Source organism: Phacochoerus africanus, chromosome 2, assembly GCF_016906955.1.
Source record: "Phacochoerus africanus isolate WHEZ1 chromosome 2, ROS_Pafr_v1, whole genome shotgun sequence".
NCBI lineage: Eukaryota > Metazoa > Chordata > Mammalia > Artiodactyla > Suidae > Phacochoerus > Phacochoerus africanus.
Genome location: NC_062545.1, coordinates 222,871,432 through 222,943,520, shown reverse-complemented (window position 1 = coordinate 222,943,520; position 72,089 = coordinate 222,871,432). Strand labels below are relative to the sequence as shown.

At 43.3% G+C, this 72,089-nt stretch overlaps 1 protein-coding gene across 2 annotated transcripts; it reads left to right on the top strand.

The window, feature by feature from the left end:
* Window positions 1-58,451: 58,451 nt before the first annotated feature.
* On the top strand, window positions 58,452-65,574 carry DMRT2 (doublesex and mab-3 related transcription factor 2). Of its 2 annotated transcripts, XM_047767721.1 has the most exons (5): window positions 58,467-58,868; window positions 59,685-60,253; window positions 61,819-61,921; window positions 63,549-63,626; window positions 64,235-64,293. In XM_047767721.1, the coding sequence occupies exons 2-4, from the start codon at window positions 59,729-59,731 to the stop codon at window positions 63,602-63,604; spliced, it is 684 nt and encodes a 227-aa protein (XP_047623677.1). In that variant the 5' UTR covers window positions 58,467-58,868; window positions 59,685-59,728; the 3' UTR covers window positions 63,605-63,626; window positions 64,235-64,293. The 2 variants fall into 2 exon arrangements, with proteins under 2 accessions (XP_047623676.1, XP_047623677.1); XM_047767720.1 differs by lacking the exon at window positions 63,549-63,626 and having other exon boundaries at window positions 58,452-58,868; window positions 64,235-65,574.
* Window positions 65,575-72,089: the final 6,515 nt, after the last annotated feature.

Genomic DNA, 72,089 nt, shown 5'->3' with positions numbered 1-72,089 from the left:
TAAAATTTTCTTTTTTCTTTTTCGGGCTGCATCCGTGGTATATGGAAGTTCCCAGGCCAGGGTTTGAATCAGAGCTACAGCTGCCAGCCTACACCACAGCCAAAGCAGCGCAGGATCCAAGCCGCATCATAACTCACGGCAATGCCGGGTTCTTAACCCACTGAGCAAGACCAGGGATCGAACCCACATCCTCATGGATCCTAATAGGGTTCGTTAACCGCTGAGCCACGAGGGAACTCCAGGATGTAACATTTTCTTTGTTGATTGGACACTTAGGTTGTTTCCATATCTTGTGAATAATGCTGCTATGAACAGGCAGTGCAGATCTCTCTTTGAGACAGTGTTTTCATTTCCTTTGGATATGCTCCCAGCAGTGGAATTGCTGGATCATGTGGTAGCTCTGTTTTTAATTTTTTGAGGAACCTCCATCCTGTTTACCATAGTAGCTGCACCAGTTTACATTCCCACAAACAATGCACATGGGCTCCCCTTTCTCTACTCCTCACCGGCTATTGTGATCTCTGGTAATCTTGTAGTTATTCCGGTAATAGCTATTCTAACACATGTGAGTGAGAGCTTTCTGTGAAATACCAACACTCTTGATGATGGAAAAGACAAAAGGAGTTTCACAAATGTCTTGAGAAGCAAGGCATTTTTTAGCCAGGCACATGGCTGTGGTTGAAATTAATGTAGAGCAACCTGGGAAGGTGACAGGTACCAGGGGAAAGGGGCACTGATTCTGGACCCCTGGACTAGGCTCTTACAGTTAATTGGCCGGCTTCTTAGAGCCTAAGAACATTAAAAGTTATTAAAAGACTAGGACCAGAGGAAGGGATGTGCAGTGTAGGACTCATATATCATGGGCTTTGCTCTTCAGGGACTTGTCTTCCAAAGGACCTCAGGGTGCCCTGTGGCTGGATTGGTGGGAGGCGATGGGAGGAGGCATCTCAGGAACATTTGTTGGGTGCCCAGAAAACAGGCACTGACTGCATTTGAACTGGTGTATTTGAAAAATGAACTTGATTTCACTGCATACTGTTTCAGTGATTCATTCTTTATATGTGCATTTACTCAGCAGAAGTGAGTTGAAAATAAGATGGATGCTAAATTTATATGTTAATTTTAATACTGAAGCTATCCTGTATTTGACGAATAAGATCAATGCTTCAATTTCATTTCTTATGGGGTACTGAATGTTGTCATTACTGGGGAGGGGGGAAATCATTTCTGAATGCATCCTCCCCAAATTCCAATCTTAGAGGGCAGAAGAGTCGTAAAGAAGCAATTTTGCCTTTTGCTGATGGTCTCTTCAGTGATGGGCTTCATTGTTCCCACAATATCATTTACTATTTCAGTGTGAAGGATAAATAGCGAGGATAGTGGTTTTTCCTTGAATTACAATGGAGTTTACTTACTAATTGGATTCTGAGAGTTTGTTGGGATTGTTAGGCTGTGTCAAGCGTTTCATATAGCCCATAGATAAAGCCACTGGTTTTAACCAAAAGTAAACTTAGTAGCTGTTGAGAAAAATTATCCCTCCAGAAGACCTGAGTCCCTGCCTGGTGGTTTTAGCTGTGACCTCACACTTACACTGTGATTTCAGTGAAAGATTCCAAAGGTCTGTGGAAGGTCCTTTTGGGGAAAGATGGAATCTCTGATTTGGTGGAACCAAATGTGTGATGGCTTCTGCAGAGGGAGAGCAGGTGAGTTTGACTTGGGACTCAGCTCTTTATAGCCCCAAGGCTGCTTTGGTGATACAAGTGGGCTCTGTTTCCACCAGAAGACCACTGGCTCTCCACACAGGGGGTGGGGGGACGACACTGGGTGACATTGGCTGCTGGGGGTGGTTGTGTCTTTTGTGTTTTGCACCAAGGGGCTCAGCCAGGAGGGCACAGACCCAGAATGAGTGTTCTTTTCTAATTTGCCAGGTCAAAGAGGGTGCCTTTTTATTTCAGGAGGTACCGTTTTCTGTTGTGCACAAAGATATGATAAAGTGTAGCAGGACTCTGGGGAAAGATAGGGAGAAGGAAAAAGAGCAAATGAGTTGCCAGGAAATGGCTCATAGTATACAGAGAATTAACTGAGAAAGCCATTGATAAATCTTAGCACTCCATCTCCCTCAGCCCTTTTGAAAAAATAGAAAGTGGTTTCAGTTCACCCACAGTGTTGAGCAAATCTCACTCACTGGAGTTGAATGAGAAATGCAGGGAGATATTGGAAAGGGAGGCAGGAGAACTAGCCTTTATGGAGCACCTACTGCTGCGCCTGTTGTCTCAGGCTGCTGTCCTGACTTTAGTATGTTTCTAAGGATTGTCCCTGCTCTAAAACCAGCTCAGGCCACTAGCAACCAGGCAGGCAGATGTCACTGGGGGCTACCTGAGCAGACAACAGTGTATGGAAAACAAAGCTGATGAATGAATGAAAATGCCTGCAGCAAACACTGAGGTATGCAGTTTCCTGTCTCCAAGAGAGCGCTATGACCCAGCTTGCCAAATATCTCCAGTACAGTAATAGCTGTGGTTCCCCCCAGACCCTGACCCTTCACGAAATATTATGTCTAATGTGGCTCAGTATTAAAGATATTTTATTATATGGAGAGTTTTGAAAACCGGCAATTGGGCACAATGCATACCTAACTCCCCCATTAAATGGAATATTGTATTTGCCAAAGTACCCTGTACGTATCTGTCAGAAATAGATACAAATACGTGTTTATACCTGTAGACAAAATCTTATTAGTCCAACGGACTTATTCAAATTATCAGTTTAAAACACCTGTTAGATGCTATTAAATATTGAAAAGATCTATTTCGGCCCAATCCAAATGCAAATTATGAAAAATCAGTGCTGGAATTCCCTTGTGGTGCAGTGGGTTAAGGACCCAGTATTGTCACTGCAGTGACTCCCAGTCGCTGCTGTGGTGCAAGTTCAATTCCTGGCCCAGAAACATCCACATGCTACAGGTGTGGCCAACATAAATAAATAAATAAATAATAAGTAAATAATATATGGCGATCTGTTGCATTTGGGCCCCTCTCCTGCATGTTTTTTGTTTTTGTTTTCGTTTTTTTTAAATCAGTGCTACCCAGAATCTGGCATTTTCCAAAAAAGGTTTGGAGTTATGTGCGACTCTTTTATAAAGGATCTACTTTGTCTAGCTAGCCCTTTTATGTGATTAACACTTATTAGTTCATTTCATCTCTCATCAATCACATGAGGAGGGTAGTATTACTATTCCCCTTTGGTAGATAAAGAAGCAAAGAGGTAACCTGCCCAAGGGCGCTACCTGGAAGTGTAGATGTGGGTTTCAGTCTCAGCAGTTTGGGTCCGTTCTGTCGGCTTGGAGTTCACAGGGTGTTTCAGAAGCCCTGTCCCTTTCTTTGCCCAGCCCCCTGGTTTTCTCCAGGCTCTGGAGATACCTCAATCACAAGTGGGAAATGCAGCCATGGCTGCAGAATCCTGGGCGTTCAAGCAACCAGAGCCCTCCCGTCCTCCCTTTCATTCAGTGAGTCTGTCAGTACAGCTGGACAGACCGCGAGGAGCCGCCCACGTTAAGGAGTGTTCTTCCCGCCTCTGCTGCCCCCTGGAGGGCAGAGGGAGTAAAGTGGATGAAGCCGGCATTTTCCCTCTGCTCTTTGCTAATTAATTCCTTGGCTAAACAGGAAAGGTGTGAGTATATTTCAAAGGTATATTTGCTAAGTTCTGTTTCACTCAAGTTCTAGGATCTGTCCTCCAGGACAGTTGTGAATATGGACCAAGGCATTCACACCCAGCACCCCTGTGACCCTGCAGGGATTCCTGAGAAGCCCCCGCCGACTAAGGAGTGAACTCCTCAATGAGTGAGTTTTGGTGTCATTGATGGTTGTGCTGTTGGCCACAGAGATTCCTGAAGAAGAGATTTCTGGTAAACAGATAACAATATGTCTCCTGGACTAAACTCAAATATGAATTGTCTAAATCCATCAAGAAGGAAGTGCAGTGGGTTATTTTGGTCATGCCTGTGGCAGGCAGAAATTCCCAGGCCAGGGATTGATCCTATGCCACAGCTGTGACCCCAGCCACAGCAGTGACAATGCCATATCCTTAACCTGTGAAGCTACCAGGGAAACCCAGGAACTATAATTTTAAGTCACAGCTTTATTTAACCTACCAGACAAGTAATAGAAAATGAGGAAGATCATTTACTCCAAATCTTTTTCAATTGCCATCTATGAATCACCCGATTTGGAGTGCTGGGAGAGGTTGGTCAATAATCCAGATACCAGATTCCCCCCAAACCTTCCCAGTCAACACCTCTGGGAGGAGATGTCCTCTTCTCCTGCCAGCAATTACAGTGGCAACGAAAACCACCCAAACCTGCTTCTGTCTGGAGAATAGAGCCCAATCCAGCCCTCCAGTGAGGGGGGAAAGACAAATCTACTCACCATAATGTTTGAGGAGAGATCGCTCATCGTTATAGTACTAACCCGGCTGACTCCAGTACCCTCTCAGGGTAAAAGCACATGTGAATTTGTCCAAATCACTGTAATGAGGCTCCCGGGTGGGGGGTGGTTAACATCAGGGTTCAGAAGTAACATTAAATAAATCACCCTCACAGGGCTTGGGGTGAGAGAGCAATTATTTACCCTTCGCAGTTACTGATTGGTTTGATCAACTACAGGAAAAATTACTCAAGGAGAATTTCCCCCTGCCCCCCAAACTTGGAGTTGGACCCAGTCATGAGGGTTTTGAAATGTGGGTGAAGGACCCAGTTGCCTGAGAGGGGGCTCCTTGTGGGGTGGGAGGAAGGAGAGGGGAAAGAGGCAGTGAAGGTGGAGATTTTCTTGGCGGGGAGAAAGGAGAGCAGGACTTCCTCCAGGTTTAGTTGTGTGGGTCAGACCTGTCAGACGGCTTAGTTGTAGGAGGTCCACAGTCTGTGCACAAGTATTTGGTGGTGGCAGTACTTGGGGCCTCCGCTTGGCTTCCTGGCCAATAGGAATATCCACCACTGCCCCACCTAGTGCAGACTATGTGAGGGAATCAGAATATGCCACCCACAAATATGCCACTTTGGCACAAGGATTAATTGGAGCTGAAGGTGACCGAGAATGAACAGATGCAGGAGGAGTTCTCTGCCCTTCTCATATCTGCCTAAACACAGGGCATCAGTTTCCCTTTGAAGGAGGTACCTGCCCTGTGCCAGGGAGAGAAGTGTGACTCTTGTCATTGGTGATGGGGAGCCAGTACCAAGATGAGTTTACATCTACAGCCTTCCTAAAATAGCCATAACTTCCACTGGTTCCCTCCAGACCTCTCCTAGTCACTTCCCCACAACTTATGGTCTTCTGAAGCTCAAACCCTTTCCTTTGTTAAAAAGATATAATATTCCTTGCATCTAACCACTTCTCGGAGTTTCCTTTTTTTCTGTGAACCCACATGTGTGTAAATCATAATGAAAATTGTGTGCCTTTCTCTCCTGTTAATCTGTCTTTTGTGAGTTTAATTTGCAGACCCCCCAGTTACTCAACATGAGAGCATGGAGGAACAGCCTTTCCTTCCTGATGATGGACAGTCTCAGACAGGACGTCCACAGTAAGGAGGACTGTGGTTTCTGGGCTGGCCTCCCTCTCACAGAGGGAGGGGGGAGAAGACCAGGCAAAACCCCAGCAGAGCTCTGCACACCACAGTCGGCCTCCACCAGGACCTGTGGGAAGGTTGAGCTTTCAGAGGGCAGTGCAGGTGAGCATACCTGTGCTCTGGGATGCCAAGCATCCTGCTTGCAGTCCTCATGGAAGAGACAGCAATGGGCTATGGATGCCAGTGCAGCCTGCAGAGAATCAACCCATGGGCAGTAGGCCAGATCTCCAGGTGGGTCAAAAGGATGGGGAGAGTAACATGTATTTTCACTGTAGCCTGAGGGATCCTCCCGAAGGAGGGGGGGAACAGCCTGTGTAGGGGTGCCTCGCCAGACAGCCACTTGTAGTGGTCCAGGCCCCGCTTGCCCACGGAGTGCATCTCTCTGAGGGAGGGATTACGTTCATGCCTTCCTGCACTGACCTGGGCAGCCTTTCACACTACAGAGCTTTGGTGATTTACTCTGAGCCTAGCTGGCTTCAAACACAATTGTTTTCCAGATTTCCTGACCAATTGAGGCTGAAGAAAGTAGAGCTCACCAATGAGCTGCCTTGGGCAGGAGCTGGATGCAGCAAGCTAGTTGAACCTGAATGACAGGTAAACAGTGACTGTCAGGTAAACAGTGAATACTCTGAATAAGTATGTCCCAGGCCAAATTTGTATCAGTATCTCTGTGTATCTAAGTGCACATGTGTGTAACTATTTGTCCAGTATGTATAAGTAGATCCCAGGCAATATTCCATAAGTATTCTTTAATGTATTCTTCAAAATAAGGATTGTCTATACATACTTTTACTAAAAAATTACTTGTTGATTGTCTGAAGTCCCATTTAACTAGGGCTCCTGAGTTTTTATTTGCTAAATCTGGCAACTCTACCAGGAGAACAATGCTTTTGCAGCCTGACTGTGGCCATGGCCATGGTCATACCCCCACAGTCAAGGAAACAGGAGAGCCAAGGTTTTCTATTGGGCTGAGGGCCTCGTCTAGCCCTCACATGTATTTCATTTGACTAGTATAGAGTTATTGTTTTTTATGATTGCCAACATTTAAAATGGAGAGAACTCACATCTAACAAGGTTTGAGGCTGCTCTGGAAAAAGCAGGAGATCTGGCAATATTGCCTGGAAACACGGGGTGGTGCCTGCCTTGGCCTCACTCATTTATGCCTCTTGGAGCTGAGTTTGGGATAGACTCATCCAGAGCATTTAAGTTTTCTACATTTTGCCCTTGAGCAGGGAGGCATTTTCTCTGGTCCTGAAAACCCAGAGTGACCACTGACCCTGATCAGGTGGATCTAAGGTGTGGGGGCTACTTATCTCTTACCCTCTCCTCTGAAGGGCTTAGGTGTGATGTGGGCAAGTTCTCGAAACTCCTTCTGGGTCTGGTTTTTTAATATTTTTAAGTTTTATTGAAGTACATTTGATTTACAATGTGTTAGCTTTTTTCTGTACTACAGAGTGATCCATTTGTATATGTATATGCATATGTGTATTCTTATATTATTTTCCATTATAGCCTGTCACAGGGGATTGAATATAGTTTCCTGTGCTGTACAGTAGGACCTTGTTGTTTATTCATCCTCTGTAAGAGTTTGCCTAGTTTGGGAGTTCCCGTCATGGTACAGCGGAAACGAATCCGACTAGGAACCATGAGGTTGTGGGTTCGATCCCTGGCCTTGCTCAGTGGGTTAAGGATCCGGCATTGCCATGAGCTGTGGTGTAGGTCGCAGACGTGGCTCGGATCTGGCGTTGCTGTGGCTCTGGCATAGGCTGGTGGCTACAGCTCTGATTAGACCCCTAGCCTGGGAACCTCCACATGCCATGGGTGTGGCCCTAAAAGGACAAAGGACAAAAGACAAAAGACAAAAAAAAAAAAGAGTTTGCCTAGTTTGCTAATCCCAAACTCCCAGTTCTGCTTCCACCCCACCTCCCCCTTGGCAACCACAAATCTGTTCTCTAAATCTGTGAATTTTTTTCTGTTTTGTTGATGTGTTTGTTATTTGTATCGTATTTTAGATTCCACATTTACATGATATCATATGGTATTTGTCTTTCTCGAGTTGGTTTTTTTTCTCTAAAATGAGAGGGAAACAAATCCATGTTTTCCAACTTTTTTTTCTTTTTTTTTTTTGGTATGAAAAGTTGTGTTTTATCAACTTCATGTCACTGTGGGCCTAATGTCTTGAAAGATCTTGTTTATCCGAGCAAATGACATATGCCACAAACAGCCTGTGAATTCTGGCCAGCCTGAAAGCTAACCAGTGTCACCACACCTCATTGATCAAATTCCCTCTAAAAGCAAAAACATTCCCTGCGCTCATATAACCCGACCGAACATACGTTGAGGTGCCCCAGGCTGCCTTTAAGCCCTTCAGGGTTGAGGGCCATATCAGTCAGTTTAGTCTAAGCTATGCCGAAGTAACAGACAAGCTTCACATGAAAGTTCAAGCCCATGCAGACGTGTGTGGGTTTGGCAGCCCTGTAGGTTCTGACACAAGGATCCCATTTCCTCCTTTTCTGTGGCTCAGCCATCTCAACACATAGCTTTTGTGGCAGGAAAAGAGATTGCTCTGGGGCTTTTGAGGGCCACTCCTCTGCTCCTATTTCTTTGGCAGGATCCAGTCTCAAGGCCTCACTTAAGGGCAAGAGGCTGGGAACTACAGTTTCTGTATGCCTGAGGAGGCGCCGAGAAATGCATAGAGTGAGCCAAAAGGGACTACCCTAGAGACAAGGGGTGGCCCATGGAGCCCCTTTCAGCCCCCAGGTCCTACATCCTGTCCTTCAGACTGCTCAGAGGATGTGATTTGTGGGTACATCTGCTGGCTCTTCTTGATGGCTGATAGCCATCCTGCAGAGCAGATGCCATAGACACTTTGTTTCTATGTCTCATCTTTTTCTTCCTGATAATGGTAACTGACCTTTATTTTACCTCTTACTGGATGCATATATTGACCTGTTTATGCTCATAACAGCCCTACCAGGTACATCCCCTTTTTTTCTATTTCTATTTTATTTCATTTTTATAGATACATGTTTTTATAGATTTAAAAAATGGGTGCTGTCTGTATATGAACTGGTGTATTTGAAAAATGAACTGGAGTGCACTGCACACAGTTTTAGCGATTCCTTCTCTGTATGTGCATTTACCCCAGAAAGAAGGCCTAGATTCACTGGAGTCACTCACTAGGGGTCATGAAGCTGGTTGGTAGGGATCGGGCTTCCTTTGCTGAGAGCTGTGTTGCAGAGCCTGGCCCTGATGGCTTTGCCTTTGCTGGCACTGAGACGGCTAGGCTTTGGGGCTTGGATGGGTTCAGCTGTTTTCTAGACTCCCCACCTCAGGATTTCAGAGCCCTTTGCATCTGAAGACTTCATTCTGAGCACAAGATGAAACAGGCATTGGTTTGACCAGCTATTGTTGACTTGGCTTTAATTTGATTTAAAATGGATTATATGTCACCCCCACAGGGGGTTTGGACTAGATTTTGTTCCTCACATTGCCCAGTGGCCCACATTCCAGCAGGCGTGCCTTCTAGCTATCTGTGGCTCTGGCCCAGTCCAGCCCCGAATCCAAATAACTGCTATTTTCTTATAAGCTCGGTTTCAAAGTCAACTGACTCCTTTTTGTTTTCTGTTGTTAGGAAATTTTTTCCCCCTTTTTACAGCTGCTTTTGCAGCATATGGAAGTTCCCTGGGCTAGGGGTGGAATCGGAGCTCCGTCTATGACCTCCACCACAGCTTGTGGCAATGCCAAATCCTTAACCCACTGAGCGAGGCCAGGGATCAAACCCACATCCTCACGGAGACTATGTCAGGTCCTTAACCCACTGAGCCACAATGGGATCTCCCAGGAAATTATTATTGTTAGTCTTTTTAGGGCTGCATCTGTGGCATATGGAGGTTCCCAGGCTAGGAGTTGAATCAGAGCTACAGCTGCCGGCCTACACCACAGCCACAGCAACTTGGGATCTGAGCCACATCTGCGACCTACACCACAGGTCACGACAATGCCGGATCCTTAACACACTGAGCGAGGCCAGGATCAAACCTGCAACCTCATGGATATAGTTGGATTTGTTACCCCTGAGCCACAACAGGAACTCTTCCTAAGAAATTATTTTTATCTTTATATTTTGAACAGGTCATACATTTACAGAGTTCAAAAGCCAAGAGAAAATTCTCCCTTCTCTCAGCTACCTGAAGGCGACCAGTCTTATCAATGTGTTGGGCATCTTTCCAGAAATATTTCATGCATACACAAGCAGAGATTTTTTTTTTTGTCTTTTTAGGGCCACACCTGTGGTATTTGGAGATTCCAAGGCTAGGGGTCCAATCAGAGCTACAGCTGCTAGCCTACACCAGAGCCACAGCAACGCCAGATCTGAGCCACATCTTCGACCTACGCCACAGCTCACGGCAATGCCAGATCCTTAACCCACTGAGCGAGGCCAGGGATCAAACCTGCAACCTCATGGTTCCTAGTTGGATTCATTAACTACTGAGCCATGACGGGAACTCCATAAGCAGAGGTATTCTTTATTTCTTTTTCTACAGAAACAATGGAGTATTATATACCCAGTTGCTTTATCTTGCTTTTTCCCCTCACTTACTATGTCTTAGAGATAGTTTGCTGTAATTATAGAAACGATTTCTTAATTTTAAGAAAGTTACATAGTATTCCATGGTGTGGCTGTTCCATAATTTTTTATCAGTCCCTCTAATAGGTTTTTACAGTTTCTAATCCTGAGTAACTTTAGACAAATGTGGATTGAGGGGGGAACATGTGTAAGTCGAATAAATTCATGGAAGAGGAATTCCTGGGCCAAAGATCATCTGTAATTTTTACTAGATGCTGCAAAGTGTGCCCTGTAGGTATCGTTCCAGTTCATACTCCCACTGATAAGGTCTTAGAATATCCATTTCCCTATAACTTGGGCAAGTGTGTTTAATTTGCATTCTTTCGATGACCCAAAAATCTCAGTGTGTTTAATTTGCCTCCTCTCAATATGAAGGAGAGCGAACATCTTTCACATATTTTAGAGCCATCTGCATCAGTGAGCATTTCTTTCATGGCATTCTGGAAGGACAGTTGGCTTTGAACAGGTCTCTGACCTAAGCTCAAAACTGGCAGAACCCATTCCCCCAAAATGCACAGATCCACAGGTGAATGTCATAGGGAGTGAGGTGCTTGCAGTGCTTTTACTGAAGTGCTTGGAGGTGCAGAATCCAATCTGAACCAGACTGATGGCACCATCTGTCTTGAGATGGATGAATGGAATGCCATGCAGTTGGATAAGGGGGATATTCAGGTCCTGGCTTAGCTCTGAAGGAGCTCTAGTGCTGGCCCTGGGTGTGTCCCTTCAAAGCTGAGAATGATCTCACTGATTTGCTAAATTTTCTTTTATCCCACCCAATATCACAGACATGGGCATGCCTTTTTACTTTTGATTATTAAAAAATCTTTTTTTATGAAACAAAAAAATGCGTATAGAGAATAGCAAAGTGAACCCCAATATACACATTACTAAGATTAAGCCATTATGAAGATTATGTCATGCTTGATTCATATATTTCCATTTTCCTCTTCCTCTCAAGGCAAATAATGTCATTTTACTCTTATATACTTCAGTAAACATCTTTTAAAAATGGATGCCTTCATATATAACCGGAATGGCATTACCACAACTGACAAAACTCGTGGTAATTCCTTGGTACTATTAAATACCCGGTTCTTGTAAAAATTATCCAGTTGTCTCACATGGCTCTCTCCCTTTCCTGTTGGTTTGTTTGTTACAGAGTCCACATATTGCATTTTGTGGGTATGTTTCTTAAACATTCTCCATTTCAGAGCAGACCCTATCTCCCTTTGTGAGGAAACTGAGTCCACTGCCAGCCATTCGGCAGAGTGCTGTCCATTCTAAATTTGAGTATTTGCTTCGTTGTGGAGTTAATTTGTTCCTGCACCCTTTACATTTCCTGTAGAGCAGAAGCTAGTTCTAGAAGCGTATTTGATATAGGGTTTGGATATTAGGGTGAGAGTCATAGGACATTCTGAGCACCTCTTACTGCATCATTTGCATATAGTGGATCTTTAGTCCACTAAGCAAGATCAGTGGGGTCAAGTGGGGTCAAGTGACATCAATCAGGTCTCTCCACTGCAGATTTCCCCTTCTGTCTTTCTCCTGGTTTTATCTACTGGCTGTGTTGCCCGATTCAGTTATTCACTGGGCGTTGAAAACGGAGATTTTCAAGTTCTATCATCCTTTTCAATTTATTAGCTAGATTTTTTTTTTTTTTTTATGGCTGCATCTGCAGCATATGGAAGTTCCCAGGCCAGGGACTGAATCTGAGCCATAGCTGTGACCTACAGCACAGCTGTGGCAATGCTGGATCCGTTTAACCCACTACGATGGGGTCGGGGATTGAATCTGTGCCTCTGTAGCTACCTGAGCTGCTGCAGTCAGGTTCTTAACCCTCTGTCAGAGTGGGAACTCCTAGATTTTTTTTTTTAATATAAAGAAAACCAGGGCAATTTGGTCACCCTGGGATAGTTTATAAACCATTCTTAAAATGGCCAATGATTTTCTCCAGTTTCTTTGCTTCTTAAATAGGCTACCCCTTTGCACTTGAGAAAAAATAGAAAAGTAAATAAAGAGGCCCATGTCATGTTCAGACTGTGAAAACTAGCCTAGGAGAGTGCTTTCTTCGTAACTTTTCTCATTATCATCTAATGTTCAGCAGTAAATGTGTGTGTAATTTCATAATTACTAATTCATTCTTTTTTTTTTTTGTCTTTTTGTCTTTTTAGGGCTGTACCCGAGGCATATGGAGGTTCCCAGGCTAGGGATCAAATCGGAGCTGTAGCTGCTGGTCTACGCCACAGCCGTAGCAACGCAGGATCCAGGCCTCGTCTGCAATCTATACCACAGCCCACGGCAATGCTGGATCCTTAACCCACTGAGCAAGGCCAGGGATTGAACCCGCAACCTCCTGGTTCCTAGTCAGATGTTTCCCCTGCACCACAATGGGAACTTCACCAGTTGATTCTTTTTAATCATTGGTCTTACCGTTTCTCCCTGCCTTTTGTCTTCTCCTCGGGGTGTGTCTCCTTGAATAGGCGAAGTATTGCAATATTAAGCAAACATGTAGCCTGAAATATCATCATTGAATATTCTTTTAGATCTAAGGCCAGGCACTTCTTGTTTAGATAATATACTGCACTGTCAGTTATATATACTTTAGTTAGAATTAATGCAGCCAGCTTGCTTTCCATTTCACAGGTTAGTTTACTGAGGGAAAATAAATTTGGGAGTTGGTGAGGAGAAGCAGACCAAGTGGGGGAAGCAGTGAACAGACAGAATTTAGTTTCTGATTGCAGGTCACTGCCTAGGTGGTTGTGAGAAGGCTGAATTTGGGGTTAATAAAGGCATCTGAGGGCATGTGATGCTATAAAGAAGTACTAGGAAGGAGAGAAAGAGATAAAGAGGTGCCAGGGAATTTTTGCTACTCAGGAATGGGTTAGGTGCCCCTATTATGGGCACCTAGAGTCCTTCTTCTTCCCTTATCACACCCTATCATGAAAGATATTTTTGCTGTAAATCACAGAATACCAGACTAAGAAAGACCACTGTGGAGACAATGTGCATTTGTGAATGAACATTGATTGGGAGGTAATATAGCTAGTGGTCAGTTCACAGGATTTGGAAACAGATCAAACTGAGTTCAAGTCCTACCTTCATCATTTTGACAAGCTGCTTTAATTGCCTCATTCCTGTTTCCCCATCTGTAAAATGGGGATATAAAGCCACAGGGCTATTATGAAGATAGGTGAAAAATGCGCTTAAAGCACTAAATACATTTACATTTACGCAAACTCTCAATAATGTTGAAAAAGAATTTATTTACTTTTTTTGCTTTTTAGGGCCACACCCATGGTATGTGGAGGTTCCCAGGCTAGGGGTCTAATCAGAGCTACAGCTGCCATCTTACACCACAGCCACAGCAATGCCAGATCCTTAACCAACTGGGTGGGGCCAGGGATCGAACCCGCAACCTCATGGTTCCTAGTCAGATTGGTTTCTGCTACACCACGATGGGAACTCCTGAAAAAGAATTTAAAAACAAAACGTGGAACTGTGTTTTTTTCACTTTGCGAAAGAATTCCAATAGTGTTTGTAGACAAAGATTTCATTTTCACCAATCCAGGGGGGCAGACAACTCCAGAGATCTTTCTGTCATGAAAACAAGAGTGACCTGGACACCCCATGGGCATTGCTAGATTGTTCCAGATGTGAAAGGTTCCTGGCCAGATGAAAAGCAGCTTCTAGCAGGCCTGATTTTCCACTCCTATCGTTTTTCATTCCACCTGTCTAGAGATTGTCCCGAAAGTAAGGCTGAAGCAAAATCCACATCTCACCTTTACTGACACCTTATATTCCTTGAGCTGGCAGCGCCATCTTGTGGTGAAATTATGCTAACACCGTTTGGCACCGATCCCATGTTTTGCTTCTGCTCTCAGCTTTACCATGAGCTGTTTTTGTGACATCACCTTATCTTTCACACTTAATAGATAAAGTACAGTCATATGCCTAGGCTCCATCAGCCCCGGAAATGATGGCAACATTGCTCACTGTTTGTATGGCCCTCTTTATGTTTGGGAAGAGTGATGACAAATGCTAGGTACCCAGGTAAAAACAATTTAACTCTTTTTTGAGGTAGGATTTAAGGGGATGCTTCTATCTCTTATGTACCCTTCTTGTAATCCTGAGTATTTTGAGAATTCATAGCCTCTGTAATTAGAACTCACTGCCACGTAAGTCTGGAGCACTTTCAAAAAGGCACAGTCTATATATATGACTGTATTTTGCTTCAGGCAGGGTGTTTGTGCACTGAGATGAGGCCATTGTGTGTCTGAGAACATGAGGAACCAAGAGTGTCCAGGTAAGATTATTAATCAAGCTAATTCTAGAACCTTGGTACAACGTATGGTCCAAGGACCAGTAGCAGCAGCATTGGCAGCTCTTTAGTAATGCAGACTTTTTTTTGGTTTTTTGGGGCTGCACCTGCAGCATATGGAAGTTCCAGGTTAGGGGTCAAAGCAGAGCTGCAGCTGCCAGCCTACACCACAGCCACAGCAACGCAGGATTCAAGCTGCATCTGTGACCTACACCACAGCTCATAGCAATGCCAGATCCCTGACCCACTGAGCGAGGGCAGGAATCAAACCTGCATCCTCACAGATACTAGCCGGATTCATTTCTCTTGCGCCACAACGGGAACTCCAGTAAAGCAGACTCTTGAGTAACAAACACCCCAGACCTTCTGATCTGAATTTTAATTAGAACCTCAGTGATTAGCATGCACCTTAAAATTTGAAAAGTCCTGAGCTGTAGCAGTGGTTCTCAACTTGTGTTACACATTTGAGTAACTCGGGGGCTTTTAAAGATCCCGATACCCAGGTCTCACCTCAGACTGATTTCATTAGACCCTCTGGGGGGTGAGACACAAATTTAGAAACCGATTGACCATTTAGAACAGGTCCATACCATCACCAAGAGCTGGACTTCCCCATAAAGACAGTTCAGGAAAGCTTGACATAGACCCTTCCTTCCTTACAAAAAGTGACAAAACCCAGCAAAAGTGCTCCAGTAGCAAATATGCTAAGGAAGAGGTAAGTATTCTTGCTAAAGAGTTAAAAGCTTTAAAATGGGGTGGACAAGAAAATAAACACAAGATTCAGGTGTAGAACAGAGAAGACCTACCCACCCAAACTTTCACCAGACGCGATGGTGTTTCAGGGAAAGGAGGCTTTTTCAGAATCCCAAGAATTCTCACTATGATCTACCAAAATAGAGACAAAAAACCTGGAGAGTAAAATAGGCAGACTGAAGGAAAAGTTAAGAGGATTGTGAGTTCTTGAGACCTCAGCAGAAGCAAGAAAACCAACAGCTTTGGTTGTTTCCTGGGGACCTGTCAGAACCTGATGAAAGTCCTCTGAAGGAATGAGATTCATCTCCTGGTCCAGGATGCGTGTAAAACCTTATGTTGATGAGGGAGCTTAGGACCTTCAGTAAAAATCTGCACAGTCCCAGCAGAGCTCTCCGTGCCTTTAGGCTGGAAAAATTGGGTAATACACAGTATGCAGCTTTCCAGAAGCTGTTTGGACTTCAGAAGACCAGGTCTCAGGTAGTCAGGAAAAATTCAGATCAAATCGATCACAGGTATTGTAAACATAATTGCCTGCAGGGGCCAGGCAGGTGCTGTAAATAAGTGATGCTGGTTACAAGTGAGGCAATAAAGGGTGTGGTCCATGGTAACTAAAGAGCAAAAGCTTTATCTGAAGCAGTGGTTCTTAAAGTGTGATCCCCAGCAGTCTCGGCATCACCTAGGAACTTGTTAGAGATGCAAATTTCTTAAATATACTCTGTAGGTGGAGCCTAGGCAAAACTATTTTAACAAGCTCCCCCAGATGGTTCTGATGTTCACCAAAGTTTAAGAGCTGCCAATATGGAAAGTCTCTAGCTGATGGTTGCTATCTGACAATAAGTAAGTCCGGTACTGTCCTGTCTTAACGATTTTTTTTTTTTTCCAACAGAAGCTGTAGTTCTGGAATGTTATGTGGAAGCTCCCAATTTTCAAATGTTGGTAACAAGTTTGTATTTTGTAGAAAACATCGAGTGGACCAAACAAGATACACGATTGTTTTACAGGGTGCAAGTCTGATTGATAGATAATATCTGGATGAAATTGCCCATGTTAAGCATGACAAAGATGAAAAGAAATGACATGGCAAATGTATAAAATACTACAGGAAAGAAAAGGAATGAATGAAAGGGAAGGAATCTTTATGTAAGGATAGATGAACAACTCAATGTAGAAGGAAAAAATACCCCCTAAAAAAGAAAACTCAAAAATTAGATGACAAAATGGTAACAAAATGGAGCCATTACACTTTGAAGAGATTTGAGATATATCCTCACTTTTAAACCCAGCAAACGGACAAACACTGCAATTCAGTGCACATGCTTTAGCCAGCCCACCGCTGAGTGCCATGCCATCCTTCTGAAAGTCAGCCAAGCAGAGGGGCCTGCCTCCCGCTGCCAGCCAATCAACAACAGTCTCATCCAGTGACGTCATCCACGTACGCCCCTAAGCGCCGCCTTTCCCAATCCTTAGAAGAGGTCAGTGGTCTTGTCTAACGGACAAACTAATAAGGCACTTCCTTCAAGTTTGTCCTTTTTATTTCAGATGTTGAATGGGGGTCTCATGCTTTGTCGAATTCAAGGAACGAAAAAGTTGAAGTAAAATGAGATGGGTAGTAAGAAATGAATGTGTCAACTGAAAAAAAAATGCTTAATGTGGGAGTTGTGAGTTTAGTTTCATTTGGGTCAAAGGAGTACTCTAACCAGGGAGGCAGCATTTCGGAGAGCTCTGAGAAACCACGTATATATGTGATTTTGGTGACGGAAGAGATACATGCAGTCAAGCACAGGGTTTGGTAGAGGCTTCCTAGTCAGCACGTCACCATGAAGGAATTTAGTGCTTTTCTGGATATGAGGAGATGCTAGAATTGGGCTCACAAAATTGTCTGAAAATATCTATCTGAAGACCTGTTCTGCCAGTTTTCCCAGAGCACAGAGTGCCCCACTCCTGATCTCAATCCTGAGCTCCTTTCAAGGGGTGTTGAAGGTCAGCAGCTGCAGTGGCTCATGATTTAATCCACTTAGAGGTAGATGGCAAGTGCCAGTCTCCAGTTGGCAAATGATAATAACCAGAACAAAGAACAGAACAACGATTGTGGTTATTGAATAGGATGTAAATGTTGTAGGGTGACAAAGTAAAATAAGACTAACAACAACAAAAACAGAAGGTTGGGGGAGCAAGGTGGAAGGAAAGATGTTTAATCTCCTGCTTTTTTTTTTTTTTAACCTGGCATCATTTAGCAATATCTAAAATTCAACCAAAGTGTTAAAAAATTTAAAAAAGAATGGCTCAGCGGTTAACGAACCTGACTAGGATCCATGAAGATGTGGGTTCGATCCCTTGTCTTGCTCGGTGGGTTAAGGATCTGGCATTGCCGTGAGCTGTGGTGTAGGTGGCAGATGCAGCTCAGATCCAGTGTTGCTGTGGCTGTGGTGTAGGCCAGCAGTTGTAACTCCAATTTGAACCCCAGCCTGGGAACCTCCATATGCCACGAGTGTGGCCGTAAAAAGAGCATAAAAAAAAAGAAAGAAAAAAGAAAAAAGACTCTACGATGTTAGTCTTCCCCCATTATCTTTACATATTATTTTTATTGTAATATAATTTAAATATGTGTGCTAATATGACTAGATATTATCTTCATATACTTGTAGTGTTTATACAAAGTAAATTCAAACAAAACCAGTAAAATCCAGATTAGCAACAATTTAAAAGTATATGTTGAATATGACATCCCTACAGAAAAGAGCACACAGATCATTGTATGGCAAAATAAAATTTTCACAGGATGAACACACTCATTGTCAGCACCAGGATCCAGTCTTAAAACATTGGCAAGACCTCAGAGCCACCTCTTGTTCATCCTTTCAATCATCAGCTTCTCCAACAAAGGTAACCCCAAATGTGATTTCTAATTCCAGCTTCGTTTTGCCTTTTTTAAACTTTATGAAAATGGAAGCATACAGTGTGCTCTTTTTTTGTGACTGGCTTTTTTCACTCAATGTTCCATCTGTTATGTTAACCCACATTGTTGCATGTGGTTGTATTTTATTTTCATTTTACGTGGTTTTCTATGGTATGAATATACCATAGTTTATCCATTCTATGGATAAATGGGCATTTGAGCTATTTCTGGCTTTTGGCTACTGGGAACAGTGCTTCTGTGAACATTCCTACACATGTCTTTTGGTGAACATCTGTTCATTTTTTTTTACATATATTCCTAGAAGTGGAGTTGCTTGGACAGAGTATACATATGTTCCATTCAAGTAGATGCTGCTGAACAGTTATCCAAAAGAGTTGTAGCAATTTATGCTCCCACCAGCAGTGCATGAAAGTTGCAGATGTTCTATATTCCTGCCAACAGCTGGTACTGTCAGTCTTTTTAATTTTAGTCATTCTGGTGGGTGTTCAGTGATTATCTCACCGTAATTTTATGTGCATTTCTCTGACAGCTAATGACACCGAACACTTTTTCACATGTCTGTTAACCGTTTGGATATTCTCTTTCATATAGTATCAATTCATATTTTTTCATTATAATTGGATTGTCTGTCTCTTTTTAATGATTTGTAGAAGGTTTTATATGTTGTGAATTCAGGTCTATTATTGGATATTTTAATAACAAAAGTTCTTAATTTTAGTGAAGTCTAAGGTGATGAAGTCCTTTTCGTCTAGGAGCTTTATTGCTTTATACTTCATATTTAGATTTGCAATTCATCTGGAATTGATTTTTGTGTATGGGAAGAGGTAGGGGTCAAGATTTATTTATTTTTTTCATATAGGTTTCCAGTTAATCCAGCACCACTTAGTGAAAAGACCATCTTCCCTTCATTGTATGGCGATTCCATCACAAACCGTGTGACTGTCTGAAGGCTTGTTTCTGGACCATTTTTAGGTCTTTTGGTCAGTCTGTTTATTCCTCTGTCAGTATTACATTGTCTTAATTATTAGAGCTTTACAGTCTTGATATCTTGCCATAGAATTCCTTTAGTTTTGTTCTTTAAGATTTTCCTGCCTTTTCGTGATCATTTTCCATATAAATTATAGCTTTAGATTGTCACCTTCTTCAGGGGAAGAAAACATGTTGGGGTTTTCAGTGGGAATTTAACTGAATCTCTAGATCATGTTGTGGAGAACTGATATCTTTACAATCTTGAGTCTTCCAGCTCAGGACATATCCCTCCGTTTATTTACGTCTTTTCTAATTACACTCAGTAATATTTTGTAGTGTTCTGTGTAAAGGTGCATGCTTTTTGATGGATTTATTCCCAGATATTCGATATTTAGATGCTATAGTAAATGGTCCACTTAGAGACATTTCATTTAAAAATACTTGCTTAATGATATGTAGATTGGTTTTTGTACTTTGGCCTTTTATCCAGATATTTTGCTAACTAAATTCACTTATTCTAATAGTTGATCTGTTGATTCTTCTGTTTTTTGTTTGTTTTGTAACTTGCACAGTCATGTGATCTAATTCTGGCAGGCAGATGGACTAGGGGTGGATTACTTTATCCAGCAGGATTTGAGCTAATTGGAAGCTCCATTTCTGTATTTGTGAGAGTTGGCTTATTTCCATTGTCCTTAATCCTAGAGTAGATGCTTTCAGGGGTCCTAACAAAACCTAGGGTATTTCACAGGGCCTCTCTCCTGAACTCCAATTTTGTCTCTTTAGCTCCAAAAATCCTGTTTAGCTTCTCAGCCTCTCAGTCATCAATTATGTACTGGAAAATGCCTGAGGGGAAGTGGGGAGCTCACATGCCTTTTTTCCTTCTGGGACCTTGGCTCCAGAAATCTGCTTTCTTCTTTTCTTTCTTTTTTTGATTTTTAGGGCCGCATTTGCGGCATGTGGAAGTTCCCAGGCTAGAAGTTGAAATGGCCGGCCTTTGCCGCAGCCACAGCAACACCAGATCCAAATCCAGTCTTCGACCTACACCACTGCTCATGGCAACACCGGATCTGTAACCGACTGTGCAAGGCCAGGGATCCAACCCACATCCTCATGGACACTAGTCAGGTTCATTACCGCTGAGCCATGACAAGAACTCCTCTACTTCCTTTCTTTTATTATCTTTTAAATTACAGCCATCTTAGTGGGTGTAAAGTGGTATTTCATTCTGACTCTGATTTTCATTTATTTAATGTCTAATGGTATCGAGCATCGTTTTGTGTGCCTTTTGGTCATTTGTGTATCTTCTGTGAAGAAATCTCTACTCAGATACTTTGTCTATTTGAAAATGGTATCATCTTTTCATTATTGATTTGTAGGAGTTCTCCATGGGTTCTGGATACCAGTCTCTTATCAGATACACAATTTGGAAATATCTTCTCCCATTCTGTAGGCTGTCTTTTCACTTTCTTGACAGTACTTTTGGCAGCACAAAGAATTTTAATTAGATGATGTCCAACTAATTTATCTTTCCTTTTATTGCTTGTGCTGTTGGTATTGTATCTACTTGCCCAATGCAAGGCCACAGAGGATTTCTCTTGAGAGTTTTGTAGTTTTAGCTCTTTACGTTTAGCTCTGGATTTAGGTCTCCAATCCATTTTTTAATTAATTTTTGTGTATGGTGAAGAAAAGCCTTCCCACCCCCTTCATTTTTCTGCATGTGGATATCCAGTTGCCCCAGTAGTATTTGTCCCACATCTTTTTCTTTTCTTTTTTTTTTTTTGGTCTTTTTAGGGCCATTCCTGTGGCATATGGAGGGTCCCAGGCTAAGGGTCAAATTGGAGCTGTGGCTGCTGACCTACACCACAGCCACAGCAACATGGGATCTGAGCCATGTCTGCGACCTACACCACAGCTTGCAGCAGTGCCGGATCCTTAATCAGATGAGCAAGGTGAGAGATTGAACCCTCATCCTCATAACTAGTTGGGTTCTCTAACCCCTGAGCCATGATGGCAGCTCCAGTTCCACATTTTCTAACTAGTCCTTTCATCATATTATCCTCAGTGACCCCAGGACCCTCAATTCTACATGGCCTCATGCTTACCCAGGAACTGCTTATTCCTGGGACATCTCCCTCATGCTGCTGTTGGTTCTTACCCATATCTTCCCCAGGACCTGGATTAGATTAGAGATTACTTCTGTTGGGCTTTGCTGTCATCAGGACTTAGTACTGAGGAAGGAGTGTAGAGTTTGGTATGGGATATAAATAATTTCATGGAAGGTGGGCAGTGATCAGGCTACTACATTGTAAAATAGACACACCTTCCAGCCCCTCCACCCTGCCCCCACCCCCAGTTTTCTAAGGTGGTAGGAAACACATGGTCTGGCAATTAGAGACTGCTGTGCTCCCCAACCTATAGCATTGCTCTTCCTGCTGAAGTCCTGCCATCCAAGTGCCAGGGGAGGGGGTTCTGACTCTTGCCACAACGGTCATTAAAGCAACATGACTTTTCCTTTCCTCCAAAAGAACATCATAAATGCAGCCCCATGCCTGAAGATTTCCTGGGTGTCCAAGGCTCATCCACCAGGAAGCCTGCTTTTCAATACTGTTTAGAACTTTCCACAACACTTTGAGCATGCTACTTCTATTTTTTCTTCAGGAAAGTGTGTGTGGAGTATCTATCTTAAAGCATAAAGAGAAAAATACCACCACCCTCCTGAAATGTGGGATGAATCCTTAAGTCTAGGCACTTTCATGAAGTGTATCAAGATATCTGGGAGTTCCTGTCGTGGCTCGTGGTTAACGAATCCGACTAGGAACCATGAGGTTGCAGGTTCGGTCCCTGGCCTTGCTCAGTGGGTTAACAATCCGGCGTTGCTGTGAGCTGTGGTGTAGGTTGCAGACGAGGCTCGGATCCCGCGTTGCTGTGGCTCCGGCGTAGGCCAGTGGCTACAGCTCTGATTCGACCCCTAGCCTGGGAACCTCCATATGCCGTAGGAGCGGCCCAAAGAAATAGCAAAAAGACAAAAAAAAAAAAAAAGGCATCTGGATGGGAGTTCCCATCGTGGCACAGCGGAAACGAATCCGACTAGGAACCATGGGGTTGCAGGTTTTATCCCTGGCTTCGCTCAGTGGGTTGAGGATCTGGCGGTGCTGTGACCTGTGGTATGGGTCGCAGATGTGGCTCAGATCCTGTATTGCTATGGTTGTGGCATAGGCCGGCAGCTATAGCTCCGATTGGACCCCTAGCCTAGGAACCTCCATATGCTGCAGGTGTGGCCCTAAAAAGCAAAAGCCAAAAAAAAAAAAAAATCTGGATGATAACCTGAGGGGTATAAAGAACTATGTTCCTGTAGTTTTTATCCTGTCCTGGCCCCGTGTTCAATGATCACTTGCAGTTGTAAATGGGCTTTTCCTCAGGAAGATTTACAGAAACTCTTTATGGTCGGGAAGGACCTCATCTACCTTCCTGCCACAATTCTCCCTGTGTTCAAAAGGCAGAAAGCAGAACCAGCGCTAGGAGGGAGTGTTTAGCCAGCAGAGGGAAGTCTTTCAGGCAAGGATTCCTGATATTTTAAAGGCTCAGAGCTGCAGCAGGCAGGTCAGTGGAGCCTCTGTCACAGGTTACTAAATCTCTCAAGAATACAAAAGGAAAAAGGGGAGATGTTTAGATAAATCACATGTAACAAGGGCTGAACTGTCCCTTTGCCTGCATTACTCTGTAACTAACATCTTTCCTGGTCTTGAACTGCCAGTGAAGTTTCCTATTCAGTTACTGATTCAATCAACAAATATTTATTGTGCACCTACTGTGTGCCAGGCAGTGCTTGGGTTGGCATGGAACAAAAGCTGCTATGGAGTTTATAGTCCAGTGGGGGAAATCTGGCAATAAATATAAATTTGAAAATAAACATAAGCATAACTACAGATAAATTACAAACAGAACTATTATGAGAAAAAAAATTAAGGGTGCAATAAGATAGGATAGCGAAGAGGCTGATTATTTGGTAGAGGAGGCTTTTTTGAGTGTGATGGTTAATTTTTTGTGTCACCTTAACTGGGCTAAGGGATGCCCGGCTGATTAGAAAAACCATATTTATGGGTGTGTCTGTGAGGGTGTTTTGGGAAGAGATTAGCATTTGAATTGGTGAATTGAGCCCTTTCCCAGGTGGAGAGGATCACCCAGAACTTGAGAGCCTGAATAGACAAATTGGCAGAGGAAGGCTGAATTCACATTCTTCTTTTTTTTTTTTTAATTTTTCATTATAGTTGATTTACAATATTCTGTCAATTTCTGCTGTACAGTAAAGTGACCCAGGTATACACATATATACATTCTTTTTCTCACATTATCCTCCATCATGTCCCATCACAAGTGACTAGATATAGTTCTCTGTGCTGTATAGCAGGATCTCATTGCTTATCCACTCCAAATGCAATAGTTTGCATCTTCTAACCCCAAACTCACAGTCCATCCCACTCCCTTCCCCACCCCCTTGGCAACCACAAGTCTGTTCTCCATGTCTATGAGTTTGGTTTTTTCCTGTAAATAGGTTCATTTGTGCCATATATCAGATTCCAGATATAAGTGATATCATATGGTATTTGTCTTTCTCTTTCTGACTTAATTCACTTAGTATGAAAGTCTCTAGTTCTATCCATGTTGCTGCAGTGGCATTATTTTGTTCTTTTTATGGCTGGGTAGTGTTCCATTGTGTATATACACCACATCTTCTTAATGTAATCATCTGTTGATGGACATTTAGGTTGTTTCCATGTCTTGATTATTGTGAATAGTGCTGCAATGAACATGTGGGTGCACGTATCTTTTTCAATGAAAATTTTGTCCGGATACATGCCCAGGAGTGGAATTGCTGAATCATGTGGTAGTTCTATATTTAGTTTTTTACTTTTCTTGATCTGAGACATTCATCTCCTGATTTTGGACCTGAAAGTCTCTTGGACTCAGACTGAATTATACCACTGGCTTTCCTGCTTCTCCAGCTTGCAGATAGCACATCATGGGATTTTTTCAGCCTCCATAACTATGTGAGTCCATTTTTGTAATAAATCTCCTCACATATAATGTGTATCCCACTTGTTCTATTCATCTGGAGAACTCTGACTAATTCACTGAGTGAAAGACTTGAAGGGGAAAAGTGGAAGAAGAAGGTTCTGAGAAGAAGGAATAGCAGGTGCTAAGGGCCTGGGGTCAGAATGAACTTGGTGCCTTTGAGGAAGTGAGAAAGGCCATGTGGCTGGGTGAACATGCAGAAAGCCATGAGCTGAGACTAAAAGGCTTAGTGGGCGAGTTCCCATCATGGTGCAGCAGAAATGAATCTGACTAGTATCCATGAGAATACAGGTTTGATCCCTGGCCTCACTCAGTGGGTTAAAGATCCAGCATTGCCATGAGTTGTGGTGTAGGTCGCAGACGTGGCTCTGGTCTGGTGTTGCTGTGGCTGTGGCATAGGCCAGCAGCTGCAGCTCTGATTCGACCCCTAGTCTGGGAACCTCCATATGCTGTGGGTGTGGCCCTAAAAAGACTAAAAAAGACAAAAAAAAAAAGGTTTGTTGGGATGTGCTACCTGTTTTGACTTTCTACCTTGAGTTTGTTGGGAATCCATTCTAGGGCTTTCAGAAGGGGACTGCATAGTCAGATTTTATCTGCACACCCTGAGTCTGTGTCTATGAAGACAGTAAGCTCTTCAAAGCAGGACCAGAGTCTTATGTCTGTTTATCTGCTTCACAGAGCCAGCACTGCATCACAGGGGCCTAGCAGACTGTGTTGTGATGGTGATTCATGTAGAAATTCATTTAACTTGATATTTACGAGTTTGTTTGGTTGCACATAATAATAGAACACAGATTCCCTGTAATACAGTCTGGGTAAACCAGGGTTATTTTAGTGTACCGAAAGGATAGATGCCTTTCTTTTCATTTGTATACATAAGTATAGTTATGTCTGTATATACACACAAATATGTAGTTAGGTATATGTGTATTTTCTACATGGAAATCCATAAATGATTTTTCACTTTTCTTAACCACTCTCTATTAGTAATTGAAGGCTGTACCTTTTTTCAATTCACCCAAAAATATTGTCCAGCTAATAAATAGGTTCAAAGGCAGACAAAAGAAGCTTCCACAGGTTATGAGAAAATGCCAGGCTCTTGAAAGACCTCCATGGATACAAGAACATAAATCTAAGGAAGTGCTTTTGAAATGTCACTCACCTTCCTTTCTCATAGGAAATCAGGGCCTAGAGAGAAATTAGCTAACGTTACAGTTCATCTGGACCTTGTTACTCAAACCAGGATAAGGATGGTAGAGGAGGTTGGACCCAGTAGAAGCAAATCCATTTGGAGTTTTATAGTTTCCCATTAAAAGAAAACAACAAAAAACCCCCCATCCTCTTGAGCTTTCTGCTAAGACAAATGTATTTATCCAACATTCAGCACCTGGAAAATATTATTCACTGATGACAATCCAAAGAGTTATCTCTCGGGCAGCGTTGGGATGGCAGACTAACAGTGCAGGAACAGAAGCCATCATTTGGTGCTGAAGCATCAGGGCTTCTAAGAAGACATAAAAGCCATCAGGGTTGTTTTAGCATCCTGGAGCCTGAGGTTCTAGCAGGCCGGGGAAATATCACATGCTTCTTAATATCACTTCTGGTTACCGTCATTAGTATTTCAAAAAAATATGCATCTGTTCATTAATTTTCTCCCTCCTCATCTTCTTCCCTCCCTCCCTCTCTCCATTTCTTCCTTCCTTCCTTCCATCCATCCAATATGTTGTTCCACTGCTAATCTAATGTAACCAATGCTGAAGTGGATACACAGAGATTTAAGTAGGAACTCCATCTTTATGGAGTTTTCATTCTAGTGGGAAATGGAAAACACACGGTGTATGCAAGGCTGTGTTTGAAAAGTACCCCATGATTATAAATCTTAGGTTAGAGGGAAGGAGGCGGCTAAGGGTGATTATGTAGTTGTGACACCAGACTTATCGGAAACAGGGGTTCCCAGGAAGTCCTCCTACTTATTAGTGGGCTTCGGGAAGGAGCTGATTCATCCTCACGCATGGCTTGTTTAGGAAGCCTCCTGTGGTCAGGTGAACTTTTTGGATATTAGTAATGATGCCTGGTACCAAGGTTAACCTCCCTCAATCCTGCCCTTAGGGATTAGCCAGAGAGGAACTTTGTCTGCTTTTGCAAAAGTGACCATTTTCCTGCTTAGTTCCCTCTGCACACAGAGGAATCTCCAGGTGCCACCTCTCTCACATGGGCTGTTTTTCTGCATCCTGGGGACCCGGTGGACCCTTCCTTTCTCACTGTTTGTTCTCAAATGTTTTTTCATGCCCCTTGCTGGATAAACTATTTTGGATCTCAGTATGTTGGCCCAGGTGCATTTCGCACAAATACGCTTTCTTATAATCTCCAGCGGTGGCTAGGGATAGGGAGAGGCTTTCAGAGGTTATTTGAATTCATTCTCCTGCCTCCAGAAAACAATTCCCTGTGAGCAGAGCTGTCTGTTTTTTTTTTTTTTTCCAGAAAATCTTCTCAGCAAGAAAATCTCTTTCTCCTTCTGGGACAGTGCTCCCCCCACCCACTATCTAGAACTATTTTCAGTGCTGCTTCTGTTCCTTGGAGTTTCTTTAATTCTGGGAAATTTAAAGTCTGTGGTATCGGAGTCCCCCTTTGTGGCTCAGTAGAAACGAATCTGACTAGTATCCATGAGGATGCAGGTTCAATCCCTGGCCTCGCTCAGTGGGTTAAGGATTGGTGAGCTATGGTGTAGGTCAGATGTGGCTCAGATCTGGTATTGCTGTGGCTGTGGTGTAGGCAAGCAGCTGCAGCTCCGATTGACCCCTAGCCTGGGAACCTCCATATGCTCTGGGTGCAGCCCAAAAAGACAAAAAACAAAAAACAAAACAAAACAAAACAAGGCTCTGGGACCAAAACATGATCTGCTCCAAGAGGCCGTATAGCCAAATGGTGAAGGAAGTAGATTCTCAGAGTCGCACTGCCCGCATCCAAATCTGCCTTTTGCCCTTTGGCCGCTGAGACACTTAGCAGGTAAGGATCCTCTTGCACCTCTGTTTCAACTGTGAGGATAATACCAGTGCATACTTCAGGGGCTCCAGAGGTCCAGAAGGGGCCCTGGCAAAGAACACAATTCATGCACATTTTCTCTATTATTATTTCACCTTGAGAAATGGAAAAAAAATATTTTTAGACTAAATTCTCATGAACAACTTTTTTCCGCTCTTTCTTTTAGGAAGTTTATGATAGGGAGTATTGATACATATATCCACAGCTAAAGAGATAGAGAAATTGAGGAGTCCCCGTTGTGGATCAGTGGATTAAGAACCTGATTAGTATCCATGAGGATGCAGGTTCAATCCCTGGCCTGCTCAGTGGGTTAAGGATCTAGCATTGCCGTGGGCTGTGGTGTAGGTCGCAGTTGCAGCTTGGATCTAACATTGCTGTGGCTGTGGTGTAGGCTGGCAGCTGCAACTCTGATTCGATTCCTAGCCTGGGAACTTCCATATGCCGCAGGTGCAGCCGTAAAGAGTAAAGAAAAAATAAAGGGATTCATAGATTGAGAATCACTGACTTCCTTATGCCCCTTCCCACCCCGAGCCCTGTGGAACCCCTGCCCTGCTTGTGTCACTGTACATTCCATTTGTCTTTCTAGAGCATCATGTAAACAAAAGTGTACAGTATGGAGTCTTCTGTGTCTGACTTAGTTGGCTGAATGTGATGTTTTTTAGGTTCAGCTCTGTTGTCCTGCGTATCTGTTCATTTCTTTGTACTGTTGAACAGTATTCCACTGTGGGGACATATCCATAGCACACTTTGTTTATCCATTTGCCTGTTGATGGACATTTGTTTAAATTCCAGTTTGGGCTATTATGAATAAGGTTGCTGTGAGCATTCATGGAGATGTCTTTATGTAGACGCATGTTTTCGTTTCGCTTGAGTAAAAACCCAAGAGTGGAATTGCTAGGTCCTTTGGCCAGTGAATCTTTTACTTTGCAAGCAACTTCCAAAATGTTTTCCAAAATGTAATCATTTTTCATCCTTGCCAGCCATGTATGAGAATTCCAATTACTATGGATCACCCACACTTCGTATTGTCAAATGAAAAAAAAAAATCAGCTACACTAATAGGTATATAATACTATTTCATTATGGTTTCAGTTTGCATTTCACTGATGACTAGTCATGTTTAAGCATCATTTCATGTGCTTGTTAGGGGTTTGTATATCATCTTTGGTGAGTGTCAAAATCTTTTACTCATTTTTCTTCACATTGGATTGTTTGCCTTTATTTTTTTATTTTTATTTTTTGTCTTTTTGTCTTTTTATGGCCACACCTGAGGCATATGGAGGTTCCCGGGCTAGGGGTCTAGTCGGAGCTCTAGCCACCAGCCTCTGCCAGAGCCACAGCAATGCGGGATCCGAGCCACATCTGTGACCTACGACACAGCTCACAGCAACGCCAGATCCTTAACCCACTGAGCAAGGCCAGGGATCGAACCCGCAACCTCACCATTCCTAGTCAGATTTGTTTATACTGCGCCACGATGGGAACTCCTGTTTGCCTTTTTATTGTTAAATTGCTAGTGTTGTTTATGTATTTTAGTTACAAGCCCATTGTCAAATATTTGTATTATGATTATTTTCTTCCTATTTCAGGTTTAAAACTTTTGCTTCTTCCAAGGTGTATTAGGTACTAATCAAGAGTTAAGTTACCCGCAAGTAGTCCCAAACCAGGGGATTGCTTAAAGAAACACCATATAATTGCTTGCCCCCACAACCTGGTATTTCTTCCATTCTTGGAGCTAAATGTTTACATTTGGAGTTGAAAAGACACCCTGTGTGAGCCTAGAAACAGCATTCCATCTAATGCTGTCAGAAAAAACAGCTCTCAGACCCAGCATTCCCAAATCTGCAAGATGGAACAAACAGATGTTCTGTCCATCACAGGAGGGGGTCTATCACATTTCTGAAAAGTTGTCTCTTTCTTCTGCAGTGTCCTGGCTTTTATTAGTGAGCAGTCTGACCATATGGGCTATCCCTGGCCTCTTTGATTCTCTTCCAACAAAGAGTGAAGTTACCCAAGATGGGCAAAGTAGGTCCTGTAGGCTTAACGGATGGATACTGGAGGCCACTCTAGCCTCACAGGAGAAGGACTCAGGAACACTTATCAGACCAGGAAAATAAACTTCTGAGCCAAAAGCCAGTGAAGGAGGAAGTGGTCGTTTAGATAGTTGGGAAATTTCTAATTTCTATCATTATCTAAAAGATAATAAAATAAAAATACTAATTAATGTTAGTTGAGTTCACATAGATCTTTTCCTTGAGTCTTCATAAACCCAAGGAGCAAGGCACCTTTACTATCCCCATTTCTGATAAGGAAACTGAGGCTGAGAGAGATTTTATAACCAATAATGGCAGAGTGGGGACATTAACTCATGTCTGCCCCTAAACCTGTGCCTCGAGATACTCAGAAACATTTTCACTCATAGACAAGGGGTTAGCATTTGTTGTTAGCTCATGCTTTCTTTTTCCTTTCTGGCTGCCTTTTCTTTGCTCATCCCACACATTCCCAAATGAAGGCATGGAGCCCATGGCTTTCCTGACTCCTTTGCTTAGGACAGAATTCCTGATTTGGTGGGAGTATAGACTGACTCTATGGACTGACTTACTGACTGATCCATTCAGACTGTACTATGAACACAGCTCACAGAACCAAATCTCTTATCTCCAGCCATGCTCAGGATATAGTTTCTGGTTTCTTTATGGTTGTGAGCGAGGAGGCTGACCCACGACATTTGTAGATGCATTGTAGGACTTTCATGAGAGCCCCTTATGTATCAATATGCTTTTTTCTTCCATAAAATGCCTTCTAGATTTTGAGAAGAGCCACACAGTTGAGCTGAGGTGTACTCACTGGGTGCTCAGCTGGGCTCACTCACTGTAACTAAGGGGCTCACCTCCACGCCAGCTATGCAGTGAATCTGATTCAAATTGGTGCTCTCCAGCTCCCCCAAATCATAGATATATCCCACGTCCTGATCTCTAAGATTGCTCAGAGAGCTGGGACCATGAATATTAAAACTGAGAATGCTAGAATTCCCGCTGTGGTATCGGGGGTTAAGGATCTGGCGTCGCTGCAGCTCTGGGATAGGTCATGGCTGCAGCTCAGATTTGATCCCTTTCCGGGAACTTCCATATGACATGCGTGCGGGCAAAAAAAACAAACTGGGAATGCCAGGAGTCCACACTTCTTAATCTGAGATAGCTCTTGAGTTTTGTTCCAAATAAATTTGTCCACATCCTAGCATATTACAGAAGAAATTAGGAAAGGTCTTTTCAACAATAAAAGGGGGAAATAATCCAGTTCACATGAGAGCAGAAGCTCAGGAAGGCCTGACATGTGTCCATAGACACCTCTTGTCAGAATCTCAGGGGTGGCTGTGCTCAGCTATGAGAATCCTGGAGGAGGCAAGACGGAGAAACAAGACAGGGAAAGTCCACAGAAGTTCACACTCTGGCCATCCTGGTGAGTGGGAGATAGAGTGTGTGGCTGAGGCCACTGCAGGTGTCAAGTCCATCCTCTGTGCTCTGTGCCCCGGGCTGGTTCTGGCAGGACTGCAGGGGTTTGGACTATGAGGAAACTCACTTCGGGAGCACACTGCTCAGTAGCCTGGAATCATGGAATCTGCTAGGCTCCCGGGTAGCTCGGCTTGAGGCTCTTGAACAATGGCCACACCAAAACCTGTTAACAAGCTCCTTTACCAACCCTAAGCCATGTATAGAAATTTCGTTTTGGTTTAGATAAGCTTAGTGGTTCTGAGGCTTTGGGGGAGAATGAAAGTGTAATTTTTTTTCTTAGAAAAATTAGGTCAGTCTCTAGCTTAGTACCTGTTTATTTTTGATTTTGAAAAACAAGAGGAGGGGGAGGTAAGGAGTTTGATTTTCGGAAGGAACCCAGACCCAGTGTAGGAGACATGTGAAGTCAGCAAAATGTGTTGCCTGAGCCCTGATCCTAATCACCGCCACCACATTCCCCATCTTTCAGGCATTAGTTTCTCCCTCATTTCCAAACTGCTTTCAGGAAGGACTCTGTATATCAGCCATTTACCAATGCATAAATTTTGGTGGTTAGTCTCTGGTTATGGAGCCAGAGTGGGTGTTGTGGTTATTGTACTAGAGCCAGCCTGCCTGGGTCCAAACCCCAGCATAAATGGATGCATTTACTCAATTGTTATTCTCTCTTTGTTATTATTTTTAGAGTAACTTCTTCCCATGTTAAAATTATAATATTATATATCATCACAAAGATTATAATATTTGTGATTATATAATATCATCACAAAGATACTCATATATAGAATTTTTCTTTGCTGGGGGTTCATTTATTCCTAGAAGTGAGGTCACTGGGTCAAAAGGCATCCCACCAGTGTGTGTACTTGACAAACTACTAGTCATCTCTCTGCTTAAGTTTCCCCCTGTGTAAAGTGGGATTGACCATAACACTACTTTCCTCACAGGCTTGTTGTGAGAATTCAGTGTGTTGCCATATATTAAACACTTAGAATGATATCTGGCATGTAGCAAGCACTGTACTTAGTTCTTTTTTTTTTTTTTTTGTCTTTTTGCTATTTCTTGGGCCGCTCCCACGGCATATGGAGGTTCCCAGGCTAGGGGTCGAATCGGAGCTGTAGCCACCGGCCTACACCAGAGCCACAGCAACGCAGGATCTTAGCCGAGTCTGCAACCTACACCACAGCTCACGGCAATGCCGGATCGTTAACCCACTGAGCAAGCGCAGGGACCGAACCCGCAACCTCATGGTTCCTAGTCAGATTCGTTAACCACTGCGCCACGATGGGAACTCCTATACTTAATTCTTAATATATATTTATTATCTCTGTCAGGCATATCAATTTGAAGCCTTATCTCTAATTGGGAAATGAAGGATTATGCCCTGTTGAAGGAATACCTTAGGCTTTAGGGTGTGGCCAGAAAGTAGCTTCTGTGGAGGGGGGCATCTCAGCTGATACCTTGATTTGTAGCCAGGGCAGCCCTCTCTGCCAGGGAGATGGGGGCTGCTCTCAGCACCAAGTGGCAGATGGTGCAGCCAGAAGGGCTCTCTTTGGCCGTCCCAGAGAACCCAGCAGACCATGGTCCAAAGGTGGGCCAGCTTGCTCAGTGTTCCCTGACTTTCTTTCTGGACAGTCGGGGGGGCCTCCAGAGACCTGGGGATACAGTACAGGCACATAATAAGGTCTCAGGGGAGGCACTGAGGAAAGGAGGAAAGGAGTCCCATAGGAGAGCAAAGCTGTTTCATCACCTGCTTCTGCCTGTCACTTCTGTTGCACCCAAGACCCAGGTATCACATGAACATTTATGGGGCTCTTCGAAGGCAAGTGGTTGCTCAGGTCTGGGGGCTCCATACACTTAAGTTCAAGTTCTGAAAGCAGTAGACTGAATTCTGGGCTACTTGGAGTCCTTGACATTGCTGTCTCCCATGATCTTCCCAAGGCTGATGTCCAGATGCCCTAAGTAGTTAGGTTGACCTCAAGGACAATTATCATCAATTTCCTTGATAGTCACACTGGGCATTTTATTTAAAGGTTTCAAACTTTTATTTCATTTTATTTTTATTTATTTCCAACTTTATTTGGATATCATTCACATATAGCATTGTATAAATTTAAAGTGTACCATTCATTGATATGAAACATGTGTACTACAAAATGATTACCACTATTGCATAAGCTAACACCTCCCATCATGCCACATGTCTTTGTGTGTGTGTGTGTGTGTGTGTGTGTGGTGGAGGTTCCCGGGTGAGAGGTTGAATTAGAGCTGTAGCTGCAGGCCTACCCCATGGCCACAGCAACACCAGATCCAAGCCACATCTGTGACCTGCACTGCAACTTGCAGCAACACCGGATCCTTAATGTGAGCGAGGCCATGGATCCAACTTGCATCCTCACAGAGACAATGCCGCAATGGGGACTCCAAGTTCAGCTTTTACATTCCATATATAAATGAAATCATATAGTATTTGCCTTTCTTCACCCATGTTGTTACAAATGGCAGCATACCCTTCTTTCTCATGGCTGAATAATATTCCATTTTGTGCATATACCATATAATCTTTATCTATTCATCTGGTGATGGATAGTTTGGTTGTTTCTTTTTTTCTTTTTGTTGGGCCGCATCCATGGCATATGGAGGTTTCCAGGCTAGGGGTTGAATTAGAGCTGCAGCTGCCGGCCTACACCACAGCCGCAGCAACTCGGGATTCCTAACCCACTGAGCAAGGCCAGGGATCAAACCCACATCCTCATGGATACTAGTTGGGTTTGTTAACCACTCAGTCGTGATGGGAACTCCTTGATTGTTTCTTATTGTAATTAATACTGCAAAGGACTTCCTACTGTGGTACAACATGATTGGTGGTGTCATGGAGGGCTGGGACACAGGTTCTATCCCTGGCCTGGCACAGTGGGCTAAGGATCTAACGTTGTTGCAGCTGCAGCTTTGGTTGCAAGTACAGCTCTGATCTGATCCTTGGCCCAGGAACTCTGTATGTTGTGGGGTGACCAAAAAAAGAAAAAAAATAATGCTGCAGAGAACATTGGGGTGCAGATGTCTTTCTGAGTTAGTGTTTTCATGTTCTTCAAATAAATACCCAGGGAAGAAATTGCTGGGTCATGTGGTAGTTCTATTTTTAATTTTCTGAGGAATCTCCATATGGTTTTCTAGAGTGGCTGCACTAATTTCCATTCCCACTATGAGTGCACAGTGGTACCCATTTCTCTCCATTCTGGCCAACTTGTTGTCTATTGTCTTTTTTTTTTTTTTTTTTGTCTTTTGAAGCCTGCAACCATGGCATATAGAGGTTCCCAGGCTAGGGGTCTAATCGGAGCTGTAGCTGCTGGCCTACGCCAGGGCCACAGCAATGCCAGATCTGAGCCATGTCTGTGACCTACACCACAGCTCATGGCAACGCCAGATCCTTAACCCACTGAGCTAGGCCAGGGATTGAACGTGCAACCTCATGGTTCCTAGTTGGATTCGTTCCCTCTGTGCCACGACGGGAACTCCTCTGTTGTCTTTTTGATGACACCTCTTCTAACAGTACTTTGGATATTTTATTCCCTGATGACTTGGGAGTAATATACATGGTTCATGCTATATGTGGTCCACCAAAGACTGACATTTCTTGGTTTAAAGGGAACAAATGTAAATGTATATTTTATCTCCCTTATCTGATATTGATTATCCTTAGAATTTGACACTGGGAAAGGATTCACTGGTGTGTGGAGGGTGATTAATGCATGCTTGTTGAATAAATGAGTGGATGAATATACCATAGATTACTTACCTATTTCCTATCATTGGGCTTTCAGTTGCTTCCTTCTTAAAAAATTATAAATATTACCTTGAATATATTTGTGTGTATAGCTTTTTCTTTCTTTTGGGTTATTTCCTCTTTTAGAGGTGGGATTTCTGAGTCAAAGGATGTGAATAATTTTATGGCATTTGATATGTATTTCTAAAGTTCTTTGCCTAAGGTTTGTACTAATTTATAATGCCTCCAGCAATATTTGAGTGCCAGTTTCTCACTTCCCTTACTGGCTTTGGGTGTTAACATAAATTTTTTTTCTACTTTATTAGATGAATAATGGTATCTTGATATTTTAATTTTGCTTTTTTTTTTGTCTTTTTGCCTTTTCTAGTGCCACACCTGCGGCATTTGGAGGTTTCCAGGCTAGGGGTCTAATGGGAGCTATAGCTGCCGGCTTATAATTTTGCATTTTTTAAATTTCCACTAAGGCTATTTTTCTGTTTCTGATTACTAGTTGAATTTATTATTTTGTGAATTCTGTTCACTACTGTGTTCTATTATCAATGAAATAACACATATCTAATAAAGTTATTAGCCCTTTATCCTCCATGCTATAAATATTTCCCCTAGTCTGTTATGTTTTTCTTTCCTCTTTCTTTCTCCTTCCTACCTATCCTCCTTCTTTTTTTCCCTTCTATTGTTTTAATATTCAGGTAGTCAAATCTGTTGCTCTTTTCTTTTGACTTCTTCGTCTATAAGCCAGAAGACTGAATACCAGTAACAGAGGAGAAAGACAGGCACCTAATACACAAGGTGGGAAGTTTTCTCTAGTTTTGTATTGCTGGCTAGTTTACCTCTCACTCCATGTACTGTGGGAATTTTTCAGTCATGAATAGTTGGTAGTGTGAAGGGTATGCGATAGTTCCAACACTTTTGGCATTGAACCTTTTTCTGCGGGATTGAGCAACAACTAGGCAGAAGGGTCAGTCACCTTGTTTCTTTCCTCCTCTTCATCTGTTTTGTGAAGACTGTGAAGGTGGCAGGGGTGGAGAAACGCAGCTGGCTGATTTGAGCCTTGGAGGAAGGAAGAGGATTATCATAGTGAAATGTACTTCACTCCTAGGTGAAAAATGTGGGAAAGGAGAGGGCTGGGACCAGTGTTTCTTGGTTCATACAAAGTTGGCTTAGAGGGTTGAGCTGGGGGGTCTTTGCCTAGTGGGAGTGTTTATGCTGGCACCAGAGAGCATCTGCACTACACACAAGAAGAAAATTAGCCATTAAATGAGATGGAAATGCTAGGTTGGGCCTCCTCTGGGGATATAAAAAAATCAGAATATTGAGGCTCCAAAAGCCTAGTTCCATGGAAAGATCTGAAGGGCCTGTTTCTCCAGGGTCTGCCATCTGGGTTTTCAATATTTTCTGTGTTTCCCAGGCTGGCTGTGTGTAGGGCAGGGATGGTGCTCGTTGTTTCAGAACCAAACAGAGCATGTGTCCCAACTCCCCAGTGAGGGGAAACTACTGTCTGGGCCATTCGTGTGGGAAGGAGGGGGCCATAAAAATTCTCTTTCTCAGTGGGTGAGTCTTGTTCTCCCTTGTGTTATTTTAACCATTAAGCTGTCATTTCCCTGTGGCCTGAAGGCAGCATGTGGCTTGTGTGATGTGTTTTAGCAAAAACCAATTATTTGAGAAACTGACATAATTGACCTAAAAAGCCATTGGAATTTTTTTTTGTCTTTTTAAGGCCACACCCTCAGCATTATGGACATTCCCAGGATAGGGGTTGAATTGGAGCTGCACCTGCCAGCCTACACCACAGACACAGTAACGATGGATCCTCAACCCACTGAGTGGGGCCAGGGTTTGAACCTATGTCCTCAAGGATGCTAGTCAGATTCGTTTCTGCTAAGCTACAACAGGAACTCCAAGCCACTAGATTTTAATCATTGCTATTTCCCCTCTTAATTATGCAGTGTATACAGTGCCCTTAGAATAATTGGTAATTGTAATGAGAGGTGGGTATAAGAAGTTACATAATTTTCATCTAAAGGTAGTGTGAACCTCAGAGTGGGTGACTTATGAAAGTTTAGTGACACAGCAGAGGAATTTGGGCTTCACTTAAGATTCAGTCTTATCTGATGCTAGGAGTGGCCTCTGTCAGCCCCTGTTTGTTACCAATAAATATCAGTGCAGTCCAGGCATACAAATGATGAACCACTGAGAAACAAGCAAACAGCAAACTTGAGTGCCTGATGGAAGGACAGCTGCCCTTCAAGGGCTTCCTCTTTTGGTTGGTGATCTCAGGAAGTAATCATTTTTGATTCCTGTCTCTTTAATGTATGTGTCTTTTAGCCCTTCCTGGTCTTCATCTGTCCAAGCTGGGGGTGGGGTTGCCTTGCCAACTGATGGAGGGAGCAACGGAGGGAGAAGGGATGTTCGCCTGCTACCCTTGCTTGAGGGCAGCCAAGGTTGCTCCTAGATCCCAAGAAGCCCTTCTGAGATAGTGTGTTCATTTAAGACAGGCCTGGGTCTTCATGGTATGGTCTGTATTTAGAGCAGTGGCTCTGACCTCTTAGAATTGACAACATAACAGCCAATATTTATTGGATTGTAGGCACCATACTGAAACCCTTATGGTAGTGTTTCTCCAAGCATCAGCTCTGAACCAACCCTGTCATCACCACCTGGGAATTTGCTAGAAATGCAAACTCAGGCCTCCTCTGGAAACTTGTTAGGAATGCACATTCTCAGGCCCCCACTGAGACCCACTGAATTGGAAATTTGAGGGTGAGGCCCAACCATCTATGTCTTAGCAAGCCATGTAGGGGTTTTTGATGTGCACTGAAGTCTGAGTGTCACTGTTTTAGAGAGTGAGTGAGTTCCTTAATCCACAGAACATCCCTATGGAGAAGAACCTACCTGGTGCTTTTTTTTTTTTTTGGCTATGCCCACAACATACAGAAGAGATTGAACTTGAATACAGCAGTGACAGCACCAGATTCTTAACCCACTAGACCTCCAGGGAACTCTCTAGAACCTATTTTAAAAAGTCTCAGTGTTGTAGATGAGAAAAGGAATTCACCCAGGATTTCATAGCATTAGAGCTGGGATTTGAACCAGACATGCTGACCTAGAGCCCCAGATCTTTTCTTTCTTTCTTTGTTTTTTTTTTTTTTTCTTTTTAGGGCCACACCTGGGGCATATGGAAGTGCCCAGGCCAGGAGTTGAATCGGAGCTGCAGCTGCAGGCCTACACCTCAGCCACAGCAATGCCAGATCCTTAGCCCATTCAGCAGGGCCAGGGATCAAACCTGCATCCTCATGATAGTAGTCAGGTTTGTTACTGCTGAGCCACAATGGGAACTCCCAAAGCCCTAGATCTTAACCACTACACTGAGATGTGGGGACAGTAACAGATGAGAGAGGAGGAGGGCAAACTTTGCAGATAGTGTAAAATGGGCCATTTCTATTTGGTTGTATTTTTCCAGTTTATAAATCGTGTACTGGAACCTGTTCCTATCGGCTAGTGAGAACCAACTGTGAAATCTTGTCTTTGAAACTCTGAGTTCAGTGATAGCAGATTGGTTGCTTGAAATTCGTTATGGTGGGAATATTTACACCCCAGAAACTATTAGGCATTGCAAATCAGGGCTTCCCCCGCCTCCGCCCTCAGCATGCCACTGTCCAAATGTATATATTATATAGTCTATATGCTTAGTAGAAATCACACACCAGTTACATAGGCTAAGTTAAAGCTAGCACCATTCATGGATTCATTTATATTTTAGCCACAGCTCTATTTTCTCATATCTGTAAAATTGCTTTGACAACATTAAGACTTGGGAACTTCAGAGTGAAAAGGAGCTTCGCATTTATCTTCTCAAAGACTTCTGATTTAAAACAAATCAGCTGGAGTTCCCGTGGATCAGTGGTTAACGAACCTAACTAGCATCCATGAGGATGCGAGTTTGATCCCTGGCCTTACTCAGTGGGTTAAGGCTCTGGCATTTCCATGAGCTGTGGTGTAGGTCTTGGATGCGGCTTGGATCCCATGTTGCTGTGGCTGTGGCACAGGCTGGCAGCCATAGTGCCAACTTGACCCCTAGCTTGGGAACCTCTATATGCTGCTGGTGCAGCTCTAAAAAGACAAAACAACAAACAAAAAACAACCAACCAACCAACAAAAAAAGGAACCCCCCAAAAGACAGTACTATCACCTGCTTCAAAGGAACTCCAGGGTTTGAGACTTCTTTTCTGGGCCCTTTTGGTGCCCATCGGGCTGAGGTGGGGGTAGACACAGCTGGTCCTGAGCTGAGAGGCGGCAGCTGGTGGGAAAACTGGTGAAAAGGAGGGCAGCGCGGGAGTTCCTTTCTCTGTGGCCTGGTGAGGCTATGGGAGAGATGGGGTCGAGGGTTCCCTGCTTCTGGAACAGGGCAATGAATTGAAATGTCAACACAGAGCCTTCTGTGAACTTCTGTCTCAAAGGGATTCGTGTAGGAACAACTGAGGATTTGAGATTTCAGGGTTTCTAGGCTGGGGTCGGGGGCCGGGGCTTTCTGTAGTTTTCCGCCAGCCCCTCCTTCCATCTCTGTCTTGGATGACGCGTTACACCACTCGCTGGCCCATGGGGTGTCCCTCTCCCCAGACGGTATCAGGAATGAATTAGCATGTTTCCCTCTTGTAAGTGATCCTCTTTTTGAGTAAACATCCCCTGGGTTTCTGTGATGTGTAACTAATGGAGTGCTAAACTCTCAGGGCTGGTTTAAGACTCAGAGCACACACGTGTTGCCTATCCATCATGCGCCTAATACTAATTAACATAGCAGGGACACAATAAAGCCATAGATCCTACGCACATTACTCAGCTCAGGTTACGCTCTCATAACAATCTCGCTATTGACCCGAGGAGAGCACACGTTGGGAAAAGGAGCTCCGGCTCCTTCTCCCTGGGCTAGGCCTGCCCCACCAAACAAAAACTGCAACTGAGCATCATCCTAACTGCTGTGTCTACTGTCTCTCTGGTGTTTCAGCTTCAGGGCTGTGCTTGAGTTCACAGATCTGGGGGTATTTCCCTAACACCCTGGGCTACTGTTCAGACTGGAGTTTGGGGCCCTGCCTGGTTCCCAGCCCTTAAGCAGGCCTCTCAGGAAGATTTTCTATCTGACTAAAGAGTGGCTCACCTGCACACCACCAGAGCATTTATTCCTCACCCTAAAGTCATCCAAACCGATAGGCACCTGTATCTCAATTGGACTATTATTTATTTATATATTTATTTTGAGGGCCACATTGGCAGCATATGGAGGTTCCCAGGCTAGGGGTTGAATTGGAGCTACAGCTGCTGGCCTACGCCACAGCCACAGCATCACCAGATCCGAGCAGCATCTGTGTCCTACACCACAGCTCTCGGCAATGCTGGATCTTTAACCCACCGTGCAAGGCCAGGGATCGAACTTGTGTCCTCATGGATGCGAGTCAGATTCAGGTCCACTGAGCCACGAGGGGAACTCCTCAATTTGGCACACCTCTATCAAAAATCATTGGAGTGTATGCTTGATGCCTATGATTTTACTGTAAATAACTTCTCCCTCAATTAAAAAGTTCTAAAAATTATTCTTTGCAGCTACTTTTCTGAAAGAATCAGGAGTTTCCGAGTGTCCTATAGTCAAAGCAAGATAGAGAAACAGTTGCCAAATTTCTTAGGCATCTATACCCTTGTCAAATCTTATGAACATTATTCTCTCATGACACTATTGTCATTCATTTAAGTGATTTTGGATGTCAACTTAGAAAATAAATGACAAAAAAAAGAAAAAAGGAAGGTTATGTTCAAACTCATCGTGGTGGAGCCTCATCACATATTAAAAACTCCTGCTTTAGGAAGTTCCTGTTTTGGTTCAGAGATACCGAGCCTGAGTAGTATCCATGGGGATGTGGGTTCAATCCCTGGTCTTGCTCAGTGGGTCCAGCTTTGCCATGGGCTGTGGTGTAGGTCGCAGACATGGCTTGGATCCTGCATTGCTGTGGCTGGCAGCTGTAGCTCCAATTCAACTCCTAACCTGGGAATTCTGTATGCTGCATATGCTGCCCTAAAAAGAAAAAAAAAAAAAATCCTGCTTTGGAGGCCTTTCATAAAGGGGCCGTTGATATAAGGGAAGCATGACAAAGTGTTCCTAGGCTGGTGTTGAAATGCTCAGCAAACAAATCCCACACAATATAGCCTCCAGCTAAGCCTACCTTTTCTCAGTTTCCATGATTTAGGGACCAGAGTGCCAGACTAGGCTGGGGGAAGTGGAGAAGCAGGGACATACAGGGCCCACACTCCTGTTTAAGTCAGGGTGGTTGGGAATTTAACACATTGGGGCCTTGTAAGATGCTTTCTTTTGCAGAAAGGTCCTTGAGCTAAAATATACTAGAAAACCAAAAGCAGATGATTCCAGCCCTCAATTTAATGTATTTATCATTCTCTTAATGAGGAGGTAGTTGCCTGAGCACACATTATTGGGAGATGTTCTTTACCATCTTTCCAGAGTCAGCACATCTTTTCATGTTGAAGCATGCCTAGCATGTAATGTACAAAAAGTAATAGTTGTGCATAATGTAAGATGCCTTTAAAAAATCACGTGTTTAATAGTTCCATATAGAAAAGAATAACTATGCATAATCCAGAATATTCAATTTAAAAAATTATACATGACAAATTGTTCCATAAAAAAAGGAGAAAATGTTAAAAACAATTTTAGAGTTGTATTGCATGGAAAGAGAAAGATGACCTAAAAATGGTATTATATGTATAGGCCCATGAAACTATCACCATAAAGTGATGGATTTAACATATCCATCACCCTCCAAGTTATCTCATCCCCCTTCATAATCCCTTCTTCCCATCTACCCTGGCTCCCCATTCCTACGACCTTTTTTTTTTTAAGGGCCACACCTGCGGCATATGGAGGTTCCCAAGCCCGAGACTGAATTAGAGCTGTAACTGCTGGCCTATGCCACAGCCGAGGCAATGCCAGATCTGAGCTGCATCTGTGACCTACGCCACAACTCATGGATCCACTGAGCGAGGCCAGGGATCAAACCTGCATCCTCATGGATGCTAGTCAGCTTTGTTTCTGCTAAGCCACGACGAGAACTCCCCCATGAACTTTGATTTACTGTCTTTCACTATAAACTTGAAGTTCTAGTTTACACTTTTGCCCCCCCTGCATCGTAATTATTTTCAGATTCTTCCACGTTACATATATGCATACTTCATTCTTTTTACGAGAGACAAGTATTTACTTGTGTGGATGTATCACAATTTGTTTTTCTGTTCATATTGTAACATTTTCAAATATTGAAATATAATATTTTGCCAAAATATTTTTTAAAGATCAAGTCTCTGGTAGATAGTTGCTCCCCCCCCACATATTCTCAGTCTATGGATTTGCTTATTTAACTGTTGAACAAGTAGGCACATCAAGAAAATAATAAAACAAGCCAGCATTAATCTTGGGAAAAAAGACAAAAACAAACAATGTCACATTGTCAGGCTTAAGAAACGTCAGAGGAAGAAGCTGTAAGCTCATAATGGATACTGATGGACAGCAGTTAAATCAATAAACCATTCAGTTAAGAAGAGTCTTATCAACACATTGATAATTTGATAATTGGCTAATTGTTGATGACTTTGCTCCACCTTCGGGATTGCACTAAAATGTAACTTCATTAACCATAATATGCTGGATAGGCAGTTGATAATTAAATCTATCCTTCCTTTTATACATTAGTATTATTAGGTAAGTTCATACGTCATAAAGACTAGGCTCTCTGTTGAGCTTGAATTCTGAATACTCCAATAATTAAAAAGAGAATAGATGGATTTTTACCTGCTAAATATCAATTTTGATGTTTCCTGCGATTTTCTTTTTTGGGGTGAAGTAGGATGCCTTTCTCCTACAGGATACTCTCCCTCTTAACTCTCATGTGAAGCAGCTGTTTCATCTGCACATCTGTGGTAGTCATCGCTGATTGATCACTCCCCTCTTTGCTATGAAAGCCTTGGAATCCTTTTGCACAGTGCAGTGCTCTTGGCAGCCACAATCAGCAGTCTGAGTTTCCTGGAACTGAAACCTATTTGCCATCCTGCCTTTGATTTCTTCCTGATCACCGCTGCTTTCTGATTCAAGGATGCACTTAATCAGTCGGTCTCTCTCTTCGAAGCGACAGTACTTCCTACTCAATTTTTGCTTATTAGAGTACCCCTCCATAGCTCCTCCTTTTACATATGCAGATCCAAATGTGGAGTCTAGAAGTGTATCTTACAGGCACATGTTTTATGACTCTGAAATGAAATAGAAAAATAGAGAATTTGTTGGATAGATATTTGCCAAATAAGCCGTTCATTTACTAAGTCCAAGCTGGACACAGTCCCTGAATATCGTGGTTCTAATAGACTTTTTGAGCCCCTTGACCAGTGATTCTTAATCTTTGATGGCTCTCAAAGAGCCTGGGATCCCACTTGAGATGTGCTGATTTAGCACCTGCCTGAGTACTGGCCTGGGCACTTTCTTTCCTTCCTTCCTTCCCCCTCCCTCTCTCCCTTCCTTCCCTTTCCTTTCCCTCCTTCTCTCTCTCTCCCTTCTTTTCTTTCTTCTTTCCTTCTTTCCTTCCTTCCTTCTTTCCTTCTTTCTTCTTTTTAGGGCTGCATCTGCAGCATATGGAAGTTCCCAGGCTAGGGGTCAAATTGGAGCTGCAGCTGCTGGCCTCTGCCACAGCAACAGCAACGCTTGATCTGAGCTGTGACTTACACCATGGCTCATGGCAATGCTGGATCCTTAACCCACTGAGCGAGGCCAGGGATCAAACTTGCATCCACATGGATACTAGTTAGGTTGGTTACCACCGAGCCAGAACAGGAACTCCCTGGGCACTTTTCTAGGGTTGAGGGAAAGCCAAAATTTCACAGGTAATTTCCATCTGTTCCAGAAGTTAAGAGCTTCTACACTCAGGATAGATGCAGTATTTGCCCCTTTGGATGTTGAGGCCAATGGAGAGGCTTCAGTGACAGGACGCTGGAGCCTGGATGCTGGAGAGTTCTAAGTACTGGCTCTTGCTCTCAGGCCTCCATATATCTCTGTTCCACAAGAAAATTTCTAGCAATATGTTAATGGCAGTTAACTTATTTATCTCAGTGGTGTCACTTGCCAGTAGTCTATATCCAGATTCACAAATGTTAACAATACTATAAGCACATGTATATATGAACTCGACCGTTTATATATAAGTCGTCTGTACTCAAGTATAATGTATGTTTGAGTCTTTTGCAATTTCTACCAAGAGTGGTTAAAGGATAGGTTCTGGAGGTAGATTCATCTAGGTTTGAATTCTAGGCCCATCGATAATTGATCAGATGTGTGAGTGTGGGCAGGTTTCTTAGACTCTGTATGTCTACAAAATGGACATTGCTCAACTCAGAGAAATTAATTGGATAATCTCTTCACTCACCTGGCCTAGGTAGGTGCTATGTAAATGCAGTAGTGATTTTATTTTACATAAATAGCCTGAGTGTTGGTCTGATTTTAGACATTCATGCTAAATGATACAAATGGCCTTCATGCTTCACATGACTATTTATTTATGTTCTCTGTGTTCCTCAGACTGAAAGCCCAGGTTCTGTAGGTTGTACATGATCTGCACCCCCCACCTTGCCAATGCTCCTTTACCACCACTGTCTCCCTCACTTATTCTGATAGGGCTGCATTTGTGCCAGTTCTTAAACATGCTAAGCACCTTCCTACAGCAGAGCTTTTTTTTTTTTTTCATTTGTCATTTTCTCTGGCTGGAATGTTTTCCCATCAGCTAGGAACACTTCTTTAGGTCCCTGCTCAGATGACCCTTATGTGAAGCGATTCTGTGTAAAATAGCACCCCTTCCAGACACTCTTTCCTCTTACTTAGGTGTTTTTTTTTTTTTTTTGTCATGCCACTTATCACCATCTGACATTTTATGTACTCGCCCAACTGTTTGTGATTGTCTGTCTTCCTTCCATAAGGCCAGGGGATTTTTTTCTCTTTTGTTCACTGCTGTGTCTCTAATGCTTAGAACTGGTCTTAACACATACTTTGTACTCAATAAGTGTCTGTTAAATTAATGAATGAAAGATCTTTATTTGCCACTCATAAACTAATGACTTAACCAGCTGATTAACAAATATCCACTGACCACATATCTTTGAGGTACTATTCTAGGGGCTATGGGAACATAAAGAATTTAAGATACGGTCCTCTTCTTAAGGAACTTACTGCCTGGATTTGGAAAAATCACTTACCAAAATGATAAAAGCAAAATAAAACAATATTTAAAATAACCGGGAGTTCACAACGTGGCTTAGTAGAAAAAAATCTCACTATTATCCATGAGGACACAGATTTGATCCCTGGCCTCACTCAGTGGGTTAAAGATCCAGTGTTGCTATGAGTTGTAGCATTGGTCATAGACGTGACTCAGATCCCATGTTGCTGTAGCTGTGATATAGGCTGGCAGCTACAGTTCTAATTTGACCCCTAACCTGGGAGCCTCCAGATGCTGCAGGTATGGCCCTAAAAAAAAAGACAAAAAAAAAAGAAAGAAAGAAATTAGAAAATTTTGGAGTTCCCATTGTGGCGCAGCAGATATGAATCTGACTAGGAACCATGAGGTTGTGGGTTTGATCCCTGGCCTTGCTCATTGGGTTAAGGATCTGGCGTTGCCGTGAGCTGTGGTATAGGTTGCAAACATGGCTCGGATCCTGTGCTGCTGTGACGGTGGTGTAGGCTGGCAGCTGTAGTTCTGATTAGACCCCTAGCCCGGAAACTTCCGTATGCCATGGGTGTGGCCCTCAAAATAAAAAAAAAAATTAAAAATAATAAAAATAACTAAAAATACAGGGCAGAATATAGAGTGCATAGATACTGAGATAAATTAAAGGTCAAAAGAGAAAGTATTCCTTAGATGGGGTGGTAAGAGAAGGTTTCATGAGGCGTGAACACATCCTTAGTAGATTGTGATTGTTGGAGTACTGAGGGGCTGGCAGCAGTGGACAGACTTAGAGGAGGTATTGGTAAAGACCTGCAGGTACATTAGAGGGCACTGGGTAGCCCAGTGTGGGTGAGTTCTCATGGAGAGAAGTGGGAACTGGAGTTGTGATGGCTTTGCAAGCTGAACGAGAGCTAGGGCAGATGGCACTGGCCTAGGGCCCTCAGAAGGGAGTGAGCGAGGTGGGGGGTGGACCACAGTGATGCGCTGGGATCTCCAGATGATGCACCTGCTGATGAAAAGGGGAACTGGAAAGGCTTGCCAATAGGCCAGTCTGAGGGCACGGGAGACTGAGCCATACCCCAGACAGGAGGGCTGGCCTTGAAAATAAACTTTTTTCTTTTGGCTGCACCCATGACATATGGAAGTTCCCAGGCCGGATTGAACCCACCCTGCCATTGTGGCCTGTGACACCTGCAGCAACACCAGAACCCCCTGGGCCACAAGGGAACTTCTGAAAACAAACTCTTGATGGCACAGAGGCTGGTTAGACAGTGCAGGGATTATCCAGGCCCGTTGTCAAGTTTTAGTTGTCTTATATCAACAGGTTTTTGTCATTTTGTGGTTCACTGGTATCTTTAACCAGATAAGAAGGGTGAAACCTAGTGTTTTAAAACTTCAAAACCCCTCTTTCAAAATTAGTTTGCAGAGGACGGGAGGCTTGGGTCCATGGCTTTTATAAATATTTTGTAAAGAAACATTAGAGCATTAATTATGATGGCTTATAAATTTAATTACATCAGGCCACCTGTTTATCAAGATAGTTCACATCACCTGCCCATCTCCAGTGGCATGTGCCCGGAGATGGAGCTGAGGACGCTCTCTCTAAACTGTTTCAGCTGTCTTACTACAGCCCTCACTAGTGTGTTATTGCTTAGAAACTTCTCCAAGGGCAAGACATGACACCAGAGTCAAACAAATGTTTTGCTGATCTCTGAGGCCCTGTCATGTTAGTGGACTTCTGTTCACACCTGCAAGAGTCATCTGTTCATGGCTACTTGGAGACATGGCCTGCTCCACCTTCTCCAAACCCAAATGATGGAGACAGAGCAGTTGGAGCCTCTGAATGACTTAGCTTGTTGCCTCATCTGTCTTCTAGGTGTTCTTTGGCCAACAGTCCATGTGATGGATGTGAATTAAATTTCTCAAAGACATTAGCGTGATCTAGTTATGACTTGGAATCTTGGAGAGCCATCAAGTATATGGACCTACAATTCTTAGAATTTCATTGACGGTTGAATTAAACTCTTTGTCTATCTACAAGGGAAGGAAGCTCTTCCAGTGTTTTGAACCTAAGTAAGAGTGAAAAAACAAACAAACAAACAAACTGCTTTCATAGAAATGGCTTTAAAGCCCACTGAGATCTGCTTTCCCAGAGGCACTGAATGGTATGGGTTTATATGTGGCTTTCCCATCCATTCTGGGTTTTCTGAAAGCAGCTGCCCCAAATTTCAACACGGCTCTATGAAGCTTAGTAGGGCTGACTCAGATTGAGATTAATCGTCTCTTGGTTGGTGGACATTTAAATCGAAAATAAGACTGGGACCCAGGTCCCTCGGGATGGTTATCAAATAACACAGTAGCGTAAAGCAAATAGCATTGTGTGAAAACTCCCTCGCCTGTCACTTCTGAATAACTCTATTGCACATGATAAATTGCACTCCCAAGTTCCTTTGTCAGAATACTGGAATTACGGAGTATTTAAAAATATCCTGTTTTGGCTATTTTCAGTTAAAGTTTTGCAAGTGGTTAATAAGAAATGGAAATGAAATGGTTAGCACCACTGCGCTAAGTATCCTTCCCCCAACCAGGAACCGCAGACTTTGTATTTTTCATATCAATTTAATAAATTTTATAGTTTTTAGAGAAATGAATTTTACAACAGAAGTACCAGCTAAATTGTATACTTAGAAAGTGTTTAAATTCTAATTTGTATCAAGTATAGGTTTGGTTAATAAATCTTTAAAGCCTTCCAAACACACAGACAAAAACTGGGTTAATCTCATTATGATGTAAATTGGTCAAAATTACTAGGTAAAATTCCACACTTATTATCTTTCCAGAAAATTTATACACAACATAGATTTTTTAATGGAATGTTCTAAACTTTCTTGAAATTAATCTTGTTTTTCTCTGTGTTATGAGTAATCAGTTTCCTTTGCTTTTTTTAAATAGAGGAGTTGTTAAAAGCTTTTTTCTTTCTTTCTTTTTTTTTTTTTAAATAGAGGAGTTGTTGGGAAAAAACCCAGAAACCTTTCCTCTAACAGTGATAACAAAATTATTTATATGAACCTAGCAAGTATGTATGTCCTTGAGGTAATGAATGCTCATAATTATGGAACTTTAGAGAAATAGAAATAATTCTGCTGTGTTGGAGAATTGGTCATCTAAAATGGTTGTAAAAACACTTTTGCTTTTACTAAGTATTTGATTACTTCCAAAGGCTTAAGAGTCTTTCTCATCTCAGGTTAAATGCATGGATTTTTCTCCTTCAATTTTTATGTATCAATAGGCTCAAAGCTAGGTTTAGAAAGCAGCATATATGTTACCTTGATCAATTAACTAAGAATTGGTTTTCTCAAACTTTGAAAAGATCACTGGTTGAGCTGAGTGTATGAATGGAAAATTTCACCCCAGAAGAATAATATTTTTAGGAGAGAGAAAACAGGGTTTGAAAGGAAGTGTGTGTGTAATTGGAAGAGGAAGGTGAAAAAGGTATCAGTGACCTTCGGTGGTACAGAAGTCACATTGTAGTTACATTGTTTCACTCCATGAGACAGTGACTCTCCTCATGTCTTGACTTGAAAAACACTTGAAATTCAGACACCGTGATCCCATAGCCAGAAAGGCACATTAAAACGTGTGAATTGAGGAAGTTCATTGATTTTTTAAAATGTTTTATCTTTAGTCAGGAACAGATATGTTAGATAGACTTTTAAAAAGTGTTTTAAAACACCAACAATCCACAGGGACAAATTAAAAAAAAAAAAAAAACCACTACAGTGAAATTCTGCATCTGGTTGACATTTAAATAAAGCTGCCAGAGTACAAACAAATTTCAGGACAACAACTCTAGTGACATATTTTTAAAAGAGAGTGCAGAAAAAAAAATCTGGCTGAGCAAATCTTAATACCACATGTAAGAGGACCATCAATATTTATTAGATTATAGATTTGCCAAATGACGTGGAGCATCTGGGAATACTATAGAGGATGCCGTAACTGGAACTTGATTATGTGCTTTCATATATCGGACTCTGTTCTGAGGCCAGTTCTATTTCTTTTGGAAAAGATAAGCCAAGTCTACTAACTTATAACTCTTAAGTAGATGAAAGTTAAGCGTACAGATGTTAGCATGCACTGTGCAAACTGGGACGAAGAAACACTGCAGAAAGAAAATAATGACAAGAAAACCTCTGTACTTTGAGTTCCAGAGAGGTTGTGTGTTCATGTGAATGTGAGGCAAGAGTTGCCTTCGTGGTCCAGCGGTTAAGGAACCCAACTGGCCTCCATGAGGACTCAAGTTTGATCCCTGCCCTCGCTCAGTAGGTTAAGGATACTATGTTGCCGTGAGCTGTGGTGTAGGTCACAGACATGGCTCGGATTCTGAGTTGCTGAGCCTCTGGCATAGGCTGGCAGCTATAGCTCTGATTGGACCCCTAGAGTAGGAACCTCCATATGCTGAGGGTGTGGCTCTAAAAAGACAATAAATAAATAAATAAATAAATAAATAAATAAATAAATAAATAAATGTGAGTCAGGTGTAGCTGTCTTAGTCTGGGAGCAAAATGTGTCCTGGGCAAAGACTAAAATTCTTGGAGTGTGGGGAGCCCAGCGGTTCAAAGATCTACACCCAAGGCTGAGATAAACTCTTTGCTAAAGTAACTAATTCCAGGCCCTCACAGTGGAAAAATCCTGAACCTTTTGAAGGAGTAATTAATGTCTGTTTTTGAGGGGTTGCCCCAAGTTGGTTAGAAAAAAAAAGGAGCTTGCACTAGAAAAGCAGGAATTCAGTTTCTAGACTCTAGACTCTAGAATCACTTCTGCCACCTGTGTCTCTCATTCCAGTCTCCTGGCTTCAAGCCACGTGCTCAAATAATGAGTATTTTGCTGCAATGATTTTTCACAAGATTGTGAATTCTAGCAGATTCAGTTCTGAGGCCTAAGAAATGCCATTCAGCTGGTATAATTAAATCTTACCAACTCAGTTAGTGGGGCTACAGCTTTATTTGATAGAAATGTAGTGGACTTTTTGAAGTATTCTGAGAAAGAGGAACAGAAAGAGTGGCCCATGACAACTGTTAAATCTGGCTTAATGGATATATAGATAATCATATGCCCATATGGATGTACAAATAGCATGGATATTCTATTATTGGATTACACTAAGGGATATTATACTATCTGGCCTGCTTTTGTATGTTGCTTAACATTTCCATTATTAAAAGTATTAGAAAAAGAAAGGAAGACATCTCAGCTTATAATTCTGGTTGGAAATGGGTCTTAGCAAACTGAGCTAAGAGAGTTAAAGATGAACCTGTTCTTTCCTGCACAATAATACAGAGTTTCTTTGGAAGAAAAATGAAAAGCCTTTGGGTCAGGCTGTTTATTTAGCAAAGTTTTATTACCTTTCTGCATCCCTCCTGTTTTTCAAATTGAGAATAATATTTCCTTCTCAACACTTCTGTGGGGAGAAAGAAATCTATGTAAACATTCCAAACTTTGTTCCTTCTTGACCACAAAGGAGATAAAGCACTGAAGTTTTTATTTGACTAATGAATGTACATAGTTGCAGCTTCAATTCAGAGAATGACATTGCTTGAGCGTATTAAATACCACAGTACTTCTTCCCTCTGTGGATTTCCACAGCTATCATCTTACTTGATGTTATCAACTTGCTACCCTGGGGTGTGATGTTCCTGATTTGACAAAAATAAGGGGCTCCACTGACCTGCTGACCCCACCTGGAAAAGGGGGCCGGGAAGGCAAGAGGATTTCACCGGGAGGGTGCCTGTTCTGCCTGAATTCTAAGGTGGTGGGACCAGCGCTTCTGGGTCTCAGCCAGATCTTTTGAGCAATGGTTAGTGTGCCCACCCCACATCGCCCCCACATGGCCCCTTGCAGTAGGGTGGACACACCCCCACTAGTTTTGGTAAAAATGGGTCCTTGGGCAGTTGGTGGGGCCAGGGGGTCCCTGGCGTATGACAGTGTAGCTGGCTGGGGACTACTAGTTGCTGTGGGAAGATCAAAGCATTCTTGTGCGGCCCAAAGCACCAGGGGTTGCAGTTTTGTTAGCCTGGTCTCACCTCACCAATAAATTTTCTGCAAAAGAAAGGGCAGGGGTGGAGGGCTGGGGAGAGGCTTGGTGGCCAAGAGCTGGGGACAGGAGTTTCTTGCACTGCACTCCCACTGCATTAAATCAGTGTGAAACAAGTGACATCTCCTCTTTGTCTACCCTCTTCCAACTGCTCATCTTCCTCCGTCATAACACCAGTCTGCTCTCTAGGGTCAGTGTTGTCAAAGAGGATATTTCCTCCTGACTCTTAAAGTTTTTGTAGCACTGTGTTATAAGGGACGTGCCCTCAAGCTGGGCTTTCGGCCCCCCTCCCTGCACCCACTTCCCTACACACCTCCGTGGAAAAACCTTTACACAAGCCTTCTTCATTTTCTCATCCCACCTAGTAGTATTTTAAAAAAAATATGGGAAAGACCTTTAGAGGTGATCTTATTCAAGTCTTTCATTTTGCAGAGTCAAGTACTATGCAGAAATGTTTGTGTTTCTGCCAATTGGCTTAGAGGTCCGTGATCACTCTTCAGTCACTTGGATATATGGTCAGTCGCTTGCTATCCAGGAAAGCAAGGACAAAGCCAAGTATAGCTTGGTCCTCTCTTCTTGGCCACTCCCTTCTCCATGCCCAGTCCAACACAACAGACATCGTGGAGCATCTATGCTGTGGATGTCTCACTGCTAGAATCTTCTACTAGGTTAGAGTAAGGCTTGGCCATAAGGATGCTTCTGGTAGAAATTGGGAGGAATTCCTCCAGCAAGGACACATTTCAGAGAGATTTCCTGAGGCTAACAGCAAAGGAAATAAATACTTTGGCCCTTTCCAGAGCCCAAACTCAGATCCCAGAGAGAGCATATCACACAGGGCAGGGCTAAGAAGGCCTGTTTAAGTGGCCTGGTAATATTGTTTTGCTCAAAATTCATGCAGACCAATGTAGAAGTCACAGGATCATGGAATCCTGGTGACATGTGAAAATGTTCTTTGTCAGTGTAGAAGTCACAGGATCATGGAATCCTGGTGACATGTGAGAATGTTCTTTGTCAATGTAGAAGTCACAGGATCATGGAATCCTGGTAACATGTGAGAATGTTTCTTTGAAACTGCTTTGGGTCTGGGCTCTGGGAGAGTCGATCTTTTGTGAAACTATTCCATATCTCTATCTTTCACTAGTTGGCTTTTTTTTTTTTGGTTTTATTATCACATCTTGACTAATATTTTGATTATACATGATTAACAACAGAAGTATGGAGGAGCAGAAATATCACCAAGATGTCAAAAGCAACACCAGAGGTTATTTCTAATCCTTTATCCTCTTTCCTCCTCTTCTTGTCCTTCTTGGACTTTCTTCACGCCCTTGAACTTATTACCTGAACCATGAGTCCATCAAATGGGCGTTCACATTTGTTATAACTGTTAATGTTTGAGAGAAAACCTGGAAACCACAGAATTTCACTCCTTTCTTTAGTCAAGGAACTTGAGGCCCAGGAAGGTGAAAAGCTTTGCCCAATGTCTCCTGCACATGGATGAATTAAATTTTCACCATAGTGCCTGCACCATGGACACTTAGTTTTCCTCTTCCTCTTTGGATTCCTCTCTTCTTGGTACTTGGGCTGTTGTGAAGATATAGAGTGATTTGAATGTGGATAACATCTGCCCCCCAGAAACGTTAAGCCCCAATATGGGATGGGAGTAGAGGTGGGCAACTGTCAGGGTTAAGGGTTTGTTATTAATCATGGGGTCCCCTAGGGGATGCAGGCAGGCCCCAAACTGGATCTCTGTGTGTGTCTGGCCTCCTGATGGGCAACAAGCCACATGTCTGTCTTCTGATGGCTGCCTTTCATAGCATGGACATGGCCCCTGGGATGGAATCCAGGCTCTGCTACAACCCTGTCTCTACCTCCCCTGACGACCATTTGGAATGGGTACTGAGAAGTCAAGGAGGTCTGCAGTTGCCTCATCTCTTAGCTGCTGCTTGACTTCCAAGTGAATTGAGCCACATTTCCCAGCATGGAGGATGGAAAGTGCCTGCCTGGCCGTTGTGGCAGGCTGGCTGGCAGAGCCCTTGATGTAGGATTGCTTCACAGACCGACATCTGGGCATCTGACTCCGCATCCCGCCACCGCAAAGGGCACGCTTTTGCTTGTTAGAATTGTGTGATGACATTGAGGTGGAGGGGGAGTTATTCTGGCCTCTTCGGTCCCACGCAGTCACTATGGAGCTGTACGCCTCCCTCACGAGTCCCTTGAACTTCTAAAAGCTCAGTTTTCTTTTAAATTTGTAAAACGAAGAGGGTGTGGACAAAGCGCGTCCCCTTCTGTCAGAAATGCCTGTGATTTAAACCCTGCTTCCCAAGGAGGAGGGATGAGAGCCCAGATCGCATTGTCTTTTTTTTTTTTTTTTTTTGTTCAGTGTATTTTTTGTTTTTTGGTTTTGGACACGCAGGGCAGAGACAGGGAGCCTTCTAAAGCCTCTCTCAGAGAATGGGCATCTTCCGAAGGCTCCCTCGCTATCCCCCCTGCCCCCCATCTTGTGACAGGTCGTATATTTGATTACGCAAAACAAATTGGGAAATCATATCTCCGCAATCCCATCTGGGATTATTTATTTCGCGGCGTTCACAGCCGGTCAAAGTTGTGAGATGATACAATGTTAAGAGTAGCTATCCGCCGGAGAAGGTGGATTCGCGGTTCTCTTCTGAAAAAATCAGAGCCATAACCGGCCAGAGGAAAGCACTTTCTGCGATGTCCAGACAGTTCCAAAAATCATTCACCGCCTGGGTGGGGCAGTCGCGGTGTAGCGGGGGAGACTCAGGCCAGGGGTGGCTCGCAGGCAGCACCTCCAGGCCTCAAGCTGGAAAGTCCGATGCGGTTGGAGGAAATCGCCTTGAATCTCCAGGCCTTGGGGCTCTCTGCAGGCCAGTTTGTGGAGCTAAAATAATAAAACTAATGCAAATAACTTCCAAGTACTGCTTGTTCAGTATGGGGAAGGTCACTGTGCCAGGGAGTCTACACCCGTCATGGGCATTAAGGTTAACGCCCTTTTGCAGTTGTGAAAAGTGGGGCGCAGGGGGAGTTGAGGATTCTCCTTGCTGTCCTTCAGCCCATGACCAGCAGAGATGGCGTTTTAACCCCCGAGTACCTGCTCCAAAACCTGTACGCTCGGCCTCAGGGTGGCATTGCCTGCACAGAGCCTGACTTCAGAAACCCTCCCAGGATCCGCTCCACTGGCTGGAGCCTCACCGAATGCGGCAGCACATGGCCCGGCCCGGCCAGGCTGGGGAAGCTAAGGGCTCTGGAGTCTGACCCGAGCCCGTGGCCACGCGGAGGGAGAGATTGGGTGGACTAGCGGGGATTCGCGGCAAGGAATTGATGGGTGAGCGGGGGTGGGGGGTGGGGCCTTGGGGGGGGGGATTTAAAATACACTGCTTTTTTTTTTTTTTTTTTTTGTGCGATTAGGAAAGTCCCCCTCATTTAAACAGGGAGAGGGGAGAGAAAGAGAAAAGAGAGAGAAGAGAGACGCTAGTTCCCTGCCCCCTTTTTCTGTCTTTTTTTTCTCCTTCAGTTTCCCCTGCTCCGATGGCAAGAAGGGGCTTAGCGCCGCTTGTGTCCAAGCTACAAAAGAAAGGGAAGGCGTGTGGGATGAGAGGGATTTGGGGGAGAGGGAGAGGGAGGCAGAAGAAGAAGGGGTCCCCAGCTGACCAGCTCAGAGAAAAGCAGTCCCCGCGGCCATTCCCCGCCCCGCCCCACCGGGGAGGGACTGGCTGAGTCTACCTTGCCCCGGGTGCTTTGTAATTTACTAGAGGGACGCCGAATTGCACTTGGTAATTTGGTGTCGGTTTACAAGCCAAAGGGGCTTCTGTTTCCTCACCTAAAAGGACCTCAGTCACGGCCCTTTTTTTTTTTTTTTTTTGTCTTTTGTTGTTGTTGCTATTTCTTGGGCCGTTCCCGCGGCATATGGAGGTTCCCAGGCTAGGGCTGTAGCCACCGGCCTACGCCAGAGCCACAGCAACGCGGGATCCGAGCCGCGTCTGCAACCTACACCACAGCTCACGGCAACGCCCGATCCTTAACCCACTGAGCAAGGGCGGGGACCGAACCTGCAACCTCATGGTTCCTAGTCGGATTCGTTAACCACTGCGCCACGACGGGAACTCCAGTCACGGCCCTTTTAAGAGAGGGACCTGGAGAAAGAAGCTGGATTTCTTGACCCTGCCTTTCAGTCAATCAAGGCACTCAGTGGCCTGCCAAGGGCTCCAGCCTGGTGACTGAACAAATGGTTGGTTATTGAGCTCTATTATGTGAAGACTATCATTATTACTGAGTCCTAACAACAAAGGGCCAAGGAAAGCTTTTCTTCCCGTTTTGCGGGCGAAGCAACTGAGGTGCAGGGAAATAATTAACCAAGATCAGGTATTGAATGGAACAACCAGCCTGGATGGAGCCCAGGTTCTCTGACTCCTGTTGCCTCTGCATATTTGGTTTACAAACAAGCTTGTACAGTCCTAGGTACTCCCCCTCCCATCCCTCCCAACAAGATAATTTCTTATTTAATATTAGAGTCCCTCAGACTTCCTGGAACTTGTCCCATGATAAAAATCTCTTTCTCCACCCTACTCCCACACCATCTCACCTTTCAGCAATTGTCAGGGCCCGTGACTTTCTGGAGGAATTCAGGGCCAGTGAATGGAGTGTAATTCAACTGGATCATAATTATAGCTGAATGCCCCTAAGTACCAAAGAGGATGAGGTACAAGTAGAATAGGACTGGGGTAGAGAGAGGGGCACCTGGAGTTGGGCAGGCAGGGAAGTCTGGAGGAAGCAGGAGGGCTGTAGTGTAGATTTTTCCTGGAGGGAGAGTGTACAATGGAGGGGATGATCCTGGACCCACCCACCTAAAGCCAGGGAGCCCTGCCCTTGAAGTAAGGTTGAAGGCACTGCTTTCCCTGCTAGAGCCAACACAGCCGGAACCTTCTGGGGGAATGCACCACTGGATCGGTCCGTGATTTCTCCATATGCTCCCAGGAGCTGCCTCTGCCTCCCTGTCCCTCAGGTGCCCCTCCCTTCAACTCCTATCCCCAGTCCTGGCTTCAGCCGGCACAGTTTACTGTACACAAATTCCACTTGTTTCCTCCTTATATAGCAGCTTTTACAACTTGAACTAGTTCAAGCACTTCTCTTTTATTTCCTTGTTAAGAAACAGCTGCTCCAGCCCCTCCCCCCATTCCCTCCTGGCTCCCCTTCCCTTCATTCTAGTTATCCCAAATTTGCAAACCTACTTTTTGTGACCCCTCTTCCTTCCCCCTCTCCACAGGTAAGCTCTAGTTTAAGAAACCCACTTTTTTGATTTTATTTCTTAATATTCACACTAGTGAAAGGCTAAAGGTTTGCTGTCCTCCACCCACCCTGCCCTGCCCCTCTCCCCCACATAAAAGCAATAAGTGAAATAAAAACCCTGCTTGCACACGAAGCAGGCAGTGGTGGAGGTTTGCTGTTTGCATATTGTGGGGCAGAAGCACCGAAATGCCTGTTTGTAAAGGCAGAATTGAAGCTAGTATGGGGAGATGCAGAAGGGCAGCTCATAACACTAGGTATTAAAATCAGAAGTGGTGCAGGAGAATAAAGTAAAAAAAAAAAATCACGAACCCATTATGAGTTTTTCTAGCTTAGAGCAAAGGGGTCCTCCAAGTTTGAGACCTAAGAGCAGAGGCCCACCCAGAACCAGTACTCACCAGTCCATTGCCCTCCTAGGACAATGACCCAGGGTTTCTCTTTGACCTTCAGTTTCCACAGTGGAAAAATGGGAAAAAAACCCATTTCTGTTGCAGTCAAGGTCGAGGATTCAGATGTTAATGTAATTGAACAAATGCACATTGACAAGTACAAGAAACTACACAAAAGCTAAAACCCATCGGTGGGTGTTATTAGGTGGTGACAAAAGGGAGGAATGAACATGTCTGCTTGATTGTGTCCCGAGTCTGAGCTCTCAGCTCCCAAGCACCCTTGAGATGCCTAGACTGACTGAACAGCCAACAGGAATAAACAGAACTGCTTCTCTATTTCCTTCACTGGGCACTGAAAGCAGATCTGGGGAGAAGAACCCTCACAAAGAGAAATCCTAGGGCTTGGTAACTCCCTGTTGCCAGAGGATTTGGAATACCTTTGGTCTGGCAGATGGCATTAGCTTCAAGGTAGTAATTCCTAAGATGCTTCCTTCCCACGTCTCCAAACTTGGTTAACTTCTAACTTACAGTGATTTCCTTCCTTTAACAAACATTTATTGTGGGCCTACTATGTGCTCAGTGCATTAGCACTCATTTTCTTTCTTTGGCCACAACCACTGCATATGGAACTGGAAGTTATGGAGCTAGGGACCTGGGGATCGAATCTGAGAGGCAGCTGTGACCTGCCTGTGCCCCAGCTGTGGCAAAGCAAGACTGGATCTGTAACCCACTGCCTGGGATGGAACCTGCTCTGCTGCTGCCACCAAGACAATGCCAGATGCCTAACCCGCTGTGGAACTCCCTCACTTAGTTTTCTAATCTGTCTCCTAAAGGGATTCTAAGGGACACTGATTATTTAAAGATGTAACCAGAAAAGCCTCTAGGTGACTTTATATTTAGTTCAAGAAATAAAATGCAGCATTGAAATAGAAAACTAACTCTCTCTTTCACTATGTTGGAAGTGTCACTCTTATTAAACATTTACGAGAGAGAGATTTTTGAAGGAGCCCTTTTCCTCCCTTATAAATACATTCATGAATACCAAAAGGTCCTCTTTTAAAAAAAGCTTCGTTTTAAAAAAAATGCTTAGGGTGAATATATTGTACTTAAATTTCTTAATGGCATGTCTTCCATTCCCCCCCAGATCAACTCATAGTAATTCAGATAGAAAAATATAAATGATGTAGGTGGCCTAGCGACCCACCTGTATCACGGGCGTGGTGAAAATTATTGAGGAACTACTTTGCACTTTGAGAATGAGTGGCGCTAGCCACAAAAGTATCTACAGATCTTAAGTACTCCAAACAGGAGCTGTGGTGTTAGTTAACCATTGATTTATTCTCGAAGGAGAAAGAAGGGTGCCGCCGCGCGCCTCTCTTATTTCTGCACCTAACTTTGGGTTATTTAGTTACAGACACCGGTGATGCTGTGACGTAGCTTTTCTGATCTCCGCTTTGTCGTTTTACTTTTTCTTGAGGACATCGCGATTCGTAAGAGTGTGTCTGTTTTTTGTTTTGTTTTGTTTTGTTTTTTCCTAGCCTGCGAGATAAATGGCGACTCTGCTCCTGCCGGCGCCGTCACACTTTGGTTTTAACCTCGGGACAGACTTCTCCTGCACCGAGGGCCGCTCTGGAGGATTGTGCCTGAGCGCGGCGGGAGGGGCGCGGCGGGAGCTCGGAGGCGGGGAGCACAGAGCGGAACTTCTTCGGCCAATCGGCGTGCACACCGCCTGACAACCAGCCAATCAGCGGGAGCAGAGCTAGGGGGGCCGAGCGGATAATACTAGGAAAGAGAGCGGAGGCCGGCGACTGCAGCGAGGGGCGCTGCGCTGCACGCTGTAGTGTGCGCCCGCCGGCTTTAGGAGCCTGAGGTCAGAACCTGGTGAAGGCGGCCCAACCTTCCCGTCCAGCTAGGGCCAGAGGAATCCAAAAGCAGCCTCTGCGAGGTGAAGCGCTCCGGACTGCTGAGGACAGATCAGAACTTTGCAGATTCCAGGATGTGGTGTGGGATGAGGTCCCTGAGGATTTGACTCACCTCTCCACCCCCTTTTCTCCTCCACTCCTCATCCACTGGGCTCCGAGCCTTCAGCTGTCAGACCCCAATTTCGTGGCAGGGTGTGGCGGCCCTGATTTCTGTTTGCAAGCACAGCCAGCAGCCCAAGAGCAAGGTCCCAAGGCTGGATATTTTTTGCCTTGGCTGCTTAGCCTGGGCCTCAGAGTCTTGGTGAGTGCTGTGATGTTTTGGGGGGTATCAGGGAGGGCGAAGGGCGTGAATCATCTTTCTTTATCTTTCCTATTTTACTTGTACGTCTTAAAGTGCAAATCATGACCGATCTGCACAGAACCGTCGCGGCTTAGCGCTACAGCGCCAAAGCATTGTTGATGCCGAACGGGCATTTGCAGTTCTGTGCCCAGTGTCCTTATGGGTTTCTAACAGCAGCAGAACAACTTTTGGTTTTATTTGATAAAACCCTGGGTGTGCTGGGGTGGGAGAAAGGGGTGGGAATGAGAAGATCTCTCCAAGCCCAAAAGGGGCTCCTTGTGGTGCTGTAGGAGGATGAGAAGCATTTGGGAGGCATAGGGTGGTACCTTGCTGGATCTGGAGGGCCCTTGTCATCAGAAGGAAAATAATTCTTCCATTGACATTTCAATATTAATCATGGCCAGATTAGTTGGGTATGGGAAAGCCTGACAAGTGGCCTGGATCAGCCTAGTTGAACACAATACTTTTGGTGTGTGATCAGTGTCCCCAAAGCATTTTTAAAGCCAGAGAGAGCTGTGGCTAAAAGTCCGCTCTTCAAAGAACATTTAAAATTCTTCGATAAAAACCTTGTTGGGTTTGAGATCCCTGTCGGGGCCAGGGGGAGGCTGAAGACACGAGAAAGAACTTGTGGTCTGGATGAGAAGGGCAGGAAGAGAGCTGGCCTTCTCAAGGGGCCGGCGGTGGGCAGACCAGGAGCTCTGGGCCCAAGGCCTGGAGTCCAGCGCCTGACGGCGGTCGGTGGTCGGTGGGTCTTTGGATCTTTTCGTGTCTCCCCAGAGAGTAGACGACTGAGAGTAGGCCAGGGCGAAGCCTTGTGCGCCATGGCGGAGGGGCAGAAGGGTCCCGCCACGGACTGGGAGATCGATGTGGAGAGCCTAGAGCTGGAGGAGGACAGCAGCGGATTAGCGCTGCCTGCGCCGCCCGGGACCACCCAGCCGCCGGCCGACGGGGACGGCGAGGACGACGAGGACGCAGAAGACGAGGACGACGAGGACGCAGAGGACGAAGGCGATGGCGAGGAGGCGGGCGCGTTCCCGGAGGTGCCAGGCCGGCTGGAGGAGCAGGGGGCACTGGCGCCGAGGCCGCCTCCAGCGCCCCAGGCCTCGCAGGCGCGGGCAGGGCCCCCGGAGCGCGGTGCTAACGCTGTCTGCGGTTCGGAGCCGCGCAAGCTGAGCCGCACGCCCAAGTGCGCGCGCTGCCGCAACCACGGCGTGGTGTCCTGCCTCAAGGGCCACAAGCGCTTCTGCCGCTGGCGTGACTGCCAGTGCGCCAACTGCCTGCTGGTGGTGGAGCGGCAGCGCGTCATGGCCGCCCAGGTGGCGCTCCGCAGGCAGCAGGCCACCGAGGTGCGTACCCGCCGGCCCGGGGCGCGTCCAGCCGTGGTGTCTGGAGCCGTGGTCGGGGACGGGAGTCGGAGGGGCGTGCTCCAGACACAGCCGGGCCTGGGGCCTTGAGGCGCCTGGCACTTGCTCGGAAGGATGGTCAGGACACTTCCCTGCCCACGGTGGCCTGCAGGGTTGGGAGGGAGGAGCGGTGGCTATCGCTGGGGAACTTGGCATAAAAGATTTTCTGTTAAGAAACGGACAGAGAGAACTTGAAAGTGGTTAGTCCTATTCGGGGCATTATGAGAAAGGTATTTTATTTCTATTTTGTATTTATTTGTATTTTAACGTGTTTTTTGGTGGTACTGAGGGACGAAGGACAGAGTTTGATGCAGTGCACAAGGTCCCTCGTCGTGTTACCCGCGCTGATCGAGAGAAAGAACCACGCAGCGCGCAGGCAACGCACCCAGTGCTTCCGCTGTCACAGGCCATTTAGAGAGAGAAGGTGTTGCTCATTTTACAGATGAGCCCAAAAGTGATGGGAAAAGTTAGAGGAAACGTCTATCCTGGAGAATTACCTAAGAACCAGTTGACTGGCCTCTGCCGCCTCCCACTGCGGGGCTAAGGCTGTGAAGAGAGCCTGAATTTTCCTTAAGGAAGAGGCTCCTCTGGAACCGTGGACCTTGTGTTTCCTTGTGTTCCCGCTTCCAGAGCGATGGCGGCTGCGCGGCGCGCTCCCAGACTCAGGGTGTAGAGGATTTTTGATTTTACTTTTTGATGAGAAGGGGCTTGGGAGTGGATCACTATGCATTCATCAGGCCATTGCCCTAATGGGAAACTTATCAAGGGCCCCAGAGCAGCTCGCTGAACGCCTTAGGTTGTCCTAGTCCTGGACTCGATCTCTTCCCGCGTCCCGCGTGTTGCACGGAGGGCTCCGCAGTCCCCAGAGTTCCCGCCCGCTGGGCGGGACGCGGGCGAAGAAGGGCTCAGCATTCCACCGACCAGGCAGTGACCTAGGGTGTGCCTGTCTCCTTCGGACCCTGTGTGTTTTGTCTTCAGGCACCCCAGTCGCCCAGTGAACAATCCAGATTTTTCAGCTAGATGCGAAACATTTTTGAGTTTTCTCCATCACCTCCTCGGACCCTGTCGCATCTGTCCTACTGCGGGTGGGGTGGGGTGGCGGGGAGAAACCTGCCCCACGTGACTGGCCAGTGTCAGGCCCCAGGCACCCTTGGCCCTAGTCTGAGGTACCCTCCGCCTTCTTTCAGGACCCCTACTGTCTCAGGCACTGGGGATTTCATCCCCTTCCAAGATATCCCCCCACTTTTAGCTGCGGGCTGAGTCTGGCCTGACTCCAGCAAAGAGGCCCCAGGAGAAGCCCTGCTCACCAATTGGTGGCTTCGGAATTTAGCTAGTTATCCTGGAATTAAGGAATGCTGATAGTATTTCGTTTAGAATCATTTTCACATGGGATGGGAAAATAAATATATGTAGAAGGGGGGGAGTCGAGGTTGTTTCTTCCTTCTCCCTTCTCTCTCACTTTTTTTTTTTTTAAAGGGCATTATTTATTATGTTTCTTGTGTTTACAGGACAAGAAGGGGCTTTCTGGGAAACAGAATAATTTCGAGCGGAAAGCTGTGTATCAGAGGCAAGTCAGGGCACCCAGTTTGCTGGCCAAAAGCATTTTAGAAGGTAAAGCAACATGAATTTATCCTTTAGCCTTTTAAACCATGTTTGAGTGATTCTCATACTTTAGGCACATAACATTTTCATAAACCTGTGAAGGAGTGATCTGAGGGGAAAATACTTTTTATTGGAAAGTTTTGGTTTAGGAAGGAAATCAGGATGTGGGAATATGGATCTTACATACCACCTGAGGTTTTCGTCACTGTTAGTTTTGTTTTCTGCTTAGTATTTAATGGGTTAACATGGAGTGCATATGAAATTTGCCCTAGTGTAAGGGATATACAAATACACTGCCAAATGATCCCAGAGCAGATGTCCTGGGAAGAAGTAAATTAAAAAAAAATAATTCTTAAGTTATATTTGGAGCAAAATCGAGTCAAGTGAGGAGTTTAACAGCTCTCCACACCAATAAAGGCCTTTAGTCTGGGTGATCCAGCCTTTAATCCTACTCTTTTTCATTGTACTCTTTTTCTCTCTGAATTATCTACTTAAATTGCTGTTATTCCACACCTCGTTTTACTATCTTGATAGGTGAGATTCTAGAATCTGGAAAAGGTTTTGACTCATACGAGAGAGGTAGAGGTTAAATTTGAACAGAGTGAAGTGTCTGATTCTCCATGCGTTCACTTTCTCTAAAGTCTGGGGATATCTTAAGTTTTCTTAGAATATTACTGATTTTTAAAAGGATCTCTCTTTGGGAATGGAATTTATGTATTGTCATAATAAACAATATTTTGACTACTTTTCACCGTTTAAAGAAAAGGAAAGTTTATATTTGCTCTACTCACTGATGATTCATAAGATTCAGGTTGAAAAGCAGATTTTTGTTGTTGTTGATGTAGACATTTGAATTCTGTTTTTTCTTATGTGGCTTCTGAATTGTTTCCATATAGGTTTTAAAATTTGTTCATGTCTTACCCTGTGCTATGTACTTCTGACCTTAGAATGGCTTCTCATGCATTCAAAATGAATTTGGTTACAAACTGGGTAAACAAATTTATAACCATAGGGACCACACTGATAAATTGAAATTGTGCCAAAGCAACTTGAGAAGTGGCAGGACTAAATGAAATAGAAAATTCAAGTGAATAACTTCCTGGCAAAGACTTACCATAGAAATGGACACATTAATTTTCAAATTTTATTTTATTTGCAAATGAGTACGATGGGTTTGTCACTATGTAAAGACAAACATCATAATGAATCCTTCGAACAAATTTGATAGTGATGAGTGCTGGGGGATGAAGAAGTACTCAAAGTATTTTATGCTGCCAGTAATTCTGTTTATGTTATACTAATCTTTGCTTTTGACTTTGTCCTTACAAAATGTGCAGTGACTTAATCTATGTTCTAGTGATTTCTTGTTCAACCATTTTGGTATCTAGCCAACATGATTAGTACTTGTGAAAAATGATTTAGACCAGTTATTTTCAATATAGTAGGGGATCACCCACCTTTGTTTGTTTGTTTGTACTGGTAGTCAGAGGTAAGGATAGAGGTCTGGTTAAAGTGTTCCACTGCAGAGTCTGTTTGACTAGTTAACAGCTCTTTTCAATTTTCTCTGCTTCTCTGTTTCCTTAGATCTTTTCTCCTTCTCTTTACTAATCTGCTTTAACTTTCTCTTTTTTCCTAGTTCTCCTTGGATTATTCTACACCTGTAACAATGTGTACATAATGAGCCATCTTTAGAAATAAGTGACATCAGCTCTAGGTATAGATAATCTTTTTTTTTAATCATGGAAAAAGATGACATGGATAGTAATAAAACATTGATTAAAGCAAGATGAGCAGCCTTGCCTGGTAATATATAGGAGCCTGGAAAGAATATTCAAATTTCAGCCAGTAAAATGTGCTTATCAAAATAAACAAACCTATCACAGCAAAAACAACAATAATAACAAGTTACTCTATGGATATCCTTCCCTGCAAAGGGATCTATTTTATTTTTTATTATTATTATTTTTTTGTCTTTTGTCTTTTTAGGGCTGTACCCGTGGCATATGGAAATTGTCAGGCTATGGGTCTGGTGTTGCCGTGGGTCACAGATCCTTAGCCCACTGAGCAAGGCCAGGGATTGAACCCATGTCCTCATGGATACTAGTCAAGTTCATTAACCATTGAGCCACAGCGGGAACTCCCAAAGGGATCTATTTTAAATTGAAGCCATACTTTTGCTTTCTGTATAAAAACATGAGTGATATGGAATTATAACTGTTCTGCCAATTTGAAGTGTTTCTGTTGCCTTTTGGATTTCTAGATTTTTTTTCCTCCCCTCATTCAATGTTAATCTCTTTCATGTGCAATGCTTGCTCATTTTAGGCTACCGCCCCATTCCAGCGGAAACTTATGTGGGAGGGAATTTACCTCTACCTCCTCCAGTAAGTGACCGGATGAGGAAAAGGCGGGCCTTTGCTGATAAAGAGTTGGAGAACATTATGCTGGAGAGGGAATATAAAGAGAGGGAGATGTTGGAAGCTTCTCAAGCTGCTGCCTTGTTCCTGCCCAACCGCATGGGACATGGTCCTGAGTACAACTCCTACAAAAGTGCCTACAGCCCCACTCCGGTGGAACCACCAAGCAAAGACTTCTGCAATTTTTTGCCCACCTGCCTTGATCTAACCATGCAGTATTCAGGGTCCGGGAATATGGAACTCATTTCTTCCAATGTCAGTGTGGCCACAACTTACAGGCAGTATCCGCTGTCCTCGAGATTTTTTGTTTGGCCCAAGTGTGGCCCCATTAGTGATACCCTCCTCTACCAGCAGTGCCTGCTAAATGCTACCACATCAGTTCAGACCCTGAAGCCTGGGTCCAGCTGGGACTTAAAGGGAGCACGACTCCAGGAGGGACTTGGAGCAGATCATGATATGATGCCACTGAAATTGGAAGGCTCTCTGGTGCTGCCTCACACTCCTGAGGGCCAGACCTTGAGAAATGACCTTCAGGGTCACCAGACCGGCTCGGAGAGGTCTGCGTTCTCCCCACCCCGACGGAATTTCTCGCCCGTTGTTGACACGGACTCCCTGGCAGCTCAAGGGCACGTCTTAACCAAGATCAGCAAAGAAAGCACCAGGCACCCTCTGCCACTTAAACATAATCCATTCCACTCATTATTCCAGCAAACTCTTCATGACAAATCAAGTCCTGAGTTGAAAACATCATCTGTCAAAGAGGCCTTTGAAGAGGCCCCTAAAAAACCCAGAGAGTGTTTAGTTAGGGAGAATCAGAAGTACACGTTTACAATAGATAGATGTGCAAAAGACCTTCTCGTAGCCAAACAAGTTGGAACAAAACTCTCAGTGAATGAACCGCTGTCATTTTCTGTTGAGTCTATTCTTAAGAGGCCTTCGTCTGCCATTACTCATGTCTCTCAGTGAAAGGCTGCTTACATGGAAAGCTGGATTTTCTGCAGCCTCAGAGGATTCTTACAAGTCACTAATTTTTTTTTTTTTTAAAGTTAAGATGCTTGTATAAAGAAATTTCTAATGGAAATGATGATGATTTAAAAAAATTATATGTTCGTATGCATGTAGTTTCCCTTGCCACATAAATATATTTAAACCTAAAGATGAAAATGGCTTACATGCAAATTGTAAAGTTTTAGGCTTTACATAGCATTTCAAAAAGCAATAAAATTGACACTGTTTTCTAATAGACCCAGAATTTGCTGAAGTAAATAGTTTCTCTGTCGAGGTGAAAAAGCTAGTGTCTGTGAAATGTGTTCTTTATTTTTCTATGATTCTGTGTCTTTTCATATGCTCTTAATTGTTGCTGGGGGCCACAGGAGAACTCATCAGGTCTTAGTTGTGCACTTTGGAGGTTTAAATTTAGCTATTTGAGACTGAGGCAAAAGTAGCTCTAAGGAGAACATAGGGAAGATTTTAATATTCATAGAATCCTCATTTCATGTGATTGGACAAAGTTGAATTAATTCGAAGAGGAATCAAGTTTAGTATTTATGTGATAACATGGGTTCTTGGAATGGATCTCTTAACTCCCTAGATCCCAGTTTCCTTCCCTGATGGGGATGTGTATGTGGGGCCTCAGTCTTCCTTTCTAGATTAAAAATTCATTCTGTGATTTTCAGATTACTCGGTGCCCCAGAGCAGGTTCCTTGTAAGGTGCAGTCAGATCAAACTCTATACTGGTATGCGGTTGAACCCTCTCTCAGTTCTGTGTTACTTTGCCATTTCCTGGGGACTGGTGACAGCGGGCATTTAGCAGTAGGTCCAGTCACGACTCTCAGCTGGTCCAGGAATTTCAGCTTTATGTGTCCCACATTTTCATCACTGTCTCAGGTTTTGAGTGTAGCTCTCTTCTGAGATAAGAAAGTTTACTATTCATATTGCTTCAGCAAACAGTTGCTGAAGCCTGCAGATGTTTATCACAGCCTAAGGGTGGCCTCTTGCTTCTTAAAACTTTCCCTGTGTTTTAAAGTTCATTATTACCCTCTTGTTTTACTCAAAATGTTAGCTGTTGTTCTATATGAATGATAAACTGAGAGTGAAACATTTATGAAATATGAAATTTGTCCTTGAAGACCTCACCTGTAGACCCCAAATCAAATTCTGAGATGTTATAGTCATTTCAACCTGGAAAATCAAGAGTCAAGTATCCCACATGTAATTTTGCCACGGAGTGAGGCTTTACTTCCAATTCTGCTCTGATTTGGATAACAAGAACACCAGGTGGGCATGTTGAATGGGCCACAGTATTCAGCGTTTAAAGAGTTTCTGCTCTGGAAGACATTAAAAATTATTTTAAAATGATTTTTTGCTACTGATGAGCTCATATAAGCCTCAAGGGGTTCTCTGAATTGTTGCTCAAAATTAGCATCAGTTTCACAAACAATAAGCCAAACCTTAGATTGATTTTCAGTTTGTACTTGTAAAATAATACTTGATTTTGTTGAGTCAAATTTACTTATTTTACTATTGCAAATGCCGGAGGGAATGGAATTTCGCCAGAGAAAAAGAAAATGAAAGCGGGCAGAGATCCCAATAACTGTTGAAGATTATCACTAAGTGGAAAAATGTTTTTCAGCCATGAAGCCCTAGTGTCAGAAACAGAATTGTACTGTGGTGGCTGTTCCACTCCAAACAGCCCTAGTTGTCTTTTTTTTTTTAATCTATACAGTTATTAATTTTTATCTTCCCATCAGGAATTTTTTTTTTTTGAGTGTGTGTTAAGTGTAAACTTAGTGTTGAAACTAACTGCTGCAGAAGTAACAGCAAAGCCCATTAGGATAAACCTACATTAAAAAAAAATCTCATTCGGAAAGACTTCTCAATCCAAACATGGATTTTAAAAAATTTTTTCTTACTCTCTTTTAGCATTTGGAATACATACATTTGTCAAATTTTTTACCCTTTGTGTTCACTGAACATTTGGGAATATCTTTTCTGTCTTCTTTGTATATCATTTTAATCTCATTAAGTGAATCCAATTGGCTGTGGGTATTAGTGGTTTTTCTCACATTACCAGTGACCAGAATTTTATTGTTCGTAAACATTTATGAGGGTCAGTACTTTCCTTGGTGAATTTATTATTATACCATACATTAGTTCTGCTGTAATGATGAGTTCTTCTTGGAATTTCAAACCTACCAATTCTACCATCAACCAATCGGTGAGAGCTTTGTGCTTGGCTCTTTACTTCTTTTCATCATTTCACTTCCATAAAAGCTGCTATTTGGCTATATACAGTCTTCAAAGAATGCTATCATTGACATATTGAATTAAAATTGTGGTTTAAGCATTTTTTTTTTAATGTTCAAGGCAATGAATGGGATTTGGCTTTAATCATTTTTAAGAGCTTGAAGAATAATAAAACATGGACTTTTTCCTCCATTTGACTCACAGTACAATAATGCAGATTTAGTGATGTATTTTCCTTCTATCTCAACTGATCAAGCAGTTCTGAATAGTTTATTACAGTGCTTCTCAAGCTTTAATGGACAACGAATTACTTGGGAATTGATAAATACAGAATCTGATTCCACACTTCTGAGATGGGCCTGAGACTCTGCATTTCTAACAGACTCACAGAGTGTGCTGATACGGCTGATCTTAGGACCACAGTATCAGTATACTTGGGGTAGCAAATGTTTTCAGCATTTCTTTTACTTTAATAGGTTCTAAAGCAATAGAGTTATCATGAAAAATTTAATATACATGAATAATTAAAAAAATTTCACTTCAAACCCATAGAATGTACAATACCAAGAGTGACCCATACTGTAAACTGTGGACTTTAGGTGATTATGATGTAACAATGAAGATGCATCAATTACCACTCTGGTGGGGCTCTTCATAGTGGGCAGGCTGTGCCTGTGTTGAGGTAGAAGGAACATGGGAAATCTCTGTACTGTCCCCTCGATTTTGCCATGAACCATTCTAAAAAACAAAATCAGTTTTAAAAAGTTCCTTTTCTAACAGGTTGGTAGCAGAAGTAGGATAAGCCCTAGTCAAAGTCATGAAGTAAACAGGTTGCTTCTCTTCTCTCTCTTTTATAAACCTCCATGTTTTTTCAGTTTGGTTAAGAAATAATATGTACTTTTAATTGTGATAAATTCACATAACATAAAATTCACTTTCTTAACCATTTTTAAGTATACAGTGGTATTTACATTTCTTCACATTATGTGCAACCATAACCACCCTCCTTCTCCAAAACTGTTTTCATCTTGCAAAACTGAAACTTTGTTACCAATCAAATAACTCCTTCCTCCCTCCAGCTCTTGGCAACCACCATCCTATGTTTTGATTCTATAAATTTGAGTACTCTGTGTATCTCATATAAGTGGAATCACACTCTATTTGTCCCTTCATGATTGGCTTATCTCACTTAGAATGTTGTCTTCAGAGTTCATTCATGTAGCATATGTCAGAATTTCCTTTTGTTTGAAGTCAGTAATATTCCATTGTGTGCATGTACCACATTATGTTTATCCCTTTATCTGCTGATTTACACTTGGGTTGCCTCTACCTTCTGGTTATTGTGAGGAATGCTGCTATGAACATGGGTGTACAGAAATCTCTGCAGTCAGCCCTTGCGTCCTGATTTCACCTTCTTTCCATCTTCAGGAACTCTGTTTTCTTGAGTATAAACCCCACATTATTTCCCCCTCTCCCAGCCTGTGAACCATCTCCATTCCTCACCAGTGCAGCACTACTCTGCCCACAGAGGCTCCAACGTCAGTTGTGCAGCTTTTAATGTGAGTTCAAAACCTTAATTTTTATTCAAAACCATCTTTATTCAAAACCTTAATTCTAATTGTGGAGTGAAAGACTTGCATTACTTTGTATTAAGAAACTTTCTGGAAATGTCTTCTGGAAAGTCTTGGCAGTACTAAAGAGCAAAGAAGTGGCTGGAGGTCAAGATGAAGTAAGAAGGAGAGTCTATAATTCCCTGTAGAAAAAAAAAGACATCACTTAGCAATGAGGCTGGGTTTTCACTTGGGACTAGAATTCTTACTGGCCCTCTTGATTTTATTTATTTTTGGATTAAGTTTCTTTGTTCCTATTCTAGGTGTGTAAGCTTAGGCTTATTGCCTCCTGGGGTTTAGTTTTAGGGCTGTTAGCTCTTGAGATGCTGGATTCTGAAGTTTATAAAGTTTGGTTTGTGGCACCCACTTATATTTATTTTAATGATTGTATTGGGCTTTTATTATACTCTACCACCCTCAGTTATATTACTTTTTTTTTTAACTTGCTGTGTCTAAATACATTTCCTGAATGCTGGACAGAGACACCTGGAAATAGATTGGCATCTGGTGTAATGATAAATATGTCATCATAATAATTAACATGTTTTTAGTGCCTGCTAATTTACAGAGCACACTCACACTTCTCTCTCTTTTTCTGTGGATCACATGTAGGTCTTGTTTAGATCCTGTTTTCAATGAATAAACTGAAAAAGCCATTTTTGATACAGTGGGATAGGATTGAACATAGACTAATATTAAATTCTATTTAAGGACTTATTGGTAACTTTATTGTTTGTGAAAATATCATGACTGTATTTTAAAATGTCCTTACCTATTAGAAATATGTGCTAAAGTATTTACAGGGAAAATGTAAATTTTCTAAGATTTACTTTGGAAATACTGAAGCATGAAGCATTTGGGTATAAAGATGAAATCTTAATGGCAGTACAGTTCCCTTTAAAAAAATGCCTTAACAGAAGTGAATGCAGTAAAATGTAGAAGCCAAGAACAGGAGGGTATTGAAGGTCGGCTTCTCATCTGGTTTTGACAATTCTGTGGACACCTGTCACTCTTTCTGCACGTGGGGTGATAATCTTTTAGCCTGTCTGACCCATGAATTGAGAAATATAGCACCACTGTTAGATTTCTTTGTTTCTCATATAAATTCTGTATAAAACTGAACAAATGGCCATATCAAGAGTTGGTGTGTGTGTCTGTATTCATCTCTGTATGTGTCTGTATACAGATTTGTTTTTTTCTCCCAACATACATGAATTGATATGGTATAATCTATATCCAAGATTTTTATGTAGATGTAAAGTGCTTCAAATGCTTATAAGTATTATATATGATACAGTAGATATGCAAAATACTATGTGTATGACTGCGTATATCTCTATGTAGAACTGTTTGCCTTTAATTTCATAAAGTAACACACACACACACAGTCTTATGGCACTGTGAGAACAGTTGAGATAAAGATGAGAAAGAGAGCTATCTAGGGAAGCACAGCAGACCGACAGTCCCAGCTGTTACACCTTTGGATCCACTCTTCATACCAAGGCTATATTTCCCCCAGGTTGCTTCCAGCAAATGACTGAGTAGAGCAGGATTGCTGGATTGGAACTATTTTTGCACAGATATGGGATTCCCTCTAACAGGCATCCTTGTCTGGGGACCTACCTATCCAAGAATTTATTTATGGATGCTTGAGGAACCTAAAAACTAGCACCTCCATCATATTCCTGGGGTTCAATCAACAAATAAAGGAGTTACCACTTGGAGATTAGAATATACCTTACCTATCTTTATTACTGGTTATGATTACGTTGGAGATTGACATATCCAGAAGTAAGGAAGCTTGTTGCATTAATCCCTAAAGCTAACTCCCCAAATTTATCTCTATACTAAACTCCAGAATTAAAGAGGCTTACCCACCAAGAAACAGTCAGCACTGACCTACCATATGTTGCCTGTGTGCAAGGAGCCATCGTCTCCATTCTCTTTCATGTGGGCTGAATTTTGAAAGAAAGGAGAGAGGAGTAGGCAGAGCTACCCATGCCCCTTTCCTTGGACCCAGATCACCAATCAGGTAAATTACTCCCTTCTCCCTTTGATTTGATGTATCTTTTATTATTTTCTTTGTTTTGAATTGAGCTCAATCCAAAGACCACAAATTCTTTGATTTGTACACTGAGTTTAAGTCATTGATGAAGGCATAAAATGGTGTAATTAATTCATAGGTGCCAACTAGACTAAAAGCTATATGCTTCCTATTTAAGAACAAAAAGAAAACTGGAGAAATGACTTCATGTAATCCAGAATGGAACTAGGACGTCAAGGGTAACATACCAGCATGCACAAAAGTATCATTTCGTTGATTAGTAAGTACATCATTTGATACTATTAAGTAGCATGGCCCAGTGCAATTCTACTCTGTCAACTATTACCAAATTGTTTTCTGGAATATCATCATAAAAAATTATCATAAGTAGGTACCTGAGATGTGAAGCTATCGAACCAAACTAATACTATTTTCTCTTTTTATAGGGTTACTAGACAGGTATTGAAATTGAGACAAGATACTTCTCAATTCAGCAAGGCATATACCAGAGTATTTCATGATAGGAAATTTTAGCATGGAAAACAGAGAAGTTAGGTGGATCTGTAGCTGTCTGAACAGCTAGTTTCAAAAGGCCTTGAGTAGGAGTTCCCTGGTGGATTGGTGGGTTAATGACCCAGTGTAATCACTCCTGTGGCATGGGTCCAATCCCTGACCTGGGAACTTCCACATGCCATGGCATGGCCAAAGAAAAAACTGAGTAATATATCAATTACAGTATCAAGGAAAGTCTAATGGCCCATGGAGCCTCTCATTTTGGACTATGTCTTGGCTAGCAAATGAAGATATATAAGATATTTTATCAATCTGTGCATGACATTAGGTTGGGTGGTCTGACCACTATT

Bases quoted from the DNA above. Each gene is read 5' to 3' on its own strand.
- DMRT2 (XM_047767720.1), top strand. From the start codon at position 59,729: ATGGCGGAGGGGCAGAAGGGTCCCGCCACGGACTGGGAGATCGATGTG. The intron at 60,254-61,818 runs GTGCGTACCCGC...TTGTGTTTACAG, and splicing joins GCAGGCAGCAGGCCACCGAG to GACAAGAAGGGGCTTTCTGG. The intron at 61,922-64,234 runs GTAAAGCAACAT...TGCTCATTTTAG, and splicing joins GGCCAAAAGCATTTTAGAAG to GCTACCGCCCCATTCCAGCG.